General features: G+C 40.3%; 2 protein-coding genes across 4 annotated transcripts; one reads left to right on the top strand and one right to left on the bottom strand.

Annotated features, from left to right (window-relative positions):
* Window positions 1–18,923: 18,923 nt before the first annotated feature.
* MRPS22 (mitochondrial ribosomal protein S22) lies at window positions 18,924–32,716 on the top strand. The gene is made up of 8 exons (XM_004003301.5): window positions 18,924–19,103; window positions 23,335–23,498; window positions 24,593–24,757; window positions 26,250–26,393; window positions 26,708–26,791; window positions 27,983–28,128; window positions 31,521–31,629; window positions 32,588–32,716. The coding sequence occupies exons 1-8, from the start codon at window positions 18,932–18,934 to the stop codon at window positions 32,681–32,683; spliced, it is 1,080 nt and encodes a 359-aa protein (XP_004003350.1). The 5' UTR covers window positions 18,924–18,931; the 3' UTR covers window positions 32,684–32,716.
* A 576-nt stretch (window positions 32,717–33,292) lies between these two features.
* Window positions 33,293–67,819, bottom strand: COPB2 (COPI coat complex subunit beta 2). Of its 3 annotated transcripts, XM_042236348.1 has the most exons (23): window positions 67,712–67,819; window positions 66,793–67,328; window positions 62,465–62,602; window positions 56,816–56,902; window positions 56,486–56,612; window positions 55,414–55,562; window positions 53,293–53,439; window positions 52,360–52,459; window positions 51,558–51,700; window positions 51,086–51,285; window positions 49,645–49,755; window positions 46,541–46,629; window positions 46,342–46,448; window positions 44,914–45,057; window positions 43,899–44,029; window positions 43,435–43,642; window positions 38,468–38,578; window positions 37,165–37,379; window positions 35,223–35,315; window positions 34,957–35,137; window positions 34,103–34,171; window positions 33,889–33,960; window positions 33,293–33,656 (listed from the first exon to the last, which is right to left on the bottom strand). In XM_042236348.1, the coding sequence occupies exons 3-23, from the start codon at window positions 62,516–62,518 to the stop codon at window positions 33,561–33,563; spliced, it is 2,634 nt and encodes an 877-aa protein (XP_042092282.1). In that variant the 5' UTR covers window positions 62,519–62,602; window positions 66,793–67,328; window positions 67,712–67,819; the 3' UTR covers window positions 33,293–33,560. The 3 variants fall into 3 exon arrangements, with proteins under 3 accessions (XP_042092282.1, XP_004003349.1, XP_060251267.1); XM_004003300.5 differs by lacking the exon at window positions 66,793–67,328; XM_060395284.1 differs by lacking the exons at window positions 55,414–55,562; window positions 56,486–56,612; window positions 56,816–56,902; ... (1 more) ...; window positions 66,793–67,328; window positions 67,712–67,819 and adding an exon at window positions 54,784–54,953 and having other exon boundaries at window positions 53,293–53,684.
* Between the last annotated feature and the right edge of the window lie 4,270 nt (window positions 67,820–72,089).

Genomic DNA, 72,089 nt, shown 5'->3' with positions numbered 1-72,089 from the left:
GCTCCGTTGTGGGAGGTTTCAAAACACCAGGAAACACTCACTGCCGAGTCTGTGGTGAGCCTTGGAAGCACAGAGGGCAACATAACAGGAAGGAAAAATAATTAAAACCAACAGATTATGAGCCCAACAGTAACTCCCCCAGCGGAAAAGCAGTGCAGACTCCTGCATCCACCACTAGCAAGTGGGGGCTGGGCAAGGAGGCGCAGGAGGCGCAGGCTGCAGTGCTTTGTAAGATTCGGGCAGAACGCCCCGTATGTAACCAGAGCGAACTAACTTGGGCTAGCAAACCAGACTGTGGATAGCTACCACGCGAAAAGCTTAAATATAAGACACCGCCAGGACTTTGCACAGAACAAAGAACGGAACAGAAATAGCCAGCTGCAGACCATCCCCCTCCGGTGACAGGCAGCCAGAGCCGTAAGGGCTGGAAGGGGGCAATCGCAGCCCAAGAGAGACGTTACCTACCAAAATGCAAGCAGGCTTCTTTGCTAACTAAGGCTTATGGAGGTTCTGGACAGTCATCAGCCGCTAGAGAAGGGACGCCAGTGATACACCCAGAAATCTGAGCAGCAGAGACGGGAAAGGCGATAAGTCGCAGCAACTGCACTCGCCAAACACCTGAGCTACTCGGACCTGGGAAGGGCACAAAATGCAGGCCCAACAGAATCTGTGCTTCTGAGGGCTACCTGAGCACCAAGCCTGAGTGGCTTAGACCAGGGAGGTGCATGCAGCCTAGGGCCGGCCTCAGACGGTTCCCGGTAGAGCAACGTAGGGCCTGAGCAGTGTGCGCCCTGAGCAGGGGCAGGCCCAGCGGATCTGAGACACTGCAAGCACACGCAAGTGTTACTCGTTTGCAGCATCCCTCCCTCCCCACAGCGCGACTGAACAAGTGAGCCTAAAAAAAAAAAGTGTCCACCACCGCCCCACCCACCCCCACTCCCACCCCCGTGACAGGGCGGAAATCAGACACTGAAGAGACCAGCAAACAGAAGAAGTTAAACAGAGGGAACCGCCTTGGAAGTGACCCCACACTGCCCACAACACCAGAGAAAGGGCCAGATATATCTTAACTATTTCTATGATCATTCTTTTTTGTTGTTGTTGTTTTTAATATTGTTGTGTGATTGTTTTTTCTTTTCTTTTTTTCCTCTTCTTTTTTTTAACCTTAAAAAATTTTTAAGTCCTCTATTATTCTTTTAATTTTTATTTTTATAACCTACTATTACTTAAAAAAAAAAAGACCCTATTTTTAAAGCAAACACCATCTATACTCTTTTTGTGGTTGTTGCTGTTTTTAAATAATTCTTGTGGCTTTTTTTTTTCTTTCATCTCCTTCTTCTTCTTCTTTTCTTTAATATTGTATTTTTGAAAATCCAACCTCTACTCTAGATTTTTAATCTTTGCTTTTTGGTATTTGTTGTCAATTTTGTACATTTGAAAACCCAATCTTCAGTACCCAATTTTACCTGAGAGTGAGATTACTGGCTTGACCACTCTCTTCTCCTTTGGACTCTCCTTTTTCTCCACAAGGTGGCCTCTGTCTCTTCCCTCCCCCTTCTCTTCTCTACCCAACTCTGTGAATCTCTGTGTGTTCCAGATGGTGGAGAACACTTAGGGAACTGGTTGCTGGCTGGATCTGTCTCTATCCTTTTCATTTCCCTCTTTTATCCTCCTGGCCACCTCTGTCTACTTCCTCCCTCTCCTCTTCCCTGTATAATTCTGTGAACATCTCTGAGCAGTCCAGACTGAGGAGTGCACATAAGGAAGTGACTACTGACTAGCTTGCTGTCTCCTCTTTTGATCCCACCTCATCTCATTCCAGTCACCTCTAACTACCCCCTCCCTCTTCTCTTCTCCATGTAACTCAGTGAACCTCTCTGGGTGTCCCTCAATGTGGAGAAACTTTTCATCTTTAACCTAGATGTTTTATCATTGGTGCTGTATAGATGGAGAAGTTTGGAGACTACTGTAAAAATAAGACTGAAAACCAGAAGCAGGAGGCTTAAGTCCAAATCCTGAGAACATCAGAGAACTCCTGAATCCAGGGAACATTAATCGATAGGAGCTCATCAAACGCCTTGATACCTACACTGAAACCAAGCATCACCCAAGGGCCAACAAGTTCCAGAGCAAGACATACCATGTCAATTCTCCAGCAACACAGGAACACACCCCTGAGCTTCAATATACAGGCAGCTCAAAGTCACTCCAAAACCACTGACATCTCATAACCCATTACTGGTCACTTCATTGCACTCCAGAAAGAAGAAATTCAGCTCCACCCACCAGAACTCCAACACAAGCCTCCCTAACCAAGAAACCTTGACAAGCCACTGATACAACCCTGCCCACAGTGAGGAAACTCCATAATAAAGAGAACTCCACAAATTCCCAAAATATAGAAAGGCCACCCCAAATGCAGCAATATAACCAAGATGAAGAGACAGAGGAATACCCAGCAGGTAAAGGAACAGGAGAAATGCCTGCCAAACCAAACAAAGGAGGAAGAGATAGGGAATCTACCTGAGAAAGAATTCCGAATATTGATAGTGAAAATGATCCAAAATCTTGAAATCAAAATGGAATCACAGATAAATAGCCTAGAGACAAGGATTGAGAAGATGCAAGAAAGGTTCAACAAGGACCTAGAAGAAATAAAAAAAGAGTCAATATATAATGAATAATGCAATAAATGAGATCAGAAACACTCTGGAGGCAACAAATAGTAGAATAACGGAGGCAGAAGATAGGATTAGTGAAATAGAAGATAGAATGGTAGAAATAAATAAATCAGAGAGGAAAAGAGAAAAATGAATTAAAAGAAATGAGGACAATCTCAGAGACCTCCAGGACAATATGAAACGCTCCAACATTTGAATTATAGGAGTCCCAGAAGAAGAAGACAAAAAGAAAGAACATGAGAAAATACTTCAGGAGATAATAGTTGAAAACTTCCCCAAAATGGGGAAGGAAATAATTACCCAAGTCCAAGAAACCAAGAGAATTCCAAATAGGATAAACCCAAGGCAAAACACCCCAAGACACATATTAATCAAGTTAACAAAGATCGAACACAAAGAAAAAATATTAAAAGCAGCAAGGGAAAAACAACAAATAAGACACAAGGGGATTCCCATAAGGATAATTGCAGATCTTTCAATAGAAACTCTTCAGGCCAGGAGGGAATGGCAAGACATACTTAAAGTGATGAAAGAAAATAACCTACAGCCCAGATTACTGTACCCAGCAAGGATCTCATTCAAATATGAAGGAAAAATCAAAAGCTTTACAGACAAGCAAAAGCTGAGAGAATTCAGCACCACCAAACCAGCTCTCCAACAAATGCTAAACGATCTTCTTTAGACAGAAAACACAAAAAGGGTGTATAAACCCGAACCCAAAACAGTAAAGTAAATGGCAATGGGATCATACTTATCAATAGTTACCTTAAACGTAAATGGGTCGAATGCCCCAACCAAAAGATGAAGACTGGCTGAATGGATACAAAAACAAGATCCCTATATATGCTGTCTACAAGAGACCCACCTCAAAACAAGGGACACATACAGACTGAAAGTGAAGGGCTGGAAAAATATATTCCATGCAAAGAGAGATAAAAAGAAAGCAGGAGTAGCAATACTCATATTAGATAAAATAGACTTTAAAACAAAGGCTGTGAAAAGAGACAAGGCCACTACATAATGATCAAAGGATCAATCCAAGAAGATATAACAATTATAAATATATATGCACCCAACATAGAAGCACCGCAATATGTAAGACAAATGCTAACAAGTATGAAAGGGGAAATTAACAATAACACAATAATAGTGGGAGACTTTAATACCCCACTCACACCTATGGGCAGATCAACTAAACAGAAAATTAACAAAGAAATGCAAACTTTAAATGATACAATAGATCAGTTAGACCTAACTGATATCTATAGGACATTTTACCCCAAAACAATGAATTTCACCTTTTTCTCAAGTGCGCGTGGAACCTTCTCCAGGATAGATCACATCCTGGGCCATAAATCTAACCTTGATAAATTCAAAAAAATCGAAGTCATTCCAAGCATCTTTTCTGACCATAATGCATTAAGATTAGATGTAAATTACAGGAGAAAAACTATTAAAAATTCCAACATATGGAGGCTGAACAACACTCTTCCGAATAACCAACAAATCACAGAAGAAATCAAAAAAGAAATCAAAATATGCATAGAAAAAATGAAAATGAAAACACAACAACCCAAAACCTGTGGGACACTATAAAAGCAGTGCTTAGAGGAAAATTCATAGCACTACAGGCATACCTCAAGAAACAAGAAAAAGCCAAACAACTAACCTAACTCTACACCTAAAGCAACTAGAAAAGGAACAAATGGAGAACCCAAGGATTAGTAGAAGGAAAGAAATCTTAAAAATTAGGGCAGAAATAAATGTAAAAGAAACAAAAGAGACCATAGCAAAAATCAACAAAGCCAAAAGCTGGTTCTTTGAAAGGATAAATAAAATTGACAAACCATTAGCCAGACTCATCATGAAACAAAGAGAGAAAAATCAAATCAATAAAATTAGAAATGAAAATGGAGAGATCACAAACAGACAACACAGAAATACAAAAGATCATAAGAGACTACTATCAGCAATTATATGCCAATAAAATGGACAATGTGGAAGAAATGGACAAATTCTTAGAAAAGTACAACTTTCCAAAACTGAACCAAGAAGAAATAGAAAATCTTAACAGACCCATCACAAGCACGGAAATTGAAACTGTAATCAGAAATCTTTCAGCAAACAAAAGCCCAGGTCCAGATGGCTTCACAGCTGAATTCTACCAAAAATTTAGAGAAGAGCTAACACCTATCCTACTCAAATTCGTCCAGAAAATTGCAGAGGAAGGTAAACTTCCAAACTCATTCTGTGAGGCCACCATCACCCTAATACCAAAACCTGACAAAGATGCCACAGAAAAAGAAAACTACAGGCCAATATCACTGATGAACATAGATGCAAAAATCCCCAACAAAATTCTAGCAATCAGAATGCAACAACACATTAAAAAGATCATACACCATGACCAAGTGGGCTTTATCCCAGGGATGCAAGGATTCTTCAATATCCACAAATCAATCAATGTAATTCACCACATTAACAAATTGAAAAGTAAAAGCCATGTGATTATCTCAATAGATGCAGAGAAGGCCTTTGACAAAATTCAACATCCATTTATGATAAAAACTCTCCAGAAAGCAGGAATAGAAGGAACATACCTCAACATAATAAGAGCTATATATGACAAACCCACAGCAAACATTATCCTCAGTGGTGAAAAATTGAAAGCATTTTCCCAAAAGTCAGGAACAAGACAAGAGTGCCCATTTTCACCACTACTATTCAACATAGTTTTGGAAGTTTTGGCCACAGCAATCAGAGCAGAAAAGGAAATGAATCCAAATTGGAAAGAAGAAGTAAAACTCTCACTGTTTGCAGATGCCATGATCCTCTACATAGAAAACCCTAAAGACTCCACCAGAAAATTACTAGAGCTAATCAATGAATATAGTAAAGTTTCAGGATATAAAATCAACACACAGAAATCCCTTGCATTCCTATACACTAATAATGAGAAAGCAGAAAAGAAATTAAGGAAACAATTCCATTCACCATTGCAACGAAAAGAATAAAATACTTATGAATATATCTACCTAAAGAAACTAAAGACCTATATATAGAAAACTATAAAACACTGATGAAAGAAATCAAAGAGGACACCAATAGATGGAGAAATATACCATGTTCATGGATTGGAAGAATCAATATAGTGAAAATGAGTACACTACCCAAAGCAATCTACAGATTCAATGCAATCCCTATCAAGCTACCAGCGGTATTTTTCACAGACCTAGAAAAAATAATTTCAATATTTGTATGAAAATACAAAAAAACTCGAATAGCCAAAGCAATCTTGAGAAAGAAGAATGGAATTGGAGGAATCAACTTGCCTGACTTCAGGCTCTACTACAAAGCCACAGTCATCAAGACAGTATGGTACTGGCACAAAGACAGAAATATAGATCAATGGAACAAAATAGAAAGCCCAGAGATAAATCCACACACCTATGGACACCTTATCTTCGACAAAGGAGGCAAGAATATACAATGGAGTAAAGACAATCTCTTTAACAAGTGGTGCTGGGAAAACTGGTCAGCCACTTGTAAAAGAGTAAAACTAGATCACTTTCTAACACCACACACAAAAATAAACTCAAAATGGATTAAAGATCTAAACGTAAGACCAGAAACTATAAAACTCCTAGAGGAAAACATAGGCAAAACACTCTCCGACATAAATCACAGCAGGATCCTCTATGATCCACCTCCCAGAATACTGGAAATAAAAGCAAAAATAAACAAATCGGACCTAATTAAAATTAAAAGCTTCTGCACAACAAAGGAAACTGTAAGCAAGGTGAAAAGACAGCCTTCTGAATGGGAGAAAATAATAGCAAATGAAGCAACTGACAAACAACTAATCTCAAAAATACACAAGCAACTTATGCAGCTCAATTCCAGAAAAAATAAACGACCCAATCAAAAAGTGGGCCAAAGAACTAAATAGACATTTCTCCAAAGAAGACAAACAGATGGCTAACAAACACATGAAAAGATGCTCAACATCATTCATTATCAGAGAAATGCAAATCAAAACCACAATGAGGTACCATATCACACCAGTCAGAATGGCTGCGATCCAAAAATCTGCAAGCAATAAATGCTGGAGAGGGTGTGGAGAAAAAGGAACCCTGTTACACTGTTGGTGGGAATGTAAACTAGTACAGCCACTATGGAGAACAGTGTGGAGATTCCTTAAAAAATTGCAAATAGAACTGCCTTATGACCCAGCAATCCCGCTGCTGGGCATACACACCAAGGAAACCAGAATTGAAAGAGACACATGTACCCCAATGTTCATCGCAGCACTGTTTATAATAGCCAGGACATGGAAGCAGCCTAGATGTCCATCAGCAGATGAATGGATAAGCAAGCTGTGGTACATATACACAATGGAGTATTACATTAAAAAGAATACATTTGAATCAATTCTAATGAGATGGATGAAACTGGAGCCGATTATACACAGTGAAGTAAGCCAGAAGGAAAAACACCAATACAGTATACTAACACATAGATATGGAATTTAGAAAGATGGTAATGATAACCCTGTATGCAAGACAGCAAAAGAGACACAGATGTATAGAACGGACTTTTGGACTCTGTGTGAGAGGGAGAGGGTGGGATGATTTGGGAGAATGGCACTGAAACATGTATACTATCATGTAAGAAATGAATCGCCAGTCTAGGTTTGATGCAGGATACAGAATGCTTGGGGCTGGTGCACTAGGATGATCCAGAGAGATGATATGGGGTGGGAGGTGGGAGGGGGGTTCAGGATTGGGAACTCATGTACACCCGTGGCGGATTCATGTCAATGTATGGCAAAACCAATACAGTATTATAAAGTAAAATAAAGTAAAAAAGAAGAAGAATCCACCTGCTAATACAGGAGATGCAGGTTTGATCCCTGGGTTGGGAAGATCCCCTGGAGAAGGAAATGGCAACCCACTCCAGTATTCTTGCCTGGGAAATCCCATGGACAAAGGAGTCTGGCTGGTTACAGTCCATGGGGTCACAAAGAGTCAGACACGACTTAGCAACTAAACAACAACTACTACTATATATAAGATAATCAACAAGGTACTACTGCATAGCACAGCAAACTCTATCCAATATTCTGCAATAATCTATATGAGAAAAGAATCTGAAAAAGAATGAATATATGAATATGTATAACTGAGTCACTTTGCTGTACATGTGAAACTAGCACAATATTGTAAATCAACTATACTCCAAAAAAATATTTTTAGAAAGAAAGAAAACATATTCAACAACATTAGTCAATAAGTCACACAAATTAAAAACCACAATGAGATACCACAACACACGTATGAAAATGGCTAAAATGAGAAGACTGATCATATCAAGTGTTGGTGAGGATGTTGAGGAGTCAGAACTCTCATACACTGCTCATGGAGATGTAAAATGGTACAATTACCTAGAAAACAGTTTGAATATTTCTTAAAAAGTTAAATATACACCTATCATGATTCAACCATCCCACTCCTAGATACTTTACCAAGAGAAATATTAACATATGTCCAAAGACTTGTACGTAAATGTTCATGGGCATTTTATTTGTAATAGAGAAAAACAACCCCAAAGTTCCTCAGCAGGTGAATGGATAGCAAATTGTGCTACATCCATATAATAGAATATTATTCAATAATAAAAAGGAATAAGCTGACATGATAACATGTATGAAGTTTAAAATAATTATGCTGAATGCAAAAATCTAAAAAGAGAATTCATGCTTATGATTATAGTCTGGAGCTTATAGAACTCTAAAAAATGCAAACAAGTCTGTAGAGAAAGAAAGCATGGTTGCCTGAGGGAAGGTGTTGTACAGGAAGAGTGGGAGGGAGAAATGGGCTGATGGACATGTTCATTATCTTGATTGTGGTGATGTGTACATAACCTATGTACATACATAGGTTAAAATTTATCAGATCATAAGCTTATTTGCGTGTAGTTTCAGTTCAGTTCAGTCGCTCAGTCGTGTCCGACTCTGTAACCCCATGAACTGCAGCACACCAGGCCTCCCTGTCCATCATCAACTCCCAGAGTTCACTCAAACTCATGTCCATCGAGTCGGTGATGCCATCCAGCCATCTCATCCTCTGTTGTCCCCTTCTCCTCCTGCCCCCAATCCCTCCCAGCATCAGGGTCTTTTCCAATGAGTCAATTCTTTGCATCAGGTGGCCAAAGTATTGGAGTTTCAGCTTTAGCATCAGTCCTTCCAATGAACACCCAGGGCTGATCTCCTTCAGAATGGACTGGTTGGATCTCCTTGCAGTCCAAGGGACTCTCAAGAGTCTTCTCCAACACCACAGTTCAAAAGCATCAATTCTTCAGCACTCAGCTTGCTTCACAATCCAACTCTCACATCATACGTGACCACTGGAAAAACCATAGCTTTGACTAGACAGACCTTTGTTGGCAAAGTAATGTCTCTGCTCTTCAATATGCTATCTAGGTTGGTCATAACTTTCCTTCCAAGGAGTAAGCGTCTTTTAATTTCATGGCTGCACTCACCATCTGCAGTGATTTTGGAGCCCAAAAAAATAAAGTCTGACACTGGTTCCCCATTTATTTCCCATGAAGTGATGGAACCAGATGCCATGATCTTCATTTTCTGAATGTTGAGCTTTAAGCCAACTTTTTCACTCTCCTCTTTCACTTTCATCAAGAGGCTTTTTAGTTCCTCTTCACTCTCTGCCATAAGGGTGGTGTCACTTGCATATCTGAGGTTATTGATATATCTCCGGGCAATCCTGATTCCAGCTTGTGCTTCTTCCAGCCCAGCATTTCTCATGATGTACTCTGCATATAAGTTTTTTTTTTTTATATAGCAGTTTTTTTTTTAAATTTTAAAATCTTTAATTCTTACATGCGTTCCCAAACATGACCCCCCCTCCCACCTCCCTCCCCACAACATCTCTCTGGGTCATCCGCATGCACCAGCCCCAAGCATGCTGCACCCTACGTCAGACATGGACTGGCGATTCAATTCTTACATGATAGTATACATGTTAGAATTCCCATTCTCCCAAATCATCCCACCCTCTCCCTCTCCCTCTGAGTCCAAAAGTCCGTTATACACATCTGTTTCTTTTTTCCTGTCTTGCATACAGGGTCGTCATTGCCATCTTCCTAAATTCCATATATATGTGTTAGTATACTGTATTGGTGTTTTTCTTTCTGGCTTACTTCACTCTGTATAATTGGCTCCAGTTTCATCCATCTCATCAGAACTGATTCAAATGAATTCTTTTTAACGGCTGAGTAATACTCCATTGTGTATATGTACCACAGCTTTCTTATCCATTCATCTGCTGATGGACATCTAGGTTGTTTCCATGTCCTGGCTATTATAAACAGTGCTGCGATGAACATTGGGGTACATGTGTCTCTTTCAATTCTGGTTTCCTCGGTGTGTATGCCCAGCAGTGGGATTGCTGGGTCATAAGGTAGTTCTATTTGCAATTTTTTAAATTGTTGTTGTTGTTGTTCCATGCCTGGTTGTAACTTTTGCTTCCTGACCTGCATATAGGTTTCTCAAGAGGCAGGTCAGGTGGTCTGGTATTCCCATCTCTTTCAGAATTTTCCACAGTTTATTGTGATCCACACAATCGAAGGCTTTGGCATAGTCAATAAAGCAGAAATAGATGTTTTTCTGGAACTCTCTTGCTTTTTCCATGATCCAAATGATGTTGGCAATTTGATCTCTGGTTCCTCTGCCTTTTCTAAAACCAGCTTGAACATCTGGAAGTTCATGGATCACGTATTGCTGAAGTCTGGCTTACAGAATTTTGAGTATTCCTTTGCTAGCATGTGAGATGAGTGCAATCGTGTGGTAGTTTGAACGTTCTTTGGCATTGCCTTTCTTTGGGATTGGAATGAAAACTGACCTTTTCCAGTCCTGTGGCCACTGCTGAGTTTTCCAAATTTGCTGGTATATTGAGTGCAGCACTTTCACAGCATCATTTTTCAGGATTTGAAATAGCTCAACTATGTGTAGTTTATTGTACACATATTCCTGAATAAGCCTGTTTAATTGTTTATATTTTAAAAACAACAGGGCGACTCCTCTGGAAATTGTTAAGGTCAGGGATATGTGTATTCTTTTCTCATAAGGTTCTATGGAGCCCTATGCCAGGCCTGGGTGTGCAGAAAGCAGTTGAAAACCATTTAATTACCTTCATCTCTGCAAGATGTACCAGCATAGGAAAAAACCTCATTGAGTGGGGGTTGTTACTTGTGCCACTTGACTGATAGGGAAATTGTGATTTACTGATGTAGCCAGAGTCACAATGCGTGAGGGGAATTGGTGTGGTCACTCATTTCTCTGGGCTTCTAGTTCAAGTCAGTTCATTTACATCTGAAATATTTGCAGCCCTGGGTGGGTTTTAAAGAGACAAAACTCATGCTACAAGCCAGGGAACAAAATGGCAAGGGGCAAGAATGATGATATTGGTGGAGGTGATGATAGTGATAGCAGTGATATTATCTACCACTTGCTGGGCACTGACTATGCGCCAGGGCTGTATTGTTCCATGGCTGTTAACCCTCTCCCTGGGCCTGTGAGCAAGCTGTTCTCATCCCAACTTGGAGAGGAGGAAGCCAAGGTGGTGAATAGCAAGGGCTCATGTAGCTAGTAAATTGTAGAGTTAGAATTTGAACCCATATCTGTCTGATTCCAAATCTCTAATCATTAAACCGCCCCATTTCCAGGCCAGCATAGATGTTTGAACACATGTACAAATTCCAGTTGAGCTATTTAAAACCCTAAAAGATGATGCTGTGAAAGTGCTGCACTCAATATGCCAGCAAGTTTGGAAAACTCAGCAGTGGCCACAGGACTGGAAAAGGTCAATTTTCATTCCAGTCTCAAAGAAAGGCAATGCCAAAGAATGCTCAAACTACCACACCTTGCAGTCATCTCACATGCTAGCAAGGTAATGCTCAAAATTCTCCAAGCCAGGCTTCAACAGTACATGAACTATGAACTTTCAGATGTTCAAGCTGGGTTTAGAAAAGGCAGAGGAACCAGAGAATAAATTGCCAACATCATTTGGATCATCGAAAAAGCAAGAGAGTTCCAGAAAAAAAATCTACTTTTGCTTTATTGACTATGCCAAAGCCTTTGACTATGTGGATCACAACAAACTATGGAAAATTCTGAAAGAGATGGGCATACCAAACCAACTGACCTGACTCCTGAGAAATCTGTATGGAGGTCAAGAAGCAACAGTTACAACCAGACATGGAACAACAGGCTGGTTCCAAATTGGGAAAGGAGTACGTCAAGGCTGTATATTGTCACCCTGCTTATTTGACTTATATGCAGAGTACATCATGAGAAATGCTGGGCTGGATGAAGCACAAGCTGGAATCAAAATTTCCAGGAGAAATATCAATAACTTCAGATACACAGATGACACCATCCTTATAGCAAAAAGTGAAGAGGAACTAAAGATCCTCTTGATGAAAGAGAAAGAGGATCGTGAAAGAGTTGGCTTAAAACTCAACATTCAGAAAACGAAGATTATGGCATCTGGCTCCATCACTTCATGGCAAATAGATGGAAAAACAATGGAAACAGTGACAGACTTCATTTGTTGCGGGGGGGGGGGCGCTGGGCGGGGGGGCTCCAAAATCACTGCAGATGATGACTGCAGCCATGAAAGTAAAAGACACTTGCTCCTTGGAAGAAAAGCTATGACCAACCTAGATAGCATATTAAAAAGCAGAGACATTACTTTGCCAACAAAGTCCATCTAGTCAAAGCTATGGTTTTTCCAGTAGTCATGTATGGATGTGAAAGTTGGACTATAAAGAAATCTGAGTGCCAAAAAATTGATGTATGTTTTTGAACTGTGGTGTTGGAGAAGACTCTTGAGAGTCCCTTGGACTGCAAGGAGATCCAACCAGTCAATCCTAAAGGAAATCAGTCATGAATATTCATTGGAAGGACTGATGCTGAGGCTGAAACTCCACTACTTTGGCCACCTGATGTGAAGAACTGATTCACTGGAAAAGACCCTGATGCTGGGAAAGACTGAAGGCAGGAGAAGGGGATGACAGACGATGAGGTGGTTGGATGGCATCACCAACTCGATGGACATGAGTTTGAGTAAGGTCCAGGAGTTGGTGATAGACAGGGAAGCCTGGTGTGCTACAGCCCATGGGGTCAGAAAAAGTTGGACAGGGCTGAGCAACTGAACTGAACTGAACCGAATGTGCATCAGTGCATACACAAGACCACCCAAATGCACACACATTCAAAATAACATATACATAGATGCATGTAGACACACATCTGAACACACACTTTCACACCAATTGGCTACCCTGACATACACATATGCACAAATACATGTTCCCTGAAGACAAACAAACATGCACATAAACATTTGTGTGACACATACAGCCAAACACACACACACTGCATGTGCACATACACACAGGCACACACTTAGGGCATCCTAAGACCATACATTCTGCCCTATCTGGCTTTCCATTAGTAGCTTCAATGCTTCTCCCATTCTGGGCCCCAAGCATCTTGAGGACACTGCAGTCCTGAGTCTGAAGTGAAATAATGTTCAGGTCCTGATCTGGGAACTGCATGCAAGTCAGGGCAATCAGATGCATCACATTTTCCCATGAAAGAAATCTCTGATGGGCTTATTAACCTTTGAAAATATCAGCTCTCAGTCCGAAAGACTTCCTGAGTCCAGATTGAACTGAAAAATAACCTTGTGACAGACCACCCGGTTCTGAGCTGATGGGAATTACTTTCAACCCAGGCCAGCATATCCCTCAGACAAAATGTTCCACATACCAAACCTGACAGCAGCCAGCTCTTACGAGTAGGGGAGCCAAGTGTCTGCTATCATAGATCATATCCACTGTGGCTGTGATAGGTGGTGATGCTCTGGGCCTGCATCATGGTGGGGGCCCCAGAATGGCAGTAAGGAGCTGGCCTAAGTGCCTTTGATATCCATGTCCTTGTGCTATAGGACAGAGAGTCTGCCTGTCATCACAGACAGATGTAGCCTTGGCTTTGGGCAATCATTTTCTGTTTTGAGTGTTCAGTTTGGGGTATAATTGTAGTTCAGTAGGTGCTGTTGGAAGAAAAGAGACAGAGTGTCGTGTGGAAAATTGAGGATAAACAGATAATTCCATGGTTGGAAGAACTGACTCATCCACCCCATCATCTGTGGGGGAGGACAGTCTTCCCGCCTGCTCTCTTTTGGGCTATGTTCAGTCTCTATTATTTCTGCAACTCTCAGTATTTTTCCCTCACCCTACTAAACACACGTGAAACAGAGCTTTTCCATTGTAACAGCTGCCAGGGACCACAAAGTTTATAGGCTTGTCTCTAAATTGGGTGGCCCCAGGCAAGACCCTTAACTCTGCAGAATCTCAGCTTGTGTATAGAAGATGGGAATATCAGTATCTGCCTTGTCTACTTCATCAGTCTGCCATGAGGACACACTGGATTAATGAGAAGTCTGTGCTCTGAGTGAGTGGGAAGTTTGTCTGAGTGCGTGCTCTGAGTGAGTGGGAAGGTGCTTTGCCATGTCTGATAACATCCTCACCATTGCTCGCGGTTCTTATTCTCAGATACAGCCTTGCACAGGCTTCCAGGCACATCTTCAAATGTTTTCCATTTTCCTCCGGAACTAGGAGGAATAGTTTCCTGGGTTCCAGATCTTGATTCCTTTCTAGCCCTGCTTCAGACCCTCCCACTACTTGGTGGACTGTGTGGATTCAAGTTCTAGCATCAGAGCCTTGTGCACAGCCCCCACCAACTCCTTCAGACTTTTAACTCCTGCAGCTCCCGATACAACCCTGCCTTTTCTCAGCCAATGACTTTGCTTTCCACTGCTCAGAGAAGAGAGGCCGAGAGTCAGGAAAGCCCTCTGATTCTCCACTCAAAACCTATCCACACGCCACCATCTTTACCTCCCTGCCTCCTGGTACAAAGGCCCCATCCCATCAATGGCCATTGTCCCTACTTAGACCTTATTTGCTGCAGCTTCTTTGGGAACCTCCCATCATCATGTACCTCTTCTCACTTTACTCTTTTCCTTGCTGATGGTTCCTTCTCAGTGCACAGAGGGGCTTTGGCCTTGGAATTTTTGTGTGTGGGAACCTTTTGGAGATTTGGACCTTGAACAGGAGCAGGGGAAAACATTCTGGGTGAGGATAAAAATGGGGGCACATGTGCCCCTTAGGGACAGCTTCAAAGATAGGGTTTTGAAGATTATGTGGAAGTTGCAAGGGTGCTGCTGAAGATTGAAAGGGTTCTTGGATTGTCCAAACTGTTACCCTTCTCTTTCAGTCTCTGTCATCCCTCTCCCTGACATCTATCCTCACACCCTTATCTTGAAGTATTCTAAAAGACCAGGGCAAAATCCTAGTCCCTTTAGAGAAATAATGAAAAGTTCAGACCTTGTAAAATCACAATTGAGTAATTGAAACATCACTATACTTTTGCTTTGCAAATAATAGGACTCATTCTTGCTCCACAGAGCTGGTGATCCCTCTCCCGTATTTTACCTGATGAATCCTACTACTAGATGCAGCCACATTGTCTTGGAACTGTCAGAGGATCAACTTCCTGTTTCCAAGTAAACAGAGCCCCACCAGGGCAATCTGCTTTTCTCACCAGGAACTTGAATTTAGTGGGAAGCATGTAGAGTCATCCCTCAAGATCCACAGAGGGCTGGTTCTAGGACTCTCTCAGACACCAAAATATAAGGATGCTCCAGTCTCTTGCATAAAATGGCATGCTGTTTGCTTATAATATACACACACTCTCAGTTACCGTTTAAATCATCTCTAGATTACTTACAATACCTGACACACTGTAAATCCTATATTGTTGTTGTTGTGTATTGTGTTAAGTTGTGTCCAACTCTTTGTGACCCCATAGACTGCAGCACACCAGGCTTCCCTGTCCTTCACTATCTTCCAGAGTTTGCTCAAATTCATATCCACTGAATTGACGGTGCCATCCAACCGTCTCATCCTCTGTCACCCCCTTCTCCTTCTGCCCTCAATCTTTCCCATCATCAGGGTCTTTTCCAGTGAGTTGACTCTTTGCATCAGGTGGCCAAAGTATTGGAGTTTCAGCTTCAGCATCGGTCCTTCCAATGAATATTCAGGGTTGATTTCCTTTAGGATTAACTGGTTGGATCTCCTTGCTGTCCAAAGCTATATAAATAGTTGTAAATACAATGTAAATGATATGTAAATATTTGCTGACATGTGGCAGATTCAAGCTTTGCTTTATGGAACTTTTAAAAATATTGTTTATTTTAATATTTTCTATATACAGTTGGTTGAACCTGTGGATTTGTAATCCGTGGATTCAGAGGGCCTACTGAGTTGGAATCAAGTCATTCTGACATCCTGAAGCAATTTCTCTTAAGTTCTTGCCTTTGAGGATGCTGGAGCTTCCATCCTTCAAGTCTTTCAGCTTTCTCTTTAACTGTGTGAGATATTAAGCATCCTTCCCATCACTTCTGTCTCTGTTTTGTAAGAAAGATTTCTGTCATTTGCAACCAGAGAATCTTAACTGATAACCATATAATGCTGTAAAGCTTTCCTTGTGAAGATCTTCAGAAAGCCACCAACTTGCTGCCACATGAGCTTCTTGCACCCCCTTTGGAAACACCAGGCATTAGATCCTGAAAGTACTTTGTCCTCAGAGTCTGCAAGATAAGTACTATCATCATACCCAGTTTTCAGGTGAGAGACTGAGGCTCTGAAAGATGTGGGCATTTGCCCAAGGTTACAGCTGAAATTAAGAATCTTGGTAATCTCATCAGTAATTTAGTGTAGCCCAAGAAAAGGAGGATAATACAGGAAGGTGGGAGCATCTCTGGGCAAGATAGCACACCTCTCCCTGCCTCTCTTTCTCAAGCACCCTAGTTTTCCATTTATGTTTCTGATCCCTTTCCTGCCTTTCTCTGAGACTGGCATTCTCTCTGCTTGTTGATTAGTGAGCATAATGCTGGAAAAGTCTGCTCCAGACCTTTCTAAACAGTTACCCATTTTAAGCTTCTGCTATCAACTATTTTTCTGAGTTTGAAATATCGAGATAAAATCTGCTTGGTGCCTGGACAGCTGGAGTCAGCTGAAAATGTTCTTCCTCCTGAATGGATATTTATTTCCTAGTTCCTGTAACCTATGAATGTTATATGGAAACAGGATCTTTGCAAAAATGATTAAGCATCTGAAGATGGAGAGATTATCCTGGATTATCTGGGTGGGCCCTAAATACAATCATATGTATAACCTTACAGAGTGAGGTAAAATGCAGTTGGACACAGACAGAACAGAAGGTGCAGTGAAGCAGAGATTATAGTGATGCAGCCATGAACCAAGGAGTGTTTGCAGTCACAAGAATCTGGGAGACAGGTTTTCCCCTGGAGCCTCTGAAAGGGGCACAGCTCTGCTAATACTTTGACCTAGCTGAGTGATACTGATTTTAGATGACTTGTATCCAGAACTGTGAGATGATTTCTGTTGTTTTAAGTAACCAAATTTGTCATAATTTGCTACAGAAGCTATAGGGAACTAATGCAACATCCAATGAGTCATTTCTCCTGCATTAGGTGTCTACTCATTGTCCAATCAGTTTTATCTAGGAGGATGTTAATAAGACAAACACAACCACAGAAGCCTATCCTCTGGGAAAGTAGGTGGAATATTCTCAGAGAAAGGACATGACTGGGAGACACTTGCATGCATCCCACTAGCACACCCTGACACCTTTTATCTTGTAGGTGTGAGAGGAAGTGTTGAGACGTATTGGGCAGCAGTCATGCCTGAATACAGCACCAAGCCTAGGGCTCTCTCTTTCCCTGCCCAAATAGGGTATGAGTTCATAAACAGAGCTTTTAACTGCGCAATGGTGAGGTGAGGTTATAAGATGAGTTTATCTGTCTAGCAAAATTCAAATAGTCATTTACTTAACACCTCTTTTTAGTCAGATGTTGGGAGTAAGTTAGCACAGGAACCAGTCTAGGGGAGGATAAAACCTGCACATCCTGGACGACTGAGAAGAACATAACAGGATCCTCTAATCCTTCATTTAGTCATTTATTCAACCAATGTTTGCTGTGTGCATATGTACCAGGCTAGGTGATCTTATAACACAATATATAATGTCATTGATTTCATGGCATGAGAAAAATAAGCAAGCAGATAAATGAGCAAAATAATTGAGCACAAATTGAGAAAAGGGCTGCAAAAGAGACTTAAGATTCTGAGACAGAAAAAGGTGTGTGAGTTGAAGGGGAATGATAGGTGCCATATTGAAAAGCAGAGACATTACTTTGCCAACAAAGGTCCGTCTAGTCAAGGCTATGGTTTTCCAGTGGTCATGTATGGATGTGAGAGTTGGACTGTGAAGAAAGCTGAGCGCCGAAGAACTGATGCTTTTGAACTGTGGTGTTGGAGAAGACTCTTGAGAGTCCCTTGGACTGCAAGGAGATCCAACCAGTCCGTTCTGAAGGAGATCAACCCTGGGATTTCTTTGGAAGGAGTGATGCTAAAGCTGAAACTCCAGTACTTTGGGCACCTCATGCGAAGAGTTGACTCATTGGACAAGACTATGATGCTGGGAGGAATTGGGGGCAGGAGAAGGGGACGACAGAGGATGAGATGGTTGAATGGCATCACGGACTCGTTGGACGTGAGTCTGAGTGAACTCCGGGAGTTGATGGACAGGGAGGCCTGGCGTGCTGCAATTCATGGGGTCGCAAAGAGTCGGACACGACTGAGCCACCGAACTGAACTGAACTGAACTGATAGGTGCCACGGCAATCGGGGTCTACAATCAGGTGTTATTTGTCCGGAGTAGTGGGGCAGGGTGGGGGCGGGGTTGGGGGCGTGAGAAGTTTGAATGGAGAAGTAGGATGCTTAGGCAGTTGAATTTAAACCTGGGGCTGGGAGAAAAGGTTTGGGCTGGAAGTGGGAATTTGTTATTTAGAGCCATGGAAAGAAAGGAAAGGTCCAGAAAAAAGAGCATATAAACACCTTTTACGTGTGAACAAGCTGTTTACAAGAAACAATCTATTTTTAAACAAGTTTACTGTTTCATAAATAGGAATTGCGTCGCTTCCTCCTCCTCCTTCATCCAGACTACATTTCCCAGGGTGCCATGCGAACCGCGTGAGACCCAGCATCTTTCTCAGCCGTTTCCGGCGTAAGTGGCCCGGATAATCATGGCGACTCTCAGAGTGTCTTTATCGTTGTGGAATCTCCATGCAGGTTCTCGGGGTGCTGGGCGAGTCTGTTTCCGGGCCCGCTCTCGGCCCCGGCCCGGCGACCTGTTCCAGCCTCTGCCCGGGGTCTGCGGGGCGGGAACGCCATGCCGTGGGCTCTGTTCCGAGCCCGGTGAGTGACCTGCTAGGCGTCCCCTGGGGCGTTCTGGGAGATCTAGAGCCCTTCTGATGACGAGACCCACGCGGGGGCCCCGGTTCTTCCCGTGGCGCGCCCTTAGACCCGGGCGGCTCTCTCCTGTACGCACCGGCTCGGACGGTGATTTTTCCTGAACTTGGAATGTTTCAAGCACTGCTTGAGCTCCGCTCTTCGTAAAGCACCAAGCTAAGTTTAGGGGTTAAGACTGACGCGGGTTTTTGCTTGAGGGAAGTCGTGGTCCAGTGGGAAGAGGCAGTGCAGTGTGACCTGGACTGTGATTGGGGATAGAGGAGTGAGTGAATGATAGTCGCTCAGTCGTGTCCGACTATATCCGCCCGAATGGACGGTAGTCTGCCAGGCTCCTATGTGCGTGGAATTATCCAGGCAAGGATGCTGGAGTGGGTTGCCATTTCCTTCTCCAATGGAGAGAAGAGTGGCACTCAAACTAGGCTGGAAGGGCAGGGGAGCTCGAAAATGTGATCACAGTTGAAACTTGATTAATCGTGTTGAGAAAACGAGAAACATTTCAAGTGCAGGAAACAGCATAAGCAAAAGTCCAGAAATGAGACTGAACCCAGGTAGTTTGGGAACCCATTTTGGAGGTAGGATTGATGAGGTTGGTTATAACTGTGAATCTGGATATAAAAGGAGAAATCAGTATTATTAATATTTCTCAGGTTTCTGGCCTGAGCAGTTGAGTGGAGAGTAAGTCCTATTTGTACCTGGAGAGAAAAAATTAATTATAAGAGTGTTTTAGAAGGGAATGAGAGGAGGAGAAGTGAGGGAAACGGCAGTAGTGGATGAGGTAAGGAGATGGGAAAGGGAGTGGAATTAAACATCTGTTTTGGATGCATTAAATTTGAAATGCCTGTGAAATTCAAGTGGAGGTGTCAGATATGCAATTACATATAAGGCGAGAAACATTGGAGTAAAAATGTTAACAGAAGCTGGGGGGAATGGGTGAGGTTGTCTGAGGTGAGATGTAGTGCTGAGCGCTATTGTGTATTAGGCACTGTAAGAGACCTTCGGTGCCAGAGACCAGTACAAGACAGGGTTGTCGCCTTGGGAGAGCACAAAGTCTACTCGGGACACAGTTTCAATTATTAGCTGGCTGTATATACATGAGTTTATTTCTGCACTGTCTGTTCTCTTGGTCTGTGTGTCTTTTTTTATGCCAGGACCATACTGTTTTGATTAAATGTTAATGGCTTGAAGTCAGAAGTGTGACGCCTCCTGCTTTGTTCCTCTTAGGATTGGTTTGGCAATCACAGGATCTCTTGTGATTTTGATTCCATACAGATTTGTCGATTGTTTTTTTTCCACTTCTGTAAAAAATGCTGTTGAACTCTCGATAGGGGTTGCATTGAATCTGTAGATAGCTTTGGGTAGTATGGACATTTTAATGATATTAATTCTCTAATCCATGAACACAGTACCTGCCCACTTATTATATGTTTGATTTCTTTCATCAACGTTTTGTGGTTTTCAGCAAAGCAATCTTTCACCTCCTTGGTTAAATTTAGTACTAAATATTATTACGTATTTGGTACTTTATTACTTTTTCAGGTAATTTGTTGTTAGTGTATAGAAATGGTATTGGTTTTGGGATATTGATTTTGTATCTTGCAACTTTGCTGAATTTGTTGATCTAATAGTTTACTGATGGAGTCTAGGATTTTTATAGATAACATCATGTTGTCTGCTGCAGAGAGACGATTTTACTCCTTTTCAATTCTGATGCCTTTTATTTCTTTTTCTTGGCTGAGTACTCAGATGAGAACTTCCAGTACTGGGTTGTATAGGAGTGGTGAGAGTGGGCAGCCCTGTCTTGTTTCTGTTCTTGGAGAAAAGACTGTCAACCTTTCCTCACTGAGTATGTTAGCAGTGTGTTTGTCATTTATGGTCTTTATTGTGTTGAGGTGTGTTCCATTTATACCTAATTTGTTAGAAGTTTAAAATCATTAATTTTGTTACATGCTTTTTTGCATCTATCAAAGAAATCTTCTTCCTTCTTTCTATGAATATGTTTCATGTTGATTGGTTTAGTATATTGAGCCGTATTTGCATCCCAAATCTTATTTGATCATGGTGAACAACCTTTTTAACGTTCTGCTGAATCAGTTTGCTAGTAATTACTGAGAATTTTTGCATCTGTATTCATCAGGGATATTGGCCTGTAGATTTCTGTTAGTATCCTTTATTGATTTCAGTATCAGGATAATGTTGGCCTTAAGAGTTTGGGAGTGCTTCCTGCTCTTCAGTTTTTTGGAAGAGTTTGAGAAGGATGGGCATAATTTGTCTTTAAACATTTGATAAGTCTCCTGTGAAACCATTTGGTCCTGAGCCTGTTTTCACTGGAGGATTTTCAATTATTGATTCAGTCTTCTTAGTAGTAATTGGTCTGCTTTGATTTTCTATTACTTCCTGATTTAGTCTTGGTAGATTGTATGTTTCTAAGAATTTTTCCATTTCTTCGAGGTTGTCCAATTTGCTGGCATATTGTTACTCATAGTAGCCCTTTATGATCCTTTGTAATTCTGTAGTATCAGTTGTAATGTCTTTTTTAGTTATAATTTTGTTAGTTTGGGTCCACTTTTTCCCTTGGTCTAGCTAAAGGTTTGTCAGTTTTGTTTATGTTTTCAAAGAACCACCTCTTTATTTTGTTAATCTTTTCTGTTGTTTGGATTACATATTTAATAGATGACCGTGATTGATCTGTGGAGAATGGTCAGAATGGAGGCAAGGAGACAGGCTAACGAAGGCTGAGGCAAGAGATAGGATGGCCTTGACTAGGGTAGTGGGAGTGGGAAATAGAGAATTAAAGACTAATTTATAAGATGTAACAGGCAATTGATTTGTGTCAGTGTCCTTTTGTAAAAATGGGACTAATCATAGTATTTATAGGGTTGTTACGAGGATTAAATGTACCAAGTATGTAAAAGTATTAGTCAGTACTGGCACATAGTAAATATCTAACAGATGTTAGCTGTTAACATGACCGTTTTTATTACTGATGCTATTGGCTAGATGTGGAGGGTAGTGGGGAAGTCAAGAATGACTGTAGGTTTCTGGCCCACGTGACCTACTGGATGGTGCTAAGGATAGGAGGGGAGGCAGGTTTGTGACAGAAGAGAAGTTACGAGTTCTGCTTTGGCAGTATTGAAGTACTTGTGAGATGCTTGTTGGGTAGTTGGATGGAAGATGATCTGGCTGGAGATTCAGCTTTTAGAGTTTCTAGGTAATTAATAGTTACAGAAGGTTAGGAGATAATCCATCAAGAATGTGAGAAAGGAGAGAAGAAAAATGTAGTTCAGAATCCTGTGGGGACCCCAGCATTTATAGGACCAGCAGAGGAAGAGGTGGTTGGGAAGGAATGGCTTCCCCCACCCACAATGGAAATGGAGGTTGGGCAAAGGGATAGGCATAATAGGACGGGCAGAGCTGAGATCTGCATCTCCGCTCCTGTCCAGCTTTCTTCCATAGCATCACATGGCCTTTTCAGTATCGTGTCCAGTGATCCAGGCCTCTCTTTCCTAACTGGAACCCCTCAGCCTAGAATTTCCTTCCCTTTTTTTCTCTGCCCTATTCAGGGCCCCTGGGAAGCATTCTTTGACTCTACCATGCCTTTCTCTGCTCCCAGGCTAAGTTTAGTTTCAGTCTCTGTTATCACACAACCCCCTGTACCTCCCTTGTATGTAGCACTTAACTCTGAGGAACATGATGGTAAATTGAAATTGATCTAGGTTCTAGAATCAGATAAATTTTGGTTTAAATCCTAGGTATACCATTTAATAGCTAATTGTCTTTAGCAAGGCTCCAGTATCCTCATATACAAAACTGGGATATCAGTACATACTTTGTGGCTTGTTGTAAGCATTCCTGAAAATGTGTGTAACTCCTGTCAGATAGGAAACAATTCTTTGGTTGGCAGTAACCGTTATTGTCATTAATATTGCATTAACTACTCTTTTCCTGTTGCTTCCTTCACTAGATTTTGAGTGCCTTTTTGGCAGAAACTGTATCTTGATCATCGTGAATGCCCAGTAAATTTTAAATGAATGAATGAATGAGTGAATCTTGTAGGTATTAGCATTATGCATCCTGAGGTAGACATGGTGTTAATCATTTTTATCATTGACTTTTTCCATTTAGATGTCTTGTTGTCTTGTCATTTTTGCCATCTTATTTACTAAAATTTATTTAACAGAATCTGGTAGCCCAAAGACCAAGAAACCTACTTTTATGGATGAGGAAGTCCAAAGCATACTCATCAAGATGACAGGCTTGGATTTACTGAAGATTTTTAAGCCAGCAATACAAGAAACAAAGCCACCAACTTACAAGCTAATGACCCAGGCGCAGTTGGAAGAGGTATGTGAATGCAGGAATATAGGTAGAATATCTTTCTTTAAAAGATTAAACAAAAATTTCAGGGTCCCTCCAGATTGATAGTTGCTTTTCTACAGGTACTAATGAGGAGGAGTTCCAGGCACAGAACTGAGAAAAGAAACTTGTGCAGTCTGGCAGAGAGGAGTAGGGAAGATTGCCAGAATTAGACAGACTGCACGTATGGTTCAGGTCTGGCTATCAGGCGGAACCACCTCTGCTCCAAAACCAGCCTAGCATCCTTCCTCTGTCCTCCCTGCTCCAGCCTCCTTCCTGCAGAAACATTTGTTGTGAGCTGCTTTAAGGCTGAGGCTTGGTGAGATTGTGAGATCCTTCTGAACAGTATTCTGTTCCAGGCAGGTGCCCTCCTGCAGTCATGGGTATTGAGTGCTTTGTGGAAAACCCTTTCATGTATGAATATGTGAGATATTGTTGCTTTTCTTTCAACTCAAAAATCATTGAGAGCTATAGCAGAGTTCAAATACCGAAAAGTATATAGCACATGAAGAGTGAAAGGCCTCTCTCATCTCTCAGAGGTAACCACTGTCAGCGGTATGGCATGGAGCACTGTGCTCAGTGGTTAAGGGCATGGGCTCTGGAGTTAAACTGCCAGGGTCAAATTGTAGTGCTGCAGCTTCTTAGCAGTTTACATAACATTTGTGTGCCTCTATTTTCTCTCTCATAAAATGACCTCTAAACAGTAACACTTAGCTCATATGGGTAGTTGTGGCATTAAAGGAGCCAGATGCACTCAGAGTATTTGAGCAATATCTGGAACATAGTAAGCATCCAGTAAGTGAAGTCCTCTGTCCTGTTTTGGGTGGCTCTTGTGGCCTGGCTCTGTCTCAGAGCCTCCCTTTGCTGTTTTGAGAGTGGTTGAGCCTGTGACTGGTGCTTTCATACAGAGACAAAGGCCAGGGCCCAGGAGCTCAAATTTGGCTTTTCACTCACTTATTTGTGCCTTCAGCTTCTGTCTGCAGTCTTTAGCACTTTTTTTTATTAGTATCTGCTTTTGTCAGATGATCCTTTTGGTCTGTAACCTGTGGCTTTCCCTAAGATATATTTTATTTCATTATTAGGCCACAAGACAGGCGATTGAGGCAGCTAAAGTCCGATTAAAAATGCCACCAGTTCTGGAAGAGCGAACACCAATAAATGATGTGTTAGCCGAAGATAAGATTTTGGAAGGAACCGAAACAGCCAAATATGTGTTTACTGATATATCATACAGCATACCACATCGGGTAAGTTTATGTCTAATTGCAAAATGATTCTGCCCAAGTTAGATTGACATCAAAAAGCTCAGTCTTTTTGAGAAGATGGAAATGCTTGCTGATGCCCCAAAATCTCAGACTTCCCAAAGGATTTTCACTTTTCAGAATTTGCAGTAAGAATATCACACTTGCCCAGATAATTTTTAGGCACCACTTCATCTGCTGTAGTTTTTATTGTCTAGCTTCTTTTCCCTTGATTGGCAGTTCCAAAAGAACATTCTAGCACTTATAAAATAAAATACATTAGTTTTGTGTTTGAACCTTTTCAAGTAATGAGTGAAAAGAGTAATTTACATTTCAGCCCACAAACTGCAGTAGAGTATTGAATAGTGATAGGGTTGAAAAAAGGACCACCCCATACTCTTTTTATCGTATTGATTACGGTTAGAAGACACAATGTGAGCAGTGTCCGTGTCTGTGCCAGTCACCTGTATATCTGACATAATGAATGGGATCAGAGTTTCATTTTATTAGAATTTTTGAAGTATTTTAATATACGTTTGCAGTGCTGTGAAGGCTGGTTATGGGAGCATTCTATAACCTGAAAGGGAGAAAGGAACTTGGAATTCAAATTGCCAAAATCCGTTTGAGGAACAATTGTGTTACTTTACCATCTTTTTTTTCTGTTTGCAGTGCTTGATGAAAGTTTTAATTATATTATGCTCAAAACACATTCAGAGACTCTTATTAAAGTTCTGAGGAGTTGAGTCACTACCATCTGGTTAATTTAAACATTAATCAGATGTGTAGCATTTATCAGCTGTTTGCAAAACTCTGTGTAAGTCATTCTGGGTTTTGTAAAGAATTAATATCCAGTTCCTGACCTTTTCTAGTTCTGAAACAATTAACAGTATCTAAGAGGTGTCAAGAATGCTGCCTGTGTTAAATTAGATTGCCAGCTGAGTGGTACAGACAGTGGGTGGAATTCACCCAGTGGGTGAAAGAAGCATCCTTTGGCCTGGGATTTGGCAGTTAAGAGAGTGAAGAGACCAGAGGCAGGTGCACCAGTCAGTCTCTCTGACACATTTGTCTCTTGCCAGAATGAGGAATCGTAGAGGTGTGACATGGACCATAAAACAGTCAAGTCTTATCTGGGTGAGACTTTAGGATAAGAAAACAATTTTAAAAGGTTTATAGCACTTCTTTTTTCTGAAATGGATTTAGGTGAATCTCAGCTTTTTTTAGTTGAATCATTTTATGTATTCAACTCACTTTAGGACTGTAGTTCATATTTAATAAATACTTCCATTAGATTTTTGATTGTCAGAGGCACTGCAATGATTATCAAATCTCGCCAAATCTGAGGTTTAAAATTACTATTGAAATCATACACACGATTGCATTTTGTTTGCCCATTGCATTTTATGTTGTTGATTGCAAATTATTCTTGTAATGATGCATAGTGGGACACTGGAACTAAAAATCAGCCCTCACAAACTCATCCTTGTGTTTTCTATTTCAGGAGCGTTTTATTGTTGTCAGAGAACCAAGTGGCACACTGCGCAAAGCCTCTTGGGAAGAACGGGACCGCATGATTCAAATTTATTTCCCAAAAGAAGGCCGTAGAGTTTTAACACCAGTAATTTTCAGGGAAGAAAATCTTCAGGTAAGATGACTTTGGGGTCATAGAGGCAGTGGTGATGATTTCTTTGTTGAACCAGTTGACTCTGGTGCTGCTGGGTATTTTGCTTTGATAAACACAGGCATTTCTAATGATAGGTAGGGTCATTTGTCTTGTAATTGGGTTAGCTGGGATTTGAATCCAGGTGTGACATGTGGTTTGTGTGTGGTTTCTGCCTCCCTCATGCTGGGCACAGATGTGGCCTGTGTGTGGATGGGCAGGGCTGTCATGGTGTCTGGACAGGTGTCCGGCACTTTCTTTTCTTCTCATCTAATTCCAACTCTGCTATGTGGGTTTAGACCATGTACAGTCAGGACCGGCATGTTGATGTCCTCAATCTCTGCGTTGCCCAGTTTGAGCCAGATTCTGCTGACTATATCAAAGTGAGTATATAGTTTCTGAAGTATGGGTGTAAGTATGGTTATAAGATTTTTTAGTCCAACACAATGAGTTAGGTTATAAGCTTCAATACGGGGGAGGAAAAGGGAAATTCCTGAACACCTGTCCAGTGCTGGATGTACACCAAATAGATATTTTCATCCTTTCAACAACCCTTAAGGATGAGAGAACTTAAGCTTAGAGAGTTAAGTAACTCGTTGAAAGTTGCACAGCTAAGTGATATAGTACCCAAACCTGATGGCAGATTTTTCTTCAGTTTATTGTACAGGAAAGTTGTTTACTAAAGTTTGCCAAAATGCAGTGCATGTGTCTTATGTTGCAATTTAATAATCATATAGTACCTTCTGTGTGTAAGGTGTTACTGTGGAGGTACAGGTGATGACGACATGAACTAGGATAGGGAGCCTTGTCGAAGCTTACAGTCCAGGAGAGATCGTGGGGAAGTATAATCACCAGGTCTAAGATGTTAGGTGCTAAGAGAAGGCTGCAACATGCTCTCAGGGAAGGCCTAGGAGGGCTCTAGGAGGATAGGGAACATTGTGGCAAGCGGATGGAGAAGTATTTCAGGTAGAGAGGAAAGTACGAACAGTAGGCAGGACACAAAAGTAGACTTGAGAAATGGCCAGTCATCTGTTTTGCTTGTACATGCGGTGAATACCTAGGGAAGTGGTTCAAGATTAAGCTAGAAAGGTAGATGGGGCCCTATCACAGGTGACCTCAGACGCTAGGCTGACGAGTCTGGACTTCAGTCAGCAGCCTTTTTAATACAGGAATGCCCTCATCAGAGTCCTCATTTAAATCAGTCCAGAAGAACTGAAGGAATATTAATTAGTAAGATGGAATGGGATAGTTGATTGGATAGGGGAAAGTGGAAGTCCATTATTTCCAGTGGTCCATATATATAATAGGTGCTTCATATATAGTGCATGGCTGCTGAAGAGTAATTGATCTGGCTATAAATGTCTGGCAGACTTGTTCCAGGTTCCACACACTTCTGCAGTGGTGAGCTGTCCTTAATCATACCTGCTAGTTAATGATTGATAGTGGATGCAGGATCAGGAGACCTGGTTTACTAATACTTTCTTGGACACCTCGCACGCTAGTGGATGTATATCCAGTAATGTTGGCTCACTTTTATTTTTGTATTTCTGAAAAATTGCATTTTGTATGGATAGATTCATCATCAGACCTATGAAGATATAGATAAATATGGAAAGTATGACCTGTTGCGTTCAACAAGACACTTCGGTGGAATGGCTTGGTATTTTGTAAATAAGAAAAAGATTGATGGTTTATTGATTGACCAGATTCAGAGAGATTTGTAAGTATGATCTTAGTAAGTAAAGAAATTCTCATTATCATTACAGTAAACCTGTACTTCAGTTCAGTTCAGTTATTCAGTCGCGTCCCACTCTTTGCGACCCCATGAACTGCAGGATGCCAGGCCTCCCTGTCCATCACCAACTCCTGGAGTCCACCCAAACCCACGTCCGTCCAGTAGGTGATGCCATCCAACCATCTCATCCTCTGTCATCTCCTTCTCCTCCTGCCTTCAATGTTTCCCAGCATCAGGGTCTTTTCCAATGAATCAGCTCTTCGCATCAGGTGGCCAAAGTATTGGAGTTTCAGCTTCAACATCAGTCCTTCCAGTGAACACCCAGGACTGATCTCCTTTAGGATGGACTGGTTGGATCTCCTTGCAGTCCAAGGGACTCTCAAGAGTCTTGTCCAACACCACAGTTCAGAAGCATCAATTCTTCAGTGCTCAGCTTTCTTTATAGTCCAACTCTCACATCCATACATGACCACTGGAAAAACCATAGCCTTGACTAGACGGACCTTTGTTGTTGGCAAACCTGTATTTAATCTATGTTATTTTTCCAGTGATAACAGTGTACTGCCCAGTGATAAGGGCTTCCCTTGTAGCTCAGTGGTAAAGAATCTGTCTAAAATGTAGGAGACACAGGAGACATGATGAGTTCAATTCCAGGAGTGGGAAAATCCCCTAGAGGAGGGCATGGCAACTCACTCCATTATTCTTGTCTGGAGAGTACCATGGATAGAGCTTGGCGGGCTGCGGTCCATGGGGTCTCAGAGTTGGACACAGCTGAAGCGACTGAGCACACGTGCACGCCCAGTGATAGCTTTCACTTAGTTCAGTTTGTTTATGGATTTGTTTTTCCAGTATAACCCAGTTTTCTCAGTCTTCGCTTCTGTGTCATGTAAACATGGCTAGATTCTTTGAAAAAGTAAATGACTCTGGACCTGTGTTGTGTACCCTGGATGTTGACTTATCCCTAGCCTTGCTCATGCTTCTAGGTACCAGTGAACTTGCCAGTGAACAAGGGGATTAGACAGGAAATGCAAAGAAACAGACATAAGGTCTGCTGGGTGCTTTTCAGTAAAAGTCATCATTTATGAAAATACTCCTGCTTTTGATCCTCCTTGTTTTTGCAAGATTTTTAAGGTGTTAAAAAGGTTACAGGTTTTTTTCAAAGTTGAATAAAACAAAGAATGTCTATTGTATTTTAGTACACAACTGCTGTGTGCCCTTCCTTCTAGCTGAGATAATACTTTATGATTTGTGGTGACACTGAAGAGAAAATTGTCTTTTGAGTATCTTTCCATTGGTTGAGTTAAAGATCAAAATGGCAAGGAAAAGAAACAAGCATGGCTGTAGTAAGAAGGTCACAGGAAGGGTTAGTGATTACTGTCAGCTTGAATGTAAGGAGTTTTAACTCAGTCTATCTATCCTCCATGTAATCTGACCCATTCACACAAAGGCTTTGGAACTAGAAAGTTCCATATTGTCTTAAGAAAGTCCACATGGAAATAGCATCATTTCTTGTAGAAACATTCATAATGGGAAATGATTTCCAGGCCAGCCCTCTTCACCAGCATGTGTGGTATAATCGTGTAATCCAATTCAGAGGGCAGAAATATGCCTTCATCCCACGTAAGTAGGAGGCTGCTGGTGATGATGAGTATGTTCAAAAATGACTTGCCTTTAGGTGCATCAGCCATGAATGAATTTAAAGCTGCTCAGCTGTAAATGTTCTGAAATTATTTAACATTTTTTGCAAGAAATTAAGAGCAACATAGAATGTATTTCACTGAAAATTAGTTATTTATTAAGGTGTACTCATAAGTTATTATAGTAATGCTTATCACATGTAAGCTTTACCTCTGAAGCAATTCATTTGCATAATGGGAGGGAATTTTTAGTACTTAACCTTTCCTGCTCTGCATAAATTTAAACTTCCTGTGAGAATTCTCAGCAGGACAGTTTGCTGCAAATCCCAGGTTAAACAGCAGAGGGTGCATATCCTTGGCAAATGGAGCCCATGCCAGGATTCTGCACAGATTTATTTCACACTCAAGTTCCGCTGTTGGTCTTGAATTGAGGTGCTTTAAAATCTTTTTTACATGCGGATTTACCTGCTTTTAATTTCAAATACAGGCTGGGTGTGAAGCTAAATCGTTCCGTGAAACAGGTATTATACAGTAGCATGAACGTAAAGAAGCCCTGCTGTGACCAAGATATAGAAACCCAGTTAAGCTCTTTATGGACTCACATGCTTAGCTCTTAAGAGAATGACTGTTATCTTTTGTTGCCATGTTTGTTTAACTTATTAGAGTACAACAAACACAACAGATTGATAATGAACATTAAACAAATATTTTTCCTCTGCAAAGTTTGGTTTCTCAGCTCTGGTTTTCTCACTTTTACCAAGAGATGACCTTTAGGGTGAACAGGCTTTGGGATGAGCCCAGAGCATTTCTCTAAGGTTACTATGGCTTAAGAAATTCTTTACCCCAGTCCCACTCCACTCTAGAAGGGCTTTGAGGTGGCAAATGGAAGGTGTTGACTGTGTGAGAGGATAAAGGTTATTTAGTTTGGGGAAGGCTAACTTTCAATGTTGATAAAAATTGTCTATAGGTTTCCCAAAAGGTTAAGTACAAACTGTAAGAACTGAGCTCTTGTTCTGGCTTCATTATGGGTAGCTGTGTGACAAGACATGAGACAGATTGCTGAGGGAGAACCTGAATTCTCTTCTGTCTAGAGTGCATAATTTCACATTTGCTTCCCTAGGATGCTGGTTTTTAACTAATGGGATCCTGTGAATTGACAGGTGACTTGGGAGTCTTTCCTTGGACTTCTAGATGCCTCTCAGAGGCATTTATCCACTAATTCAGAGTCTCAATGAAAATTTCTCAGCAGATGTCACTGCTAGTGCACCTGAAGGCAAGTGGACTGAGCATCCCCATGCCCACCAGCCTCTGGCTTATGTGGGATGAGGGTACAGACCCACCCTCTGAGTTGTATTACTATCTGGTGGTGATGTGGGCCAGCCTGGAAATCATCCACTGTTAGAACACTGTTTCTATGAGAAATGATGCTCCACTTTCAGAAAGAATACAGCCACATTTTGAATATATTCACTTTCATAAACTGGGTACCCACCTGTATTGACTCTTGCCCTGTGAAACCTAAACTAGCCAGTATTCCTGAAAATGCTTTGGAAATATGAAACTGAAGGCTGTAAAAAAGTTGTTTTTCTGGCCCAAAGGAAGTTTGAAATGTAATTTATAAAGTTCAGCATATACTTTTATAGGATTGTGAAGCCAAAGAAGAAAACTATAAACTAAAGTTAAATATGTAAAAAGAAAATGAAAACAAACCCTTTCTAACAGTAAACCCTTTTCCTCCAGAGTTGATGATGCCACCAGCTTGGTCCAGCTCTATCACATCCTCCATCCTGATGGCCAGTCAGCTCAAGAGGCCAAAGAGCAGGCTGCTGAGGGATTACAGTTAATTAAGGTAAAGGGACTTCTTTCACATTCATTATCATGTAGTGATTGAGTGAAGAAATCATAGGGTTCACTCTCTGGGTCAGGAAGATACCCTAGAGAAGGGAATGGTAACCTGCTCCAGTATTCTTACTTGGAGAATCCCATGGACAGAGGAGACTAGAGGGCTACATCCCGTGGGGGTTGCAAAGAGTAGCGCACACCTGAGTGACTAACACACACAGATTCGTGGTCTTAAACCAGAGTGATTAGAGCCCCTACTTCTTCAGCCTGGACAATAGAAACAGCTGCCACTGGAGTCCACGAAGTTCAGATAGTGGGTGGCAGGTCCTGTGCTCTTTGGAGCACATGTCGGCCAGTTTGGTCACATTCCTGTCCAGAAGTGGGGAGGATAGTGCATTCTCATTTTGGAACTGTATAGCTCTCAGAAACTATGGGCTTACACAGATTTCTCTGTAAATGTTGAAATTTTTTTCAGAATGTGGGGAAACCATCGTACGATTTTCATCTTTTCTAATGCTCAGAATAGACATGTATTTGTGGATCTGGCCTCTGTCCCAATATTACTTTATGCTACTGCAAAGCAGTTAGAAAGCTTACTGAGGATAAAAACAACCAGTGGTGACATTATAGGTAGAGTAGGAAAAGCCCATTCTTTAAAGTGAAAAACCATACTGCTAACTTCTATCCTCTGGATTTCTCTTGAACCTAATGCTTCTCATTTTGATCCAGCAATGTCAGGTTTTCTTAATTTTTTTCTGAAAAATGACAGTCACGTTTGGAAACTTCTGGTGTTTGGAATTAGGTTGCTTTAACTGTGATACTGTTTTTCTGTCCATGTAGTATGCTTATTGTTTGGTAATCAGAAAAATATTGTGACATGTGGAGGGTTTTTTAAACTGGGACTTCACTAGGAACTTTATCAATAGTATATTCTCTATTTTAAAACTTTTTTTTTTTTTAAACAGGTCTTTGCAAAAACAGAAGCACAGAAGGGAGCATATATAGAATTAACACTGCAAGCTTACCAAGAAGCATTCATTAGTAGTTCTGCAGCTTCCTAAAAATATTTTTAAAATAAACTTCATTTTACTAAATTCTAGCTGGTTTTCTATTGATACTGAAAAAAATGTCAAGACTGAGAGTTCCTTACAAAATTGTTTTTTAGACTCCAAATAGTGCCTCTATCAGAAATACAAAGAAAAAACTGTTTACTCCACTCACTTTCCGAGGCTATGAGAGGATAACCAAGAAGTATATTTAAATGCCTGGTTATGAATTTCTCTAATCATGTCAGATGAGTACAGCATAAAAAGAAAGAAAAAAAAGTACTATGTCTCTGTGTTACCAAATGGGTCAGTTGGTAATTTAAACAGCCCAGCTTAATGAGGTCAGGGGAGCTGACTCTAGAAATAGGTACTACCAGACAAAGTCAGAGGAAGGCATAAGAAAGCTACATAGAATGAGGGGAATAATGCAGTGAGGTCAAGGGAAAGTTTAGAAAATTATAGCACAGATACTCAATTCTAAGAAAAATATGAGTGATGCTATTTGAAAATAGTTATTCAAAGAGAAGAGAACATGGGCTGATACCTAGAAAAGGTGTAGTTTTGGCTCAGCCAAACTCGAATCCTGTTTTCATTCTGCAGAAAGGAAACTCTGAAGTATCTTCATTAATTCAAAGGATTTTATGAGATATGGTCCAATGACAGTATGAAAAAAATCAAAGCCCACAGCTGTTTTAGTTAATAAGGGAACAGTGATTTAGATGCTGCACATAAACTCCTCCGAAGATGAGGGGATTGTGCTCCTAGTGGGCAACAACGTCTATATATAAAAAATGTAAGGAGTTTCTCAGAGTCCAAAGCATGGTGGTCAGGGTGACGATCAGTACCTGTCCATAATAATGATCTGTTTAGCTAAGTAAACAGGAAACATTATTTAGTCGTCCAAAATATCTTCATCCAGGTTGATATCTGTTGTGTCAATATCGTCTAATTCCAAATTATCCAAATCTACTTCCAGCTCAAGTAAACTCTGCAAACAAAAGGAAGAGGGTGAGTTCTATAGTACTGTGTTAAAGAAAAGTTACCTGTGACTCATGATCCAAAGAGAACTAAACCAACAGTCAGAAAAGTGTATCTTTCCATTTCAAAGCTCCTGCTCTGAAACTGATTACATCACTTAAAACAGGCCTGCACAGCTAGCACACGTTCACGTGGCGAGAGGGTGAGGCTGGCGTCCACTGGGAAGCTGGGTATGTCAATACCTTTTCTTCTTTGTTGGCTGTCTGGGAGGTCACGATAACAGGAGTAGGAGAAGCAGGTTTCCCGTCAAGTTCCTGAAAATCCACAAAACAAAGGAATTTGTTCAGGAATTTGAAGTTTTTCCCAAAGGGAAAACTAATCGGGATTAGGAAGTGGGAGATGGTACTTAAAATCAACAAATCTCAACCAGACTATCTTGTGTAGTAGTCCACTGACCTGCTGAGCTGCAGATCTTGAGGGCTGAAAGCCTTTTGCCTCTTCCATAACATTTCTTTCTTCATTTGGCTATCAGGGAATGAAGCAATGATGAAATGAAATATTCTGAAAGTATAATTCATCTATGAACTTAGCCCAAATCCCAAATACTAGCTCTCAATTAAACCAAAACGTATGTTCAGTTCAGTCACTCAGTCGTGTCCGACTCTTTGCAACCCCATGAATCGCAGCAAGCCAGGCCTCCCTGTCCATCACCAACTCCTGGAGTTCACTCAAACTCATGTCCATCCAGCCATCTCATCCTCTGTCATCCCCTCCTCCTCCTGCCCCCAATTCCTCCCAGTGTCAGAGTCTTTTCCAATGAGTCAACTCTTCGCATGAGGTGGCCAAAGTACTGGAGTTTAGGAATCCCAGTGTTGATCTCCTTCAGAATGGACTGGTTGGATCTCCTCGCAGTCCAAGGGACTCTCAAGAGTCTTCTCCAACACCACAGGTCAAAAGCATCAATTCTTTGGTGCTCAGCCTTCTTCACAGTCCAACCATCACATCCATACATGACCACAGGAAAAACCATAGCCTTGACTAGACGGACCTTAGTCAGTAAAGTAATGTCTCTGCTTTTGAATATGCTATCTAGGTTGGTCATAACTTTTCTTCCAAGGAGTAAGGGTCTTTTAATTTCATGGCTGCAGTCACCATCTGCAGTGATTTTAGAGCCTAAAAAAATAAAGTCTGACACTGTTTCCACTGTTTCCCCATCTATTTCCCATGAAGTGATGGTACAGTTTAAAACCTTAAGTTGTGAATGCCCTTCTACTTGTAGTTACACAAAATTAGGCGCCCCAGGCACTCACCGTGACAAGAGGGTATTGTTTGGCTGGCCAGAGGTCGGCATGCGTTTCCTTCACCCATTCTTCTACAACAAAGGCTTCCTTTAATCCAGGGAAAAGGTTTTCATATTCTGTTGGATCAGCAAGGGATTCTGCTGCTTTCTGATTGACTTTTGAGAGGTTTTCTCTCCAGAGTTTCACCACCCTGTTACAGATATGGAACCAGAGGGAGATTGGTAAGGACTCTGTTTTTATCTGAAGTATTTCCTCCCAAAATGAAAAGTCTGTACCTTGAAACCTGACTGGGTAGGTAAGTCCGTGCCAGGAAGGCAGCTTCTGGCAGTCGTCCAGTTCTAATCAAAAGCTCCAGGCAAGCATCAAGCCTACAGATTAAAGACAGGCACTGTTACCACAAATAAATGCTGTAATGATGGCACTTAGCACATTAGAGAAATGTGAATTTAGTGCTGCAAAGTCAGCATTCCCTCTCCAGCTCCCACATGTATACCTCTTTTCTGTCACTGAGCCATTAACTTATCACCAGTGAGCTACAAAATAGACTCCAGCAGTGTGAGAAATAAGACAGCTTTTGTGACCATTTTCAATCTCCTTAACTGTCCTAGGCAGACTCTAAAGGGGCTTTTTAAGACAAGGTAGCTGATACGAACACATTTAAGGGCTTCAGGAGATACAAAGGAGAAACTCTGTTTCACAAGTATATTATTGAGGGCAGCATCTCTAAGATGAACAGTGCTGGACAATGCAGTGGTGCCCAGTAGGAAAATATCCAAATGTCCATTTTATTTCCATTTTTTTCCTGTGTAAGTTCGATAAAGTGGATAATGTGTTTTAGAATTAAGAATTTTTTTGATTTTAAAAAGGTAATACTTGGATTTTACAAAGTAATATGCCATACATTGCATAACATCCTCAGCACCAAAGTCACAAACGTTAATATTCTGCAAAAAACATGTGACTACTAAATACAATAAAAACACACCAAGTGGCATAAAAACATAAGAACAACTAATAACTTAAGAGTTTAGGTCTGATTATGCCACCAAATACTCGCTTCAGAATTTTCTGGGTTTTTGAATGATTGATAAGAAATAGACCAGACTTCCCTGGTGGTCCAATGGTTAAGAATCTGCCTGCCAATGCAGGGGGGAGACGTTGCAGGGCAGCTGAGCCCATGTGCCACAACTATGGAAGCCCCCATGCTCTCGAGTCCCTGCTCCCCAGTGAGAGAAGCCATCACAGTGAGAAGCTAGTGCCCCACACCTATAGAGGCCCTTGCTTGCTGCAGCTGGAGAAAGCCCCTGCTCAGCGACAGACTGGCGCAGCCAAAAAGCAAATAGTGGACCTATTCTTGTAAGTTGCTCAGTCGTGTCCAACTCTTTTGCAACCCCATGGGCTGAAGCCCACCAGGTTCCTCTGGCCATGGGATTTACCAGGCAAAAATACTGGAGTGGGTTGCCATTTCCTTCTCCAGGGGATCTTCCCAACCCGGGGATCTAACCCATGTCTCCAGCATTGGCAAGCAGATTCTTTTACTACTGAGCCACCAGGGAAGCGCAGACCTTTTCTCACAGGTATATAAATGTATGCATACATATGTTATAAAATACATATACATTCAAAGTTTTTATGATTAACTGTGAGGTTCAGAAAGTCTGTAAGGCAAAATTAATGAACACTTCTGCATTTTATTCCATAATGGTCAACTAATGAAAAGATCTGATATGTACTAACTGCTACACTTTTGAAAATATATGACATTTTAATGCTTTAAATGCAAATCTAGTTACTAGTTAGTAACTAGTAACTGGCATCCTGATCCCCCTTAATTTTTGTTGTAAACAGATCATTCAATTTGGGCAAAATCACCTGCAACATTCAGGTACCAAATGACAGCCTCTTGCTGTCATTAAATAAAATACCTTAGCCAGGAAGTGGCAGGGCTATTGAGAAAGGGGTTTAACATTTCTCCCAGTTGACCTTCCCTGAAGCTCAACTCTGCTCAAACATTTAGACCAACTGTGGTAAAAGCATCCTTTGCTGAAGCAGCCCTGTCCCCCTGCCTGCTCCTACCAGCAATAGCCCCTAGCCAGGCATCAGTGCACTCTCCAGGGTTTCCTCTTCACATTCTTCTCAAAAGACCACCCTCAAAAGTCAGTGCAGACAGTGCTTCTCATTACTCTGCCCACCTTTAGACCTTGGGTTCATACTTACTTGCCCTGTAAAAAGTAGCTCATGAAAGCCACATTATTCTTGCCGTCTCTCTCTGCTCCCTCTGCTAGCTTGCTCACCATACTAGCGTTACCAGAGGCAGTGGCCAGAAGCAGCAGACCCCCATAGTCCTGTGCATGATGCAGGCACTCCTGGGCCAGGCCAAACTGGCACTTACTAACGGCGAGCTCAGCAAGCTGCTTCCACTTCTGTTCTGACTGTAAGAAAGAGTTTCCACATTAAAATAGCTTTTAAATAAACATCTGAATTTCCAATACCAACATTATTCTGTTAATCTGAGCATTACAATTTTATGTTTTCTATAATTATAAAAGATATGTTTTATGTATACTGAGCTGTGCTTGTTAAGTTGGTTCTGTCAGTCAAAATAAGAACAGTGAAGTGAAGTCGCTCAGTCGTGTCCGACTCTTCGCGACCCCATGGACTGCAGCCTACCAGGCTCCTCCGTCCATGGGATTTTCCAGGCAAGAGTACTGGAGTGGGGTGCCATTGGAATGACAAAATATATAATCAGGAAATGGAAACTATTCAGATACAAAATTAATTCAAACACAAATCAATTTTAATGCTGTATGAATAATTATTAGCCCAGTATATTTTTATTTTGTAATTATACAGTGAAACTAAAACTAATACGTTTTAAGGTAATTAGATTGTAATTTAAGGAATGATTTACAACTATTTTTTAAAAGAATAGAAAAAAGATTTTATGTCCTTAAATATTTAGTAATAAATATTATTTTTGTCATTGGTAGCTTCTCAGAAATCAAATAAAATGCTGCTCATTTGGATAATCTTAACATAGCTAAAATTTCTTTAGTACATCTGAAATGAATTTACCTGTAAAAGCTAGATTGAAACCATAACGGAAGCCCTCAATATACAACCCATAAAAATGTCATTAAACTGTCTCAAAATGTCAGAACCCTTCTTTAAAACCAACATCTTCCTCACTAGCTTGGATTACTGACAAATTACTGCTGTGTCTGCATTCTTTGAAAGTTCCAGATTCCTTTAACTACTATCTTCCAGCGTTTCTTCTCTTCCAAAATAGATCCCATGTAAGATAAAAAAACAAACTTTAGCTTTAATTAGAATGCTAAGAATATATTAATAAGAATATAGAAATAACTAATCATTTTTAAAAAGACCAAAGAAAGGCAATAACCTCACCAAAATGAGTTTACTAATTTGCATTTCAGAAAACTTTAGTAACACAACTTACAATAAACACGTACCTACTGACTTTTCCATGAGTTACAATCAATCATAAATTAGTACATACCTCTGCTTCCACTGCTAACTGGTATGCAATTTTTAGTTCTCCAAGCTGAAGAGCAAGTTCAAAGCGATGCTCAGGGTCTGTGGATACTGTAAGAGCTTGCTGCTTGAAGCCCTGAACAGATAAGATATATGTGTGTGTTTATGTACAGCAAAACCTGTGTGTGTAGTCTACATATTCAGTGCATACACACGGCAAATAATCCATTTTCCCCTCAAAACTAAATACGCTGCTGACATTGGAAGCCCCGTTACTTAAACAAAAGTAACAACAACAATAACTACTCTTCAATAAGAAGGCAGAAAAATTAAGGAGCCGTTAAATCAACTGGTAAGAACATACAGGGCAGACAAAATTCAGCTGCACGCCTGTTTTCTAAGCATGGAAGCCGACCAATGCTTGATAAACTCAAGTTAAACAACTAGTAAAATTTAGAAGTATAAAAGTAAACATGAAAAATGATTCTGGAAGGTTGACTGAATAAGAACCATTTTTTTAAAAAAGGCACAGTAGTATATACCTAGCTGTCTGTAATTGCCCAAGCTGGGCCTTAGAGATCTAGACCTGGGCCTCAGAGAAAGAAAGTGAAAGTGAAGTCGCTCAGTCGTGTCCGACTCTTTGCAACACCATGGACAGTAGCCTGCACCAGGCTCCTCTGTCCATGGGATTTTCTAGGCAAGAGTACTGGAGTGGGTTGCCATTTCCTTCTCCAGGGAATCTTCCCGACCCAGGGATTGAACCCAGTCTCCCGCATTGTAGACAGACGCTTTACCGTCTGAGCCACCAGGGAAGTGCTCAGAGAAAGGAAAGTTAAATGTAAAACTTGACAATTTTCAATAATCCGCAGGTCATTTAGCAAACATTTTGCTTCCAGGTCCAGACACTGATTAGGTGTCATTACCTATGCCTTTACTGTTGGTCTCATGTCCAGTTTACTCATCAGCAAGTATTGCAGAGGGCAGAAGTCTAAAACCTCCTTCCTATGCTCCAGTCAGTCATCAGAAACAAACTTTTAAGCCAACCACTATAATCACTATATTAGCTTCTCCCTCAAGACAGTGCTGATGGGGTCTGCCCTATGGGCAAGTTCTTCAGCTCCAGGGGACTGATATAATGAGACAAAAAGTTCAAGCTGCAGAAGACTTCCTCAGACTGAGGGTGAATGCTCTGTTAGGTCAGGATGCAGAAATTGGACAGTTCTGTCTCACTAGATAGTCAGCATGGCTGTATTACTGTGCTCAAAATAAGTTCCCAGACTATACAAGCTGATCCTCCCTCCACTCACTCCTGAGTACAATGTAACAAGGAATTCTGAATAATCTGCATTACTCCTTTTCTCCCCTAGCACTAATGTAGACAATATACAATCCAAGAGTGGAGGATAGAAAATCTATAGAACTAGTCAGATGTAGGTGAAGCAAAGAAATGAGGTGACTATATATGTTTACTTTTGTTTTCCTCCAAATCCCCACTGAAATGACAATTTAAAGCATAAACTCCCAAGGACACAGAAAAAGGCAGAGGAGAAATCAGTATTAATAACACTTTGTGAAGCTTGAAAGCTGGTGAAGGAGTTAAACTCACTGAAATAAACATTCAGTTAAAACACTGCTGCTAAGTCACTTCAGTCGTGTCCAACTTTGTGCGATCCCATAGACGGCAGCCCACCAGGCTCCCCCGTCCCTGGGATTTTCCAGGCAAGAACACTGGAGTGGGTTGCCATTTCCTTCTCCAATGCATGAAAGTGAAAAGTCAAAGTGAAGTCGCTCAGTCATGTCCGACTCTTAGTGACCCCATGGACTGCAGCCTACCAGGCTCCTCCATCCATGGGATTTGCCAGGCAGGAGTACTGGAGTGGGGTGCCATTGCCTTTTCCGAGTTAAAACACTAAAGAAGACTAATCCCTAAATCTGGAGTCAAGACAGGATAGAAATAACTCAATTCACACCTCAGCAGTGTCTTGTGAAGGGCAGTATTAAAGCCAGCAAAGAAATCAAACTGCCTAGGTCTATATAAGAAGCAGTCAGACACCCCAGTTCCTCACGCCTCCCCACATCCTCTCAACACACATGGAAGACAAGGCCTGTTTTCTAGAGAAGGTAAACTAGAGGGTCTCCAGCCTGAGGGATACCTATAAACCCGAAGGAATACTAAGTGGCAAAAGGAAAACAGGAGATTATAAGAATGCATACTTAACTAAATGTGTGAAATACTAAATACTGAGACACCAAGCTGTACTCTACTCCCCACCAGAATGATGGTGATTGGGGAGCTTCTCTGTAAACTAACCAGTCAAAGGGGCTAGACTTAAAAATACTAAAATGTCAATGAGAATTATATGCCAGCCTGAGCAGTGGTTGGTACAATATTAAGTGCTCATTAAATTTACTAAATGAACAAATTCATTACATGAAGATACTGACATTGAGGTTTCCCAATCAAACGGCCCAGCTACATCACATATTTTAAGTTCATACTCAGTAAGTTCACCCATAAACTCAGATCTTTTGACCTGTTTCTTAGACCTCCACTCTTAAACGAGTGCGCAAAGACCATCAGATACCTGAGGAAAATCTTTAAAAGGAAAGACAGAAATCAAACCAATAATAGCAGAACCAGTAACAGTACTGAAGAAAGCATACCAATAAGGGAAAAAGAAAACTTCAGCTATCACTTATACCCTAACAGAGGGTATGAAGAAACTCTGATCCATAAACAAGATTTTAAAAGTTCAAGAATAACAAAATGAGAAAACCAGTGCAAGAAGCCCAACATCTGAATAACAGTTCCACGGAGAGAATATGGAAAATACAGGGAGGAAATCAATAGAAACATGATTCAACAAAATCTCTCAAAAATGAAGGAATGAGCTTCCAATTAAGAGAGCTTATCTAATACCCAGCAGAATGAATGATAACTGACCCCTAAACCAGGGCCCACCATCATGATAGCATTACAGAACAAGAGGAACAAGATCCAAAAAACTTCCAAAGAGAAAAAACAGATCAGGTACCAAGAATCAGGAATACAAATGGTTTAGACTTCAACAATAACTAGAAACTAGAAGACAAAATAGAATTTTTTCCTCAAAATTCTGAGAGAAAACTATCTCCAACTTAGAATTCTATATCCAGTTAAGTGGCCAAGTATGTTCTAGGATAGAACAATGGCACTTTCAGATATGCAAGGTCACAAAAATATTTACTTCCTATCAATAAAAAACCCTTTTCTCAGAAAACTACTGAAGGACATACTCCAGCAAAATGAGGGAATAAACCAGCAAAGAAGACAGGGGATACAGGAAACAATGGCTCAAGCCAAAGGGAGGCCCCAACATGATGGGGAGGGGATACCCATGATGAGGGAAAAAGTCAGTTGAGCCTGAAGCAGACTGAACACACGAAAGGAGATAGCAAGGAAATCTGGAGAAGCAGCAGAGTAGGAGGAAAAACCCTCAACACACAGAATAGCAAAGTTAATAAAAGAATCAGTTATTAACTCAGGGAAGTAGTAGTTAGTAGTTTGTCGCTCAGTCGTGTCCGACTCTTTGCGATCCCACGAACTGTAGCCCACCAGGCTCCTCCCTCCATGGGATTCTCCAGGCAAGAGTACTGGAGTGGGTTGCCATTTCCTTCTCCAGGGGATCTTCCCGACCCAGGGATCGAACCCGGGTCTCCCGCGTTGCAGGCAGATGCTTTAACCTCTGAGCCACCAGGGAAGCCCAAGATATGGCTCAGCTGTGAACAGCGTTTAAATAGTCATAATAATATAAACAATGGATACTGATCTAATAAAAATTATGATGTAACGATTTAAGTGGCATGTAGGTTGTTGAAGCAGGGGGAGTGAAAGAAAGATAAATTCTTCATTTTCTACAGAGTGTGAAGTCCCAAGAAATACCTAAAACTGAGAAACAGCAATATAACAAGCATGTTAAACATGTGGAAATGAATGCCCATAGTCAGCTAAAAGAATTAAAAGTGATTACCACTAGGGAGCATAAATGAGAGAAGGGAGAGGGCTGTGTTTTCCTAAGCCTTGCAAAGCTTTTGTGCATATAACTTGGATTTTAAAGCAGCACTTTCCACAAAAGTCAGAAACAACCAAAATGTCCACTGACAGAGGACTAGATAAAGATGTGATACATAGATACAATGGTATACTACACAGCCATAAACAGGATGAAATAATGCCAATGGGTCTAGAGGTTATCATACTAAGTGAAGTAAGTCAGAAAGACAAAGACAAATATCACGTAGTATCACTTATATGTGGAATTTAAAATATGGCACAAATGAATCTATTTAAGAAACAGAAACAGATTCATAGACGTAGAGAACAGATTTGTGGTTGCCTAGGAGGGGAGAGAGAGAGAGAGATGGACTAGGAGTTTGGGGTTGGTAGGTGCAAACCATTTTGTATAGAATGGATAGACAACACCCTACTGTATAGCACAGAGAACTATATTCAATATTCTGCAATAAGCCACAATGGAAAAGATTATAAAAAAAAGAATGTATATTTGTGTATAACTGAGTCATATACAGCAGACAGGCTCAACACTGTAAATCAACTATGTTTCAAGAATAAACCAACTTTGATTATGAAAATGCTACTTTAAGGAAAACACTCAGCACTAATGATAAATTTGATGTGTATTTTACAGAAAGAGAGAAGCTAGCTAGGAGAGAGAAAAATACAGCATAGAAATGAAAATACTGATAGAATGGAAAAGAAGTCTACAGAAAGGGAAGACTAATTAATCACCTTCAACATATAAAGGGGATATGAAGGACTATGAGAAAGGAGAGGGAAGCATATTAACAAGTGACTTAAATTTATAAGAGAAAGTCCACTGCCATAAGGAAATCAGTGACAATTAAGAAATAAAGTTCTTCAAACTCATACAAACATTCTTTCAAATTGCTGGCTTTAAAAACACACACAAATAAACAAACAACCCCCCTTACCTGCTTTTCCAAGAAGTGTGCAACTCTGGTCCTCTGCTCTTTCGGGATGGTCGGGAGGACCTTATCAGCCATGCTGAAGTCCCTCCGCATGACGGCTGTCTGGTACTCCAGCACTGAAACCAGCAGGGAGTAGCTAACAATGTTCAGTTCCTTATCCCCCAGATAAAGCCTGTTGTCTTTAGGAATATAGCCCAGGAGATACATCGTCCTGTAAGAGAAATGGAAACTAATTTAGAATTAAGCCCAAATCAGTATATACTCTCTCCCGCCCTCCCTCACTCTGCCTCTTGCTCATAATCTTTTCATTTGATTGATACAGTTTTAGTTAGCAATTGCCACCTATTAAAACCATAAAACTAAAAAACCAGGCCTATCATTGTAACAAGCCAGCAACTGGTTTTATTTTTAAAGTATACTTTTAAATTTAGGATGTTAAAAACAAAAGCAAAATGATAGTCAGCTACCTGTCCAAGTGGGCAATGGTGACTATTTCTCCTCCGACATAATAATTTAATCTGTTCACAGAACTTGTGTAAATGAAGCAATCGCCTACCCACAGCCCTGTTTTCACAATTTCCTGAATCTCACCAAGAACCTACAGAAAGAAAATGAAGCCTGTTATTATCTTATTCAACAACAAATAACAAACTGTCAATAATAAAAAGCTGAATATAATTAGGGGTGACAGATAGAGAAAGAGATGCAAAGAAAGAATCCTACTTCAAGAAAGAAAATCTTTCTTGGAATGTCTATCTTCTTTATTCATTTAAGAACAGATTCCTGGATGAGCACCTATAATGTTAAGTCTCACCGTTGAGCCAAAGCTATAATCTAAGAAAGTGCTGATCGAAATTCCTAACATACATGAGACTGGCATAATAAGTACTTCATAAAATCTTCTAAGATACCTCCACCATGGATGATTTATCTTTATATTTGGAAGTTCATTTAATTTATTTTTTTAAAGATAATTATAGACTCTCTTATTTTAATTTACTTTTTAAATGGAGGAAAATTGCTTTACAATATTGTATTGGTTTTTGTGGTGCAACAAAGTGAATCAGCCATAATGAATATATATATCTTCTCCCTCTTGAGCTCCCATCCCTTCCCCGCCAAGTTCCACCCCTCTAAGTCATCGAAGAGCACCAGGCTAGGCTCCCTCTGCTTGAAAACCCATTTTAAATAACTCTAGCTAAACTGTCTTAGGACCATAACAACTTCTAACTTCCTTACTGAAAAACTGTCAAAGTTGGTCTAAAGATTTCCTATAATCAAAGCACAAATCTCTTTTAACAAATACTTTCAGACCCTGATCTTTGAGCCAAGACTTTAATTTTCACATTTTACCGTAACCCCTTAAATGTTTATTAAGTTTTCCCAAACCTAATTTATAATAAAATGTTACAATGAGTGAAGTTCAGCTGTAAGTACATAATTCATTTAAAAACAAAGCTGAAGTTTTATTGATGCAATTACCTCAAAACCGTCTTCAATGCCATCTTCAGTAACTCCTTCATGTGTTTCCTGTGCAGCCAAGACTTTTTCTGACAGATATTTAAGGATAAAAAATGACTCCTCAGTTGCGATACAGACTAGCTCTCCAGAGTCAGACCAGAAAATCTGTGACATGACAAACAAAAACCCAGATAAACGATTTTAGAGTCTATATGAATGTGACAAACTGCATATGCTGTTTCCTACAAGACTTATCTTCTTACATTAGGATAATAAGTAAGCACTTAATCTGATACATATATATGTACACACACACACACATTTGGGAGGGTGGACAGGGCGCTGCTACTTTATGTACAGAAATGGAAAGCCCTAAGGGAGGCAGGAAGAAATGCTGGCAGTAGGTCCCGGGTGCACTGAGATTCAGAGGAGCACGAGAATATTCCCAGCTGCTCTTCAACAGTGTTTCTCCCTCCCTCCCACCCCCATTATGACCCCCACCCCAAACCTTTTTTAGGCATTGTTTCCCAATCGCTTTCCTTTATCAAGTTTTATTATCACAGATACTACACATCTGAAAGTGAAAGCTGCTCAGTCATGTCGACTCTTTGCAGCCCCATGGAGAGTATCCTGCCAAGCTCCTCTGTCCACGGAATTCTCCAGGCAAGAATACTGGAGTGGGTAGCCGTTCCCTTCTCCAGGGGATCTTTCCAACTCAGGGATCAAACTCAGGTCTCCTATATTGCAGGCAGATTCGTTACTGACTGAGCCACCAGGGACGCCCACTATCCATCTATACATTATGTAATACATAAACATACACACAGTACACAAGCTCGTAACATGTATGAACATATGAACATCTATGCTTTACAGACAGAACAGAGTACTTTTTCTCATCGACTGGTTTCAGGAACTGATGTCTGTCTCCTTAAGGATGATGCCCCCCTTGCTGAGAATGCAGACTCTAGAACTCAGAACTAGGACCCTGGGAGATACCTGTCTCCAGAGATAACTTCCTGACAATGAAAGCTCTCAAAGAAGCAGGCAGATCTAAAGGTAGAAAACTGTCGCTGGTGAAAGGCCACCTAAAGTTTAAATAGCCGTTATCAGGTAACGTAGGCAAAGGCTTTCTGAACTGAGTGGGAGACTTGCAGGTCTTGCCACGCCAAGAACTCATTGACTTTTCCTCTTCAAAGCATTAAAGCCATTTAAAATAAGACTAGCACTTGGTATCTGTACAGCTCTTTATACTTTTCAAAAAGCCCAACATCTACTGCCTTATTCAAATACCCCAATCTTCCTTTTTAACGCAATCCTGAGGTAAATGGCCCCATGTCCAGCACAATGGGACAGGGACAGCAGGGTACCAGGGTATTTCTTGGCCTCAGGGACCCAGAGTTTGTCACAAAGAGGTACATTCCAACAATAGCAAAGACGGAAGCTCACGTGTTTGGGTTGAATTTCAATTCTGCGTATGAGTTCCGTATTTTCCCAGTCATAGAAAGCTAAACCATTTACAGACCTGACTCCCAGTAAGAAGCCTCCATAGATACCTACAAAGAACAACAAAATATTTTCAGATCTTTAGATGTTTTTGAGCGATTACAAAGTTTCTAAAATTGTATCAAATATAAACAGCACTTACTTTCAGCTCCAAAGTCTGGTTTAAATGATTTTTTTTCCTTAAAGTTCTTAAATATCTTTACAACACTGTTGCTCTCTCTTATTGCATATCTGTGGGGAAAAGGAAAGCAATCATAACCTATTACATATACACTAAACTGTAATTCCACCAAATATTACAAGTATCTTCACATGTATTTAAGTAGTGAATTACACAAAAATATAAAATTAATATCTGAAGATTCACTAATATATTTTTTTCCTAAGAGATCAGTGAACTGCTTACAGTTGGACAAATAATGAACAGGCTTCACAATGTCTATTATACAAATTACTAGGGCTTACAAACCATTTTATAAGATCCAAATGTCCTTCAACAGGTGAATGAGTAAACCAACTGTCGTCTACGCATAAAATGGACTACTACTCTGCCCAAAAGGGAGCCAGTTATAGATCCATGCAACAAGCTGCTGTTTAGTCGCTCAGTCGTGTTTGACCCTTTGCAGCCCCAGACTGTAGCCTGCCAGGCTCCTCTGTCCATGGGATTCCACAGGTAAAAATACTGGAGTGGGTAGCCATTTCCTTCTCCAGAGGATCTTCCCAGATAAGAGATCAAACCCGCACATATCCTGCATTGCAGGCAGATTCGTTACCACTGAGCAATCTGGGAAGCCCATGTAACAACATGGATGCAGCTCAAATACATTATGCTGAGCAAAACAAGCCAGACGACAAGTACATACCGCACAACTCCACTGACGAAATCCTAAAGAAGACAAATCTAATCTAGTGGGGAACAAGGGTGGGATGCTGACTGTAAGAGAAACAAGGGGATTGGTTTTGAGGTGACAGAAATGTTGACTGTGCTGGTGGTTATAGGTTACATCCATTTGTCCAAATTCGCTGATACACTTAAAACAGTGCCTTTTATTTTGTATAAATTATTCCTCAATAAAAAGTAACTTAAAAAAACACATCTTTTATAAGTGGCTCACTAGTCAGTCATGCTTAGCAACAACTTAATAAATTGTGTATATTCGGGCCTCTCTCTTGAAAGGGGTCTATGACTGGATATTCAAGAGTATATGAGAAAGGGATGGAATAAGTACTTTGCTCCAACAGGAAAGATGCTGAACAGGGAGGGTCTGGGCTGGATAAACCTGAAAGAGGGAACTATCAAAACAGAGGGAGACGTGTGCTGAGAGAGGTATGGCAATTCACGAACTATAACTGTGCTCAAGGTAACAAAGTACTTTTTACTATATAGAACTGTGCATAAATGAGTTTATTTAGGAAATTGATGAAAAGATCTTACCTCTCAGTGACCTTTTTGTTAAAAACTAAAAAGCATGCATCTTACTGAGCAATGCTGAGGCCTAAGTTCCCCATTGTTGGCAGAAGAGGCAACACAAAATACGGAGAAAACCAAACTAAGAAAACTATGAAGATGTAATTCAGTGTGTAGTCTGGAAAAAACCAAAACCCCCATGTTTATTACATGCACCAAACAGGAATCAAAAAGGAACCAGTCAGTAAATATCTAGTATAATATTGAGAGGTAGATTTTTTTTCTGTTTTTAATGAGACAATTATGAACATTTTTAATTCAGACAGAATTTGTTAAGAATGGGAGATAAGTAACATCATGAAAACTCATTTTCATGATGTTAAGTTTTTATCATGATTACATTAGAATCTAGCATCTCTCCAAGTGGCTCAGATGAGGGCAGCAGCGGCAGCTCAGGATACAGGTTCTGGGGTGGGGGTGGGACCTGCCAAGGTCTTTATCTGAGGGCCTACTCTGCCTTCAGCCCTGCCGTGGGCTCCACCAAGGAAAAACAGGTGTTGGGTCCCCAGTTTATTATTGGGTCAGACTGAGTGAGCCAGCTCAAAACTGGGTATAAAATGTTAAAAGCAGCTCATGCTGTACATTTGCCCCTGACTATTCTGAAAGAGATGGGAATACCAGACCATCTGACCTGCCTCTTGAGAAACCTACATGCAGGTCAGGAAGCAACAGTTAGAACTAGACATGGAACAACAGACTGGTTCCAAACAGGAAAAAGAGTACGTCAAGGCTGTAGATTGTCACCCTGCTTATTTAACTTCTATGCAGAGTACATCATGAGAAACGCTTGGCTGGAAGAAGCACAAGCTGGAATCAAGATTGCTGGGAGAAATATCAATAATCTCAGATATGCAGATAACACCACCTTTATGGCAGAAAGTGAAGAGGAACTAAAAAGCCTCTTGATGAAAGTGAAAGAGGAGAGTGAAAAAGTTGGCTTAGAGCTCAACATTCAGAAAACGAAGATCATGGCATCTGGTCCCATCATTTCATGGGAAATGGGTGGAGAAACGGTGGAAACAGTGTCAGACTTTATTTTTTGGGGCTCCAAAATCACTGCAGATGGTGAGTGCAGCCATGAAATTAAAAGAAGCTTACTCCTTGGAAGGAAAGTTATGACCAACCTAGATAGCATATTTAAAAGCAGAGACATTACTTTTCCAACAAAGGTCGGTCTAGCCAAGGCTAAGGTTTTTCCAGTGGTCATGTACGGATGTGAGAGCTGGACTGTGAAGAAAGCTGAGTGCCGAAGAATTGATGCTTTTGAACTGTGGTGTTGGAGAAGACTCTCGAGAGTCCCTTGGACTGCAAGGAGATCCAACCAGTCCATCCTAAAGGAGACTGGCCCTGGGTGTTCTTTGGAAGGAATGATGCTAAAGCTGAAACTCTAATACTTTGGCCACCTCATGCGAAGAGCTGACTCACTGGAAAAGACTCTGATGCTGGGAGGGATTGCGGGCAGGAGGAGAAGGGGACAACAGAGGATGAGATGGCTGGATGGCATCACTGACTCGATGGACATAAGTTTGAGTGAACTCCGGGAGTTGGTGATGGACAGGGAGGCCTGGCGTGCTGCAGTTCATGGGGTCACAAAGAGTTGGACACAACTGAGCAACTGAACTGAACTGAACTGAATCCTCCAACACAGGTCTGGTGAGAACTGGTCTTCAACATGGAGCAGCACAGCCTACTGAGCCTTGCAGACCTCTTCAATACAGCTGCACACAGAATGTCCACTGGCAATCAGGGGCAGCTGATATGACACAGACAAAACTTACTCTGAAGAATCGTGGGCCCACGCGAACTCCTGGGCAGACCCAAAACTCTTGTTCCTCAGTGCCATTGCTGTGTAGATGATGTACTCGCCGTCACCACACACCACAACAAACCTACAAGTTAGAAAAGCCAGGGTGGGGGGAAGTACAGAGGACCAATGACATGCAGAAGTTAAAAAACAATGATTTATCTTGTTTCTAATACGGTGAAATATTTCTAATAACAAACGTTATTTCAGTTGACTGTTACAAATGAACCTAATATCTTTTAAAGTTATATATTTCTTAGAATACAGAGCTAGACATAAATATTACACCCAACAAATCAAAAGCAGATTATGAAGATGGGGTTACTGCTGAAAATATTATTGCAATGGCCTCTCTTACAAACAAAGGGTCAGGAAGATAAGAAAGGCTGGTGACGTATAGGAGAGGACTCCAATAATTCAACTGGCATTTATTGAGTACTCAGATACCTGGCATTTTGCTCATTACATCTACACAATAAAAAGGCATGATCTTCTTGCAAGGCTACCATCATTTTAAAGCTGATCATTCACATAAATGAAAATATCTTATCCCACTTTTTAATGACTGTTAAATTTATGATATTTATAACAAACAGGGTATTTTTAACATTTGTTAAGAAAAAAAGAATGTTGCATAGTCAAAACTTTCTCAACAGACATATTGGCTGTTATTAGACTGCCAAAGCTGAAATGTAAAATTTAAGCAAAAATTGTTTTATGATATTAAGGGGAAAATATGTAATGTGTTCTTACTCTTCATAAGAAAACTTTATTGCAAGTAATTATGGAGACCATTTACTGAACAAGGCAGCATACTTGGTTTATATACTTGGTCTTTTTTAATACTCAGGACAACATTATAAAATGCTCAGATCTACTATAAAGTAATTTTTAAAGTTTACACGTTTAAACTCATTGTATGAGAAACTGTTCTTTCACAAGATGTTTAGCGCTTTACAAATCTTAAGGGAGAAACAAAGCTGATGATACAAATTACAGAGAAGAAGCAGAATTATTACCTTTCCCAAAACTTTTTCAAAAGACAAAGACCTCACAACTCTTCTTAAGAGCAATGAGTCAGCAAATATTTAGAGAGCACCTACTAAGTCTCGGGTAAGACAGGATTCTTGCTCTTGAAGGAGCATAGGACATGTCATAAGGACGCATACCAATATGTATGAAATTTTGTATGTACAAAATTATTCCACTGTTCAAAACTGTGTAGTGGGAAAGGCCAGGAAGACAATTATGCTTCACCGTGCATGCAGACAAGATCAACAGGCCTGGCTGCCTGCCACTGTGTTGAGGCCAGGGCAAAAGCTCAATGAAGAATGCGCGTCACAGGGCAGGGCTGGGACAAGCTGTGGATATGCAAACACACATAGGCCCAGGGGGAGATTCTGGTGGTGGCTTACCGTCCGTTAGGATTGTGCTGAATAGTCTGAGGGTATATTTCACAACTGCCCATATCTTTTACTGCCAGTGGCAGTCTTTCTCCATCTTTAATTTCAGCATCTCCCATTGCTTTTAGGTTGGCCTGCTGGACTTCGGAATGTTTGGCCCAGATTATCTTTCCATTGGCATCCATGGACATGGCAGGTTCCTCCCGACCAAGCTGAAGGAATGACAAATGACTTTAAGCCACAAAAAGGAAAACAAATGATAAACATTTGTTTATCAACAAATGTTTTTTTTACAACAAAATAAACATTTTCTATTTTCATTTAATGAAGGGCTCCTTTCTTCCACTTAACTCTCCTCACCAGTACCTAATCTCTTTTAAGTACATAGCTCAATGACAGAGTGCCAGTTTAACAAAGCTGGTGACTTAGAAGAAAACTGCTCCCCCTGTATACCCTATTCAGAGATGCTGCAATGAGAGATTACCTTAACAATGATGCTCCCTTCATCATAGCCCAAAGCAACGTTATTGGACCCTCGCAGGCTGGCCACACACCATACTCTCTCCATTCCATAATTCAAAGTACTCTCAAGGCGATAGGTGCTTGAATGCCAAATACGTACGGTTCCTGAAAAAACAACGTGAATCAGCCGTTTGACTTGAATACCCAACAGTGAACTATCAGGTGGACCAGCCACGTGGAAGTCTTTATATTCAAACACAACACACTTCCTGGAAGCTTCATTTTTGATCTGTAGTCTGTGACTTTATAAAGCAACATAAACATATAATACAAAGTGCATAACAAGCTAAAACAAAGAAACGTAATTTTTATGTGTGAAGTAATGACTGGATTCCTGGGTACAGTGCCTACTACATGCCAGATGCTTTTTATGTTATTTCTCCACATTCTTTCACTACGATCCTATGAGGTAGGTGTATCTATTCCCATTTCATAATGTACCCAAACCACACGTTTATGAAGTGGCAGAGCCTGAATCTGATCCTGGGCTTTTAGACTCCAAAGCACAGGCTTTTTCCGTTTTCCCCTAGCACTTCCAGGTGTCCTCTTATGTACCTAACAGAGTCAAAACACATCAGAATCATGATGATGAAAATGATAGTAACAATGTCCTTGTACTCTTTTATAGCTTAAGTAATCTACTCTAATAAAAAATATCAAAATCTTTTGAAACTTCCAATGAAAATGCAGGGCACTAAGCTGGCTTAAATATCCAGTCAGCAATGAATGATAAGCATAGGAATAAATATACATTTCTAACTTACCATCTTCTGAACCTGTGATGATGATTGGCAGCTCAGGATGAAAACTGGCACAAGACACATTTTGGGCATGCCCCTCCAGTGTCTGTACACAAGTTTTATTCTATAGTCAATACACAGAAAACACTCTTATTAGTGGAAAACAATAACTCATCCTTAATTTTCCCAGAGCACAGATACACAATCAATGATAATGGTCGTAACAATCTGAACAATATTCAATACAGAGATTTTTGAAAGAGAATCATCTTACTGTGCACATGTTTTCTCACTGTTTGTTAGTACAGGCAAAAGTAACTATCATATTTAAAGAAGAAAACACACACCCCCTGAAAGAGCTGGTTTTCATCTAAGTATCAGTGCCCCAATTTCCTAAAATGTCTTTAATGTTTTTATTCTGCATTTAAACACAGATTTGAGTATCTCACTATAAGTGGTTTTCTAGGCCTCATTTTATTAACTATTCATGGTTATTTTGATGTGAGAAACAAAAAAATAAAATTTTAAAATCTTGGAGATAAAAAGTATAGTAACAAGAGTTCATAATCAGGTTTACAAGAGTCTATGTGGCAAAATGATAGCACTATTGTGATGTCTGACATTAGTCACTAGTGTGCTAGTTTTGAAATACAAATGAAGTCTGCCAATGAGGATACTAAAGGATGTAAGAATTCATTTTAATTAAAACCTTGAAATTTCTCATTTCTAGTAGTAAATGAAAAATAAACATGATGGCGTTTTATTTTTAAAATCTTAATAAGCATTTGTTGTTACTTTCATGGGGAATTCTGAGACCACAGTTTAGGTGCAATTCCTGATGCCTTAACTTATTATTATGCTCAAAACAGAGTTCAACAACCCAAGTTTGAACTGTCCTGTAAGAAACAGTGAGAAGTATATTTAACATAAGGCAAGTAAGCTATGTAAAAACTGTACCTGATAGTCCCATATTTTCACAAGACGGTCATCTGCTCCTGAGATGAGGTATGGCTTGTCACCACCACTGTAGTAATCAATGCAATTCACGCCCTTCTCATGTCCCTCCAGAGTGAAGTTTGGTGACGATGAGCCCAGCTGCCACACCTTCAGAGAGCAACAGCATCTGCCAGTCAACATGGGGCCTTCATTTCAGAAGGCAGCTCTACCACACCCCTGACAGGTCAAAGAAATGCCAAATCCCAGGGGAGAAGCTGAAGAATGCTCATTTTTTCACCCACTTGTTTGGGTTCTTTCTCACTTTACTTGAATTTCCAGGGAGCAGAATCACTATGGCATTCTCTGAAATGCCAATTCCAGGCTTTATCCTTAGAGATTATGATTCAGTGGAACTACAGTGAAGTTCAGGAATCTAGATTTTCAACAGACACCCCACGTGTCTTGACTTTGAGAAACACTACTCTATGGGTAGGAAATGATGTTATGAGAGAGTTATTAATAACACAAAGCTAATGAAAATGGACTTAGTAAGATGTATTAAGAGGAAAAAAATTACTGCTTTAATCAAAAAATTTAAAGTATGAAAAAGCAGTCATATATTACAACAGCACTGCTATTGAGCTTTGGAGAAGGAAATGGCATCCCACTCCAGTGTTCTTGCCTGGAGAATCCCAGGGACGGGGGAGCCTGGAGGGCTGCCGTCTGTGGGGTCGCACAGAGTTGGACACGACTGAAGTGACTTAACAGCAGCAGCTATTGAGCTTTATCTTTACAAATATTTATTTTGTATGACTACTACATGGGAGGCCCTGTGGGGAGTATAAAAATATGTAAACAAACTTTACTAGAGCCAAAGGACAATTTTGTCCTCAAGCTATATCTAATTTAGTGAAGAAACTTCTAAACTAATTTCAAAGTTTTCAACATTATGTCAAAAACAAGGATAATTGAGTAAAAGAAAAAAAATAATAAAGTAAATCAAAGCCCTAAGATAGTCAACATGTACCATTTAATAGTAAGTTGTCAGACAAACAGAAGATAACATTTTATATAAGTCAAAGGAAAACTAATAAAAATGTTATATAGATGTAAGCCTATTCATGTAACCAAAGTTAAATCTATGCATATAGATATATTTTAAGTACTACAGTGGGAAAAGGAATATATTTTCACTCATTGCAACATGTATTAAGCATCTAATATAGACAGGGCACTGTGCTGCTTGCTAATGTGTGTCTGCTTGTGGGAGGAGGGTAACATACGGTTCCTGCCCCAAACATCAACATGTCGGGAATAAAGATTTTCCATTATTATTCAACAGGAAGGCCATAATAGAGACCCCCAAAAATGGAAGGAATGGGATGAGAATGGCTCTGTCTAGGGGTGAAACGGATGGCTGAAGAGAGCTTCTCAGAGTAAATAACTGCTAAGCCTTGAAAGATGAGTAATTCTCCAGAGGAAAAGAAATCAATAAGGGAGAATAAAGGATACTGTAGGCATTGGGCCCAGCTGAATGAGGTAAGGTTCTGTGAACATTCACGGCTTCTCGAGAAAATGGTGAGGAGACCAGGTTTACAGGAGATGTCTCGTAACATTAGCTAAGGTTGGTCTTGCAAACCCTTATATTCCATACCAAGGCATCTGGACTTTACCCTTAGATTGGGAACTGACAAGATGGAACCCACGTTTTAGAAAGATAACTGGCAGTGGTATGGAGAAATGGAGTAAGAAAAACAGAATGGAGGTAAATGAAATAGATTAATAATCTGCAGAAGGCAACAGCAAATACACTAACAAAGAGGAAAACAGTGACCTAGAGAAGACACAGGCATTTTCTTATTCTGGGTTTGCAGAGGTTTAAAACTCTTACTATATATTGCTTCCACATGGAGAAACACCCCTCCATTAAGAGCACTGAGTTGCCACACCATTTTTCTAAACAGAATATGCCCTTCTGAATCAAAATAAGAAGTCCTATATTGCTTCAAAATGAGCTTTTTTTTTTTTTTTTCAAAATGAGCTTTTGAGAGAAACTTCTCAGATAGGAAGCCAGCAGTAAAATACCTAACACAATTATATCTCACCAACAAGCATAACTGACACAAACAGTGGGCACCTTACCTTGATTGTCCTGTCCAAAGAAGCACTGGCAAACTGGTTGTTATCTTTAGGGTTGATCACAATCTGCATTACATAATGGGTGTGTCCTTCAAACACTTGTGAGCAAGACCATTTTTTATCCCAGTCCCAGAGTTTAATAAGCATGTCATCTAGATCAAAAGAAAGTCTCCACTTAGTTGCAATATCTATTTCTTTCATTCAGAACTAAGGTGCAGAATCTCTGTGCCTTTTTAAGGAAGAAAATCTAACACAAATCATATATTCCATGACTTACAGACACAGAATCAGAATTGAACAGATTTTTCAAAATGCTCATTCTAAGAATAATTTTAACTTTCTGAAGAATGGAGATAAAAGACATTACTAATAGCAAATATACAAATTTCATGGAAGAAATTTAAAACAGACTCGATGGGTTTTACAGAATGATAAAAGAATAACACAAGTTTAATTAGAGTCTAAGTATGACTGAATAATGATGACAATGACTATTTCAGAAACAAGCATTTCTCTTTTAATCAGTTCAGTTGCTTAGTCATGTCTGACTCTTTTCCACCCCATGGACTGCAGCACGCCAGGCTTCAATTGGTTAAAAAAAGTTCTGAATTACTTCTCAATTTCTAACTTAAAAATGTTTCAAAGAGCTATTACCAATTCAGTGCAACCTGTTTTAACTGCCTTCCAAAAAGCTCCACTGCTTTACACATAATACCAAGGTGCAAACTAGTCTGAATATAAAGATAAAACTGACTAGAGTATATGGCAATCTGCCAAAAATTCACTCACTCAACACATAAATTAGCTTTCTGTTCAGCAGATGTTCCAGCATCTAGACCTTCAGGTATTCCCTGACAGGAATTGGAGCAACTGCTACACAAATCCTAAGTAGAGCTGATAGTCATTAAAATACAAAAGCAAGCAGCACTGATAGAACGTTAATGGATTTAAATAGTTTAAAGGCTGCTTGGAATCAGAACTCTACTTGTAACAGCAGTAAATGAATTGCACGTCTCACTAAATAAAAATGAATTACTCAAAGAGACCTACATGACCAAAAGGGGTCATCTCTTACCACTGCTGGTTAGAATGAAAGGCTGGGTTGGATGAACAGCAATACAGCGAATGTAGTCTGAATGTGCCTCAAACATATGAACTCTCTCCAGAGTGTTGTAATTGAATACTCTAATCTGCATGTCATCCTAGAAATGAAAATTTAAAAACCATCATTACTCTTATGAAGTAAATTGCACAAAAAAATATACTACAGGCTCAAGGTATAAAGTCCAGGGTTCAAAACACTGCACTCATTAACAAAAGAAAGCAAGAATCAAAATTCTGCAACTCATTTAGGTAATCACTGACCAATTCATAAATGGGATTAGAAATTCACATGCTTACTTACCGCTCCTGTTACAACCCAATTCTTCCTTGCAACAAACTTAGCAGCTCGGACAGGAAGATCACATACTTCAAATGTTTTCACCAGTGTCTTAAAAATGTAACAAGAACATACCACTTTGAGTTATGAAAAAACAACTGAAAAATCTATTCTGTTATATTTAAAACATCCAATTATTTAGATCACTTCTAATCTTAAAAATATTCTCTAGCTAAAATATAAAAGCAGTTGAATGGGAAACATTGACCAATCATCTTTTCTTTAACAGATTCAAACCTAAAATACTTATAAAAGAAAAAAGGAAAGCAAATATCCACAAGATGAAGTTCCCCATCCTCTGTGCTCCAGTCCTTCCCTACTTCTCTAGCCCCATCCTCAGCTACTCTCAGCCTTACCTTTGCTCCCATTCCCTCCACCTGAAAACCCACCCAAAGAACCTTATACTCCACTTTCACAACATAGCACTTTCGTAATTATATGCTTACTGTCAGTCTTTCCTGCTAAGCCCCCAAGGGTGGGAATCTTATTCACCACTGTATACCTAGAGCCTAAGAACAGTGGATGAAAAACCACCCACATGTAATAAGTATTTATTGAATGAATTAGCTCTTAGTTTTCTTCTTTTAAAAATTAAACCCATAAACTCATAAAATAAACTTATAAACAATATACAATTCTTTTGTATACTTCAGCAAGATACTTCCATACAGAAACTGTTTCTTTTTAGTGATGAACTAAGTGATTCCTAATTCTTCACAGTGATTAAGATGTCCTTTAAAGCTGCTCAGAATAGTTATATACACAGGATAGAAAGCTGCTCAGAAAAGAATTATACACACAGGATAAAGGTGGAAAACTAGAAGACCGTGCCAGAAAGAACAGCAATGAATACATTTCGTTGTCCTCCCACTTTGATACCTTGTTCTTTAAAATTCTGAAAGTCAAACTATCCCTTTAAAAAAATTATTTCATTCTTTTTATATGTAATTTATTTTTTGGCTGTTCTGGGTCTTCACTGCTGCACAGGTTTTTCTCTAGTTGTGGAGAGTGGGGGCTCTTCTCTAGTTGTTGTGCATGGGCTCTCATTGTAGTGGCCTTTCTTAAAGCAGAGCAAAGGCTCAAAGGTGCACATGCTTCAGCAGTTGTGGCATGTGGGCTCAGTTGTTGCGGCTTCTAGGCTCTGGAGCACAGAGTCAATAGCTGTGGTGCACGGGCTTAGGTGCTCTGCGGTATGTGGGATCCTTCTGGATCGGGGATTGAATCCGTGTCTCCTGCATTGACAGGTTGATTCTTTACCACTGAGCCACCAGGGAAGCCCCAAACTATCACTTTTCTATATCTGTTTCTGTACTAGAGAATAGTGAAAAGAGCATATTTTGATTGATTAACCATGTGTACCAAATTTAAAAATAGGAATTGGCTCGTAAGAACTGTTGAGCCCAATCTGGCTTCCTGAGCAAGACCTTAAAGATTCTTCAGAAAAGACTGAATAAGTGGGGGCATGAGCTCCAACCTGCACAATCATTACCAGCTGACTGTGATACAGACACATGTGAGCAGGCAGAACGCGCAACCTACAAGATGACATGGTAATGCACAAAAGCTCTTACTTCAGTTCACTCAGTTGTGTCCAACACTTTGTGACCCCATGAACCAGAGCACACCAGGCCTCTCCGTCCATCACCAATTCCTGGAGTTTACCCAAACTCATGTCCATTGAGTTGGTGATGCCATCCAACCATCTCATCCTCTGTTGTCCCCTTCTCCTCCTGCCCTCAATCCTTCCCAGCATCAGGGTCTTTTCAAATGAGCCAACTCTTCACATCAGGTGGCCAAAGTATTGGAGTTTCAGCTTCAGCATCAGTCCTTCCAATGAATATTCAGGACTGATTTCTTTTAGGATTGACTGGTTTGATCTTAAGAGTCCAAGGGACTCTCAAGAGTCTTCTCCAATAGCACAGTTCAAAAGCATCAGTTCTTTGGTGCTCAGTTTTCTTTATGGTCCACCCTCACATCCATACATGACCACTGGAAAAACTATAGCCTTGACTAGATGGACCTTTGTTGACAAAGTAATGTCTCTACTTTCTAATATGCTGTCTAGGTTGGTCATAACTTCCCTTCCAAGGAGTAAGCGTCTTTTAATTTCATGGCTGCAGTCACCATCTGCAGTGATTTTGGAGCCCCCCAAAATAAAGTCAGCCACTGTTTCCCCATCTATTTGCCATGAAGTGATGGGACCAGATGCCATGATCTTCGTTTTCTGAATGTTGAGCTTTAAGCCAACTTTTTCACTCTCCTCTTTCACTTTCATCAAGAGGCTCTTTAGTTCTTCACTTTCTGCCATAAGGGTGGTGTCATCTGCATATCTGAGGTTATTGATATTTCTCCTGGCAATCCTGATTTCGTCTTGTGCTTCATCCAGCCCAGCATTTCTCATGATGTACTCTGCATATACGTTAAATAAGAAGGGTGACAATCTACAGCCTTGACGTACTCCTTTTCCTATTTGGAACCAGTCTGTTGTTCATGTCCAGTTCTAACTGTTGCTTTCTGACCTGCATACAGGTTTCTCAAGAGGCAGGTTAGGTGGTCTGGTATTCCCATCTCTTTCAGAATTTTCCACAGTTTATTGTGATCCACACAGTCAAAGGCGTTGGCATAGTCAATAAAGCAGAAATAGATGTTTTTCTGGAACTCTCTTGCTTTTTCCATGACCCAGAAGATGTCAACAATTTGTTCTCTGTTCCTCTGCCTTTTCTAAAACCAGGTTGAACATCTGGAAGTTCACGGTTCACATACTGCTGAAACCTGGCTTGGAGAATTTTAAGCACTACTTTACTAACCTGTGAGATGAGTGCAATTGTGTGGTAGTTTGAGCATTCTTTGGCATTGCCTTTCTTTGGGATTGGAATGAAAACTGACCTTTTCCAGCCCTGTGGCCACTGCTGAGTTTTCCATATTTGCTGACATATTGAGTGCAGCACTTTCACAGCATCATCTTTCAGGATTTGAAATAGCTCAACTGGAATTCCATCACCTCCACTAGCTTTGTTATATTGATGCTTCCTAAGGCCCACTTGACTTCACATACCAAGATGTCTGGCTCTAGGTGAGTGATCACACCATTGTGATTATCTGGGTCATGAAGTTCTTTTTTGTATAGTTCTTCTGTGTATTCTTGCCACCTCTTCTTAATATCTTCTGCTTCTGTTAGGTCCATACAATGTCTGTGCTTTACTGAGCCCATCTTTGCATGAAATGTTCCCTTGGTATCTCTAATTTTTTTGAAGAGATCACTAGCCTTTCCCATTCTATTGTTTTCCTTTATTTCTTTGCATTGATTGCTGAGGATGGCTTTCTTATCTCTCCTTGCTATTCTCTGGAACTCTGCACTCAAATTGGTATATCTTTCCTTTTCTCTTTTGCCTGTCACTTCTCTTCTTTTCACAGCTATTTGTAAGGCCTCTTAAGGAGGCAACAAACTCAGGGATCTGCTGAGCAGTAAAAAATGAAGCAGCCACAGCACTAACAGTCATGGTTCAGGCCTACATTGAGTGCTGTTGATGATACAAATGACCTAAGGGATGGTCTTCCTACTCCAGAAGCTAAACAAGATAAAGAGGATGAAATACTACACACTCAACATATAAATCACCAAAGAGAAGTAAGTAAAGAAAGAAATACTTGTATCGTGCCTGACAGGTTACATACACAATTTTATCTAATTTGATTTAATCATTCTGACAATCCTGTGAAGTAGAAAGGCAACATATCATTTTCATTTAGGTAAGTAAATCAAGCCTCAACATGGTTAAGTCTTGCCCACATCATTTAATTAGCAGAATGGCTTCAAATTCTAACATACTGATTTTTTAACTGCTGCACCCATCACCGCAAAGAGTATATAATTCCTCATTTGAAATTCAAGAACATTTGAATTACTCCCTAAAACCTTTTCGGCTCTCTCAAGCATCTTGCTCTCCATATACACAAGTGCCAAGTAACTTCTGTTGGTGATAAAGGAAGAAAAGCAGGGAGATCCAAAACAAATCAACCATTCAACAAGACTTACTGAATGTTTACTATGAGCCTGACTGTCAGGTGCCCACTTGAAATAACAATGGGAAGTAACAGTAGGAAAAACACTAGGAAAATCACTAGGGATTTTCTTCAGAAACCTGCAGGGTTTCCTTCAGAACCTTCTTTTCTTGAAGGAAAGAAGGAAATTTTAAAAATTACCAATGAGATGAATTATGAAGGGGGAAGCAGATGGCCCTGCAGAAGGGCACAGAAGGGTACAAAAACAAAGATGAAGCAAAGTAGACGACCTGAATCAAGCAGTTACATTACAGTAAAAATAAGGGAAGTACACCTGGGCTTTAGAGCACACCTCTCACCACATAGTGAGAGGAAGGAGAGTGAGAGATGGTGAAATGGAGCTGACAGAGGGAACCTCTAGGAAGCATGGTGGGGGTGGGGGAGGCACCAATATATCTGTTAAGCACAAAATCAGAAAGATTTTAAACATTTGGATAGAACAGATCCTCTACCCCACCAAAAGCAGTAGGCAAACATCCTTTCTACATCAAGCCAAAAGGAATTCATAAGATTTGAAATTGCAGAGGACAGAAATTCTGAATTAGTGATATACTGATAAATGGAAAGTTTATTATTCAGTAGTTCAACACATAGTTACTGAGCACATATTGTGTGTCAGGTACCGTCACAGGCACTGGGATAGAGCAGAAAACAAAATGTTAATGTGAATAAAATATCACTGGTGGGGTCCTGGTTGAATGTGCAGTCCTTACTGTTTCATTAGAATGATATAAACTGAAAGGGTGGTTTAAGTATACTTTTGAACTTGGTTCCTCCTAAGGCCTATTTTTGCCATTTTTAACCCCTCAAATGTGAATTTTATCTGGATTTTAAAAACTTAACCTTGGATGTTGGGGATAATTACTGTATAAATAGACACAAAAGTGTACAGCATAGTGCTGACTATATGTTCTAGACGTTGAAAGAAAAAGATTAAGGATGGCCAAAAAAGACTGGAAAAGATAAACTAAGTTGAAATATATATTACTTACTCAGAGGAAAGCATTTAAGACAGATAATCTGTAAAAGACATATTTCTACATGTAATGAAAAGCTGACTGCAAACATCTCTCTGTTATTGTCTATAATCTGTATGGCTGCCTGAAAGTTATCTGCACCATGCACATCTGCACCACATGTGGGGGAAAATCAGTAAAAGTAAAAATCTCATTTTGAAGATTTTTAGAATACTCACTGAATGGAAAATTAAGTACCATTAAATACTATTATCTAGAGCAAGTGATCTTATATTGGTCAGTTTCTTCAAAGAAGAGCTAGTACTACCTACATGAGAACTTAATACTTCAATATTGGATACAATGAGCCCAGAACAGTTTCTCCCACAAGCTCTATCTTCATAAATGTTAGCTTTATTAAAAATACTTCATACCAATTTATTTGGAAAAGCAGTATGTATGTATGTATGTGTGTATATATATATATATACACACACACACACACACACACACACATACACACACTACCATTTATCCTCTTTCATTATAAACAGTCTAAGACAGTATTTCTAATAAAGTCCTTAAAAATTTCTACCTGTGTTTCATGATTCCAAACGCACACGCTACCATTATAAAGACTGGCCAGCATCCATGGCTCTGTAGGATGCAAATCCACACTCTTAACTCGATCAGATCGAGCAGTAAGTTTTCTCTTGATATCAAGTCGCAGAGGCTAAGGACAAACAACATGAAAAACAAGCAAACAAAATGTTATATTGCTACGTCAAATGAAACATGTTTGCGATCTTAAGTAAAAACAGTGCATTAACATGCCTACAAAACAATTCAGTTTTTATTTTGCGAAACTGCAGCCACAGTTTAAAGTCTAAAGCACCTACTTATTCACTCATACATATAAAAAATATATGAGTATTTAAAAAACTTCAACTTACAGCAGCACTTGTCAATCTTTTTGGTTTACAGACACTTTTATAGCATTAATTTTTGAGGACTTAAAAAGCTTCTGTTTATGTGAAGGGTGAAAGGTGAAAGGGTTAGTTGCTCAGTTGTGTCCAACTCTTTTACGACCCCATGTACTGTAGCCCGCCAGGCTCCTCTGTCCATGGAATTCTCCAGGCAAGAATACTGGAGTCGATTACCATTCCCTTCTCCAGAAGATCTTCCCAATTCAGGGATCGAACCCGAGTCTCCTGTATTGCAGGCAGATTCTTTACCATTTGAGCCACCTTATTTATGTAGATTATATTTATTAATATTTATCATGTTAAAAATTAAAACTGAGACTACTTTATTCATGTATTAATTCATTTTCAAAAACAAACTAAACCTATTCACGTTAACTTCAATAAAATAACTACAGCTTTGAAAGAAATTTAGTGATAAGAGTAGCAATGTTTACAGTTTTGCAGAACTCTTTAAATTCTGACTTAACAGAAGACAGTTCATTTCTTGTATCTACTTTGGCCCTCAATATGTTCTGATATGTTGTTTTGGTTGACATATGAGAAAAAAAAGAAACAAACCTGGCTCATAGATACAGAGAACAACAGATTGGAAGCTCCAGAGGTGGAGTGTAGAAGAGGGAGAAATAGGTAGAGGGGGTCAAAAGGTACAAACTTCCAGTTATAAAGTAAATCATGGAGATGTAATGTACAGCAAAGCAGTTAGTACAGTGCTGCATATTTGACAGTTGCTAAGAGAGCAGATCTTAAATGTTCTCATTACAAGAAAAAAACACAAAAACACACAATTTTGTAACTATGTATGGTGACAAATGTTAACTGGACTTACTGTGGTGATTGTTTTATTATATATAAATATCAAATCATTACATTAGACACCTAAAACTAATATAATGTCAATTATACTTTTACTATTTTTTAAAATTGAGTTCTTCAGAGAACAGTAGATTTATTTTGGCAATAGTGTTATTAATAGTAAATGCTAGACAATGTAATGTGGGATCATTAAAGGCCATGTTCATGAAGGGCTCTGGAGTCAAATGGGAATGTTTATAATATTTTAATGGATTTAAGTTATAATAACCAAATGGAAATTAGGAGAATTTTGAACCAAAGCTAAAATACTCTCTCTTGTCATAAATACTAATAGTTTAAAACAGCATTTTTCAACCTGGATTTGTCATCCAAACCACAGGAAAAAAAATGATCTGAATAACTATTTTCTCAGTTCTTCCAAGGATGGCTTTTTAGGAGAAAAGTTAATTCATTATACACACTGATGGCTTATGGCAGTAGTCTCAGTTCTCTCCTAGAAGCAGATATGAGGAAGACTGATTTAAAACATGTTTCTCCTTCAGCAGGTTTTAAACACAACCTAAGAGTTTACTTGGCAACTTGAGTCACCATCAAATTTTTATTTTTGCTATCTTCCATGATGTTCATGAGTGGGAGAGAAATTTAACATTACTTTTCTACACAAATGAGGCCTGCTCAATGATTTCAGCAGAGGTAATTTCCTGAGACAAAGCAAAAGACCTCACAAGGCTCTTATTTATTGTTTTGGACATCTATCAAATCTGGATCACTGACTACTTCGAACCTGGTTCTCACTTCTATAAATACCTCCCCTTCTGGCAACAACCTCCACCTCTTACTTTCCTTTAAAAGATCTAAGTTCTCTGGCTCTTCACAATCGCTGCAAAAATATCTTCTCCATCTCAAACTTTCTACTTTCAAACCATTATCTTCACATTCCTTCCTGAAGCAGGACTTTTCACTTCATCTATTTCTGAATCTTGCCCCATTAATTACCTTCACAAATATTAACTTTTTTTTCTGGTCTCTCCATAGTTAGCAGACATGATGTGTCTATTATATGCCAGGAATCATGGTGGGAGTTTAACATAAGCCAGCATATCTCATACTTTTTCTCCAGCAAATGAGGAAATTGTACACTTTTAAACTCATATTTTACCATCAAAAAATGTCTTAAATGATTGATTACTGAGTAAAAGGGAAGGTGGCCCAAGGTACAAAGCAACACCAGTATAACAACATGCCCCTAATGCACAATCTCAATTTTTAAAAGCACAGCCAAGGGCTCTTGCTGTATTTCTCCCAATATTTTAGTGCCTACTTTGAATGAGACATCGTACTAGGGACTGTGGAATACCAAGATGAATAAGGTACTCATAAAAGTGAGTGAGAGTGGCTCAGTCGTGTCTGACTCTTTGCGACCCCATGGACTATTCAGTCCATGGAACTCTCCAGGCCAGAATACTGGAGTGGGTAGCCTTTCCCTTCTCCAGAGAATTTTTCCAACCCAGGGATCAAACCCAGGTCTCCAGCACTGCAGGCGGCTTTTTTACCAGCTGAACCACAAGGCAAGCCCAAGAATACTGGAGTGGGTGAAAATCAAAGTGAAGTTACTCGGTTGTGTCCGACTCTTTGCAACCCCAAGGACTGTAGCCCACCAGGCTTCTCCATCCATGGAGTTTTCCACTGGAGTGGGTAGCCTTTCCCTTACTCCAGGGGATCTTCCCAACCGAGGAATCGAACTGGGGTCTCCTGCATTGCAGGCTGATTCCAACTGAGCTATCAGGGAAGATACTCATACTGCAGCCTTAACTCTAAACATCTCCTTGTATCTCCCCACTTAGCTTAAATGTTACTGCCATCATATAATCTTTTGGATTACCCTACCAGAAGTAACCTTTCCTACAGGATCCTACAGAATTTAACGTTTAATATTTGTGCACACATCTCTTTTTGGTTTCTAGAGTAGATGCTCCTTAAGAGCTCATTCATGTGCAATATTCAGCACTTTATATATCTGGGTATGGGAGGCTTCCGTGGTGGCTCAGCACTTAAGAATTTGCCTGCCAATACAGGAGACATGGGTTCAATCCCTGAACTGAGAAGATCCCCTGGAGAAGGAAATGGCAATTAATTCCAGAATTCTTGCCTGGAAAATCCCATGGAGAGAGGAGCCTCGGTGTGTCCGTGGGGTCACGTGACTGAGTGACTAAAGAACAACAAAAGAGGTTTAGGAACAGAGAGGATAATCAAGATCTAAAGAATCATGATGGACTCAAGCTTCAGTTCCATCACTCATCTCAAATGCATGACAGTGGGCAAGCTTACTTAACTTCCCTCAGGTTTGCTGTACATAAAACTATTGACTATTATCTATCCCTTAGTGTAATGAGAATTAAATTCAGTATTAAGCAGTAAGAACAGTGCCTTGCCTATTTTAACCACTCCAAGAACATTTATAACTCACTCTCCCACCTGCTATGAGAATTAGGAAGCAAATGTTTAGCCAAATCCACGGCACACAGTAAACACTCTATGGTAAATGAGTGAACAAATTTACATTTAAAATCTTGTGTAAAAGATTTTAAGATTTTAAATGTGTTAAAGAATGAAATATTTAATTATAAAAATACTCTTAAAAATCTCAAAAGAAAACTAAATTAGGCAGATGCAAGGGGCTGTTTCCAAAAATGTCCATTTTGAAAACCAAAGCACACTCCAGAGCAGGTCCTTGGTAATACAAGGTAGTAGGACTTAAGTTTTGTTCTGGGGTTCTTAACCTGGGGACCCAAGAAAGCTCATGAATGAGTATTGGTGGGTGAGAGTATCTGTGAGTGAGCCCATTAAATTTTTATGCAATGTTGTGTTTCTCTATGCACTTTTATGGAAATATTCATAACATTCACAAGTTTCCCCAGGGAATCAACTTCTGTTGCAGTTAAAACTCTGTAGCAATTAGCCTTAAACTCCACCCCCCCACCCCACTTTTAACTGCAAAATGAGGGACCTGGACTTATTAATCCCTAAGGTCTTCAAGCTCCAAAATCTCTGAACATGTGCTGCTTAACAAGTTTAAAAAAAAAAGGCAAGAAAATGTTTAAATACAAAATACACAATCTCTTACATGCTTTTGGGAAGAAATTCTCACACTATCGCACTGTTTTTCTTACTATTAAAACTTAAGTGCAAAAATATTTTAGCGCATATTTGGGGGTGATAATAAAAAAATGGTGTGATGATTTGTCATTTGTCAAAAATGCTGTGTGACTGTCATTCTTCAGTTCAGTCGCTCAGTCATCTCCGACTCTTTGCAACCCCATGGACTGTTCATCACCAACTTCCTTTACTCAAACTCATGTCCATTGAGTCGGTGATGCCATCCAACCATCTCATCCTCTGTTGCTCTCTTCTCCTGCCTTCAATCTTTCCCAGCATCAGGATCTTTTCAGGGTCATTCTTCAGTCACTATATTTGCAAATGCAGACAAGCACGCCAACCAGTTTTATAAAATACGTCCCAACTCTTGGCTTCTCGCTTGACACTTAAGCTGGGATTCCAAAGCATCTGAAATTCCTCTTTTGACTCTACAGGATCCATTCACATTTCGAAAAGCGGGGGGATGGGGGCGCCTGCCTGTTTAAGTTCGTAGTTTGCGGCATACTATACCAAAACAAGCAGAAGAGTGCAAAATCAGCTGTCACCGTTTTAAAAGCACAATGAGGTAGTTTCATCAAAACCTTCTACAGAATTCAACATTTTCGGCTTCCTATGTTTCCCTACACTAAGGACCCCACTGCAGACGGCAAAAACTCTAGCAAACGCCGTAAGCACCGAAATTAGGGACCCTCCAGGCACTGTCTCCCCAAACGACCTGCCGCCTCTTCCCTTCCAGAATTCAAACTGGACCAGGACCCCTCAAGGCCTGAGGCGGTGGCTGCAGCGGGAACCCAGGCCGCGGACAACTGCGGGTCCCAGGCCAGGAGCCCCAAGAACTGGCCTTGGCCACATGGGGCCCCACTGCCTCCTGCAAGGCGTGGACTTACCATGGCTCCGTTGGTCCGAGCCCGGGCGCCCTCACTCGCTACAGACCAAGAAGTCCTGGAGAAACCCACCGATCCGCTGACCAGGCGACTGACTGACGTGGAACTTCCGGGAGGAGTTCTCGCGATAGTAAAGACCAGAGCGAGCGCCTGCGCAAAGTCGGCGCTGGGCCGGTTTTCTAAGCCCCGCCCCAATTTCCTAGGCAACAGGGCCTCCAGACTGCCCCAAGCCGACCTGGCGCCTCCGGAGAAGGCGAGGTGTGGCCTCTAGAATCGTTTGCAGTGCCCTGGTGCAGCTGAGAGTGGAGTAGAAACAAACCGAGAGTTTAAAACGATAAGAAAAAGCGAAATGCTACTTTCGAGTGCTAACGGCCGGAGAAACTCCCCCACAGTGGAGTTGTGTCACGGGAGCTGAGAAGTGCTGTCAGCGGGAGAGGGCAGAGAGAAGGGAAGATGAAGTGAGGCTCTCAGCCCACTTGTACCTTGGTCGGCCTGAGAATGAGGCCCATGTAGTCCTTTCCCGGCCCTGCTTGGGGCACCGATTTCTGTTGGAAGGATGTCGGCGGCTTTCAGGGCTGAGCTTCATTCTTCTGAGATCGGAGGGCAGCGAAGAGTCTTCAGCTTTGGAGCTCCCCAGGAGATAGGAATATCATCAGGGCCTGCAGGATCTCCTTTTGTTGAGCATCGACTGCATTGTTCGTTCATTTATAATTATATATCAATCTTCGGCTATGTGCCAGAATACTTTCCTCTCTAATTCTTCACGTCAAATCTGAATTATCTCCATGTTACTGATGAGGAAGTCAGTTCAGTCTGTTCAGTTGCCCTGTCCTTTCCGACTCTGTGATCCCATGGACTGCTGCACACCAGGCTTCCCTGTCCATCACCTACTCCCGGAGCTTGCTCAAACTCATGTGCATCAAGTTGGTGATGCCGTCCAACCATCTCATCCTCTGTCGTCCCCTTCTCCTGCCTTCTATCTTTTCCAGCATCAGGGTCTTTTCCAATGAGTCAACTCTTCACATCAGTTGGCCAAAGTATTGGAGTTTCAGCTTCAGCATCAGTCCTTCCAATGAATATTCAGGACTGATTTCTTTTAGGATTGACTGGTTTGATCTTAGAGTCCAAGGGACTCTCAAGAGTCTTCTCCAACAGCACAGTTCAAAAGCATCAGTTCTTTGGTGCTCAGTTTTCTTTATGGTCCACCCTCACACCCATACATGACTACTAGAAAAACCATAGCTTTGACTATATGGAGCTTTGTTGGCAAAGTAATGTCTCTGCTTTTTAATGTGCTGTCTAGGTTGGTCATAGCATCTGCATGAAGCAGATGGCTAGAAAGAAAGGATGGTGCTAAAATCTGAAAATTTACTGAAATAGGAATTGGACTTTGATTCAGTAAGCAGTTGGTAACAAGCCAGAAAAGAAACATGTTTATGTATGCACTCTGTAAGATTTATCTTTCATTGCTGTGTATGAAGAAATGGATTTTAACAGTGAGACAAGTTTGGAGGAAGTGGGTATGGAAATAATAGTAATATTGAATAGATTTCATTGAGTGCTTACTTTTGTAATTGAAATATGCACTTTGCATGCTACAATTTATATAGTAATACTAACATATAGTTATTATTTTCTTCAACTTATAGCTTCACAGGCAGATTCTTTACTGTCTGAGCCATCAGGGAACCCCAATAGATGAGATTGAAGTGGGTTAGCATGCCCTCCAGGGGATCTTCCCGGCCCAGGGATTGAACCCATTCTCTTATGTCTGGCAGGCAGTTCTTTACCACTAATGCTACCTGGGTAGCCCCCAATACATGAGACGATGAAGCCCAAATGGGTTCAATAATAAGCTCTGTGCCACACTGCTCAAGAGCTGGTGACATACTTGAGATCTGAACCCAAGTTTATTTCCCAAATGACTGCTCTTTCTACTGGACTATGAGTTTTTCCTTTTTCACTAAGAAGTTAGAATCAACAAGATACACAAATGATTTGACTTTGTTTTGAAGTTAAGGGATTGGGAGATATTCTAATGCTAATATTTTGAATCTACTGAACCAAGAGGAATATCTTTAATTAGAGGAAGAAGTGTAGCCAGAAAATGACACAGAAAAGGCACAATTAGAATAAGACAGCAAGAAAAACTGTATGCTACAGAAGGAAAGGGAGATATAATATAATAGGGTGACTCATGGAGGAGCCTGGTAGGCTGCAGTCCATGGGGTCACTAAGAGTCGGACATGACTGAGTGACTTCACTTTCGCTTTTCACTTTCATGCATTGGAGAAGGACATGGCAACCCACTCCAGTATTCTCGCCTGGAGAATCCCAGGGATGGGGGAGCCTGGTGGGCTGTCGTCTATGGGGTCGCACAGAGTCGGATGTGACTGAAGTGACTTAGCAGCAGCAGAATCATTTAGTTCATTGACAATAGTCTAGATGGCTTTAGAGAATTTAAGGAAACTTGGTTTTGGGGGGAAAAACTATTGTCAGTGAACTAAATGATTATGAGGACACTAGTAGCCTTAAAATTTTTTTTCAGTCAAGTAATGCTAGGGGGAATAGGTTTGCAAAGGATTAAGAAATGATTGGATGATAAAGCAGTGAAAGTGGTGAGTATAAAATATTTTACCATAAGTTTAGTCATGAAAAGACAAATGTTGATGTCTCACTGAAAGTGGATTGATTGTTCCTGTATTTGGGGTGTAGTTGACATTAATTACCTTGTGATAACTCCGCACGGATGGAGTAAACCTTTACGGTATTGAGTAGGAGCTAGCAAGACAAATGTCAAGAAGGTATATGTAGGGCATTTTAAGTGGAAGGACCTGAGAGTTCGATTTTTCCAGAGAACTAAAAGTAGTTAAGCATGCTTAGACCAAAGAGTAAGAAGGGAGAGGATTGAGAAATGGGACTAGGAAGATAGATGAAGCTCAGATCCTGAAAGTCCCTGACTGCCAGTGTAAGAAGTCAGGACTTTACCTTGAAGGCTCTAGGGAACCATTGAAGAATGTCAAGTAGGGTAATCTTCATGCTCTATTACTGATTCATCATTGCATGTCAGTTACTTTCCCTATTAAAGGAAATGTTAAGGTTCTCAGGTGGATTTCTTCATGAAGTGAATGAGAGTCTTGACCATATAATCACATACTAACCAGCAGGAGACTAAATTGAGTTGGAAAACCACTGAGTTGTCTTCTAAGAAGAATGAAACTTATGGTTGCCTGACACTAGAGGCAAAGGTTTGACTGATTGCAAAAGCATTGTTTGACTACAGCGTGCTGTATACTTAGTATGATTACCTTCCAAAATTTTAAAACTTATTAAATTTACTCCATGCGAGCTTGTTGTGGGATTTGGGGTAGATGGAGTGCTTTCTTTTGTTTACCTGAAAGCATAAATATCCAGATCGTTAGTCATGTTTTGATACAAGTATAGCTTTACCTTCTTAAAAATTGCATTAATCTCATATCTTTCCGATTTCCCTGGTGGCTCAGTTGGTAAAGTGTCTGCCTGCAATGTGGAAGACCTGGGTTTGATCCTTGGGTTGGGAAGATCCCCTGGAGAAGGAAATGGCAATCCACTACAGTACTCTTGTCTAGAAAATCCCATGGACGGAGGAGCCTGGTAGGCTACAGTCCATAGGGTCGCAAAGAATCGGACATGACTAAGTGAGTTCACTTTCCATTTTCACTTTCATATCTTTTTAATAAACATATTTAGAGGAGGCAGAGGTTAAAGTGAGCTTTGAATGAATAAAGGGGGTGATTTCGTAGGTGGGAATTGCTAGACATTGAAAATATGGCAGCAGAGTTTTGGGAGTTTGTCATTTAGTGACCTGTACAGCTGTCCACACATTAGACTTTCCATCAGTTCTTCATATGTGGGGTGCTAAGACTACCCATGGTTAAGTCATGACCAGCAGGTTCTGGAGACTGTTTTAGGCTCAGGGTGGTCTTGTGTAATGAACTCTCTGGGTCTCAATTTCGTTACCTACAAAATACATTTATTTTGGAAAAATGAACTCTAAACTCCCTTTCTATTTAGTTTCTTTAGAATTTTAAGTCTGTGATTCTATATTCTTTTCAAATGAAATGGGTGAAGGGAGTGGGTGCAGGATATATTAATAGACTTTTTTTTTTACTTCGTTTGGGTGTCAGTGAAGTAGATCTTTCTACATATTTTTTAGCATGCATTGCTCTTTTTTTTTTTTTTTCAGGAAGTCACCTTAAGTCAGCAAATTTTTGTTGAAGCTTTATTATGCTTGGAACAATGCTGTATAAACTTGAGGATCCCCAGAGAACATGCTTTAACAACCAGTGTTTAACTTTCTTTCCAGAGGAAAGATTTTACAAAGTTTTATATAAGCAAATTG

This window comes from Ovis aries, chromosome 1 (assembly GCF_016772045.2).
Source record: "Ovis aries strain OAR_USU_Benz2616 breed Rambouillet chromosome 1, ARS-UI_Ramb_v3.0, whole genome shotgun sequence".
Lineage (NCBI taxonomy): Eukaryota > Metazoa > Chordata > Mammalia > Artiodactyla > Bovidae > Ovis > Ovis aries.
The sequence above is the reverse complement of the archived record's forward strand: the minus strand, read 5'-3'. Positions and strand labels throughout refer to the sequence as shown.

Excerpts from the sequence above, each read along its gene's own strand:
- MRPS22 (XM_004003301.5), top strand. The coding sequence starts at position 18,932 with ATGGCGACTCTCAGAGTGTCTTTATCGTTGTGGAATCTCCATGCAGGT. Across the intron at positions 23,499-24,592 it reads CCCAGGCGCAGTTGGAAGAG|GCCACAAGACAGGCGATTGA; the intron begins GTATGTGAATGC and ends TTTCATTATTAG. Across the intron at positions 31,630-32,587 it reads AGGGATTACAGTTAATTAAG|GTCTTTGCAAAAACAGAAGC; the intron begins GTAAAGGGACTT and ends TTTTTTAAACAG.
- COPB2 (XM_004003300.5), bottom strand. Across the intron at positions 46,630-49,644 it reads TGGGCCCACGATTCTTCAGA|ATATGCAATAAGAGAGAGCA; the intron begins GTAAGTTTTGTC and ends TTTTCCCCACAG. Across the intron at positions 33,961-34,102 it reads CAAGATCTGCAGCTCAGCAG|GAACTTGACGGGAAACCTGC; the intron begins GTCAGTGGACTA and ends GTGGATTTTCAG.